Source organism: Vigna umbellata, chromosome 5 (assembly GCF_029865625.1).
Source record: "Vigna umbellata cultivar VRB3 chromosome 5, Vumbellata_1.0, whole genome shotgun sequence".
Classification (NCBI taxonomy): domain Eukaryota; kingdom Viridiplantae; phylum Streptophyta; class Magnoliopsida; order Fabales; family Fabaceae; genus Vigna; species Vigna umbellata.
The window spans coordinates 25,425,928-25,498,016 of NC_142169.1; the positions used below are offsets into that span (position 1 = coordinate 25,425,928).

At 33.5% G+C, this 72,089-nt stretch overlaps 2 protein-coding genes, 1 long non-coding RNA gene and 6 pseudogenes across 5 annotated transcripts; 2 read left to right on the forward strand and 7 right to left on the reverse strand.

Moving 5' to 3' along the window:
• Positions 1-2,207: 2,207 nt before the first annotated feature.
• Positions 2,208-6,304, reverse strand: LOC124829951 (calmodulin calcium-dependent NAD kinase-like). Of its 2 annotated transcripts, XM_047303543.2 has the most exons (9): positions 6,201-6,304; positions 5,850-6,026; positions 5,441-5,664; positions 5,298-5,359; positions 4,054-4,275; positions 3,738-3,864; positions 3,236-3,558; positions 2,990-3,134; positions 2,208-2,726 (listed from the first exon to the last, which is right to left on the reverse strand). In XM_047303543.2, exons 1-9 carry the CDS (start codon positions 6,217-6,219, stop codon positions 2,469-2,471), a joined length of 1,557 nt encoding a protein of 518 aa, XP_047159499.1. In that variant the 5' UTR covers positions 6,220-6,304; the 3' UTR covers positions 2,208-2,468. The 2 variants fall into 2 exon arrangements, with proteins under 2 accessions (XP_047159499.1, XP_087947639.1); XM_088091513.1 differs by lacking the exon at positions 6,201-6,304 and having other exon boundaries at positions 5,850-6,063.
• A 436-nt stretch (positions 6,305-6,740) lies between these two features.
• On the forward strand, positions 6,741-10,187 carry LOC148197993 (uncharacterized). Of its 2 annotated transcripts, XR_015786564.1 has the most exons (6): positions 6,741-7,411; positions 7,529-7,755; positions 7,901-7,963; positions 8,200-8,256; positions 8,343-8,405; positions 9,603-10,187. It is a non-coding gene; the product is annotated as an uncharacterized LOC148197993 (long non-coding RNA). The 2 variants fall into 2 exon arrangements; XR_015786563.1 differs by lacking the exon at positions 7,901-7,963.
• Positions 10,188-14,910: 4,723 nt separating this feature from the next.
• LOC148197994 (flowering locus K homology domain-like) lies at positions 14,911-19,660 on the forward strand. Its single transcript, XM_088116425.1, has 7 exons — positions 14,911-15,069; positions 15,382-15,912; positions 16,975-17,224; positions 17,645-17,793; positions 17,990-18,280; positions 18,386-18,580; positions 19,257-19,660. The coding sequence occupies exons 2-7, from the start codon at positions 15,394-15,396 to the stop codon at positions 19,440-19,442; spliced, it is 1,590 nt and encodes a 529-aa protein (XP_087972551.1). The 5' UTR covers positions 14,911-15,069; positions 15,382-15,393; the 3' UTR covers positions 19,443-19,660.
• A 2,271-nt stretch (positions 19,661-21,931) lies between these two features.
• LOC124830152 (cytochrome P450 94A1 pseudogene) lies at positions 21,932-24,134 on the reverse strand (annotated as a pseudogene).
• Positions 24,135-35,466: 11,332 nt separating this feature from the next.
• On the reverse strand, positions 35,467-37,332 carry LOC148197995 (cytochrome P450 94A1 pseudogene; annotated as a pseudogene).
• Positions 36,565-37,254, reverse strand: LOC148197996 (cytochrome P450 94A1 pseudogene; annotated as a pseudogene).
• A 9,041-nt stretch (positions 37,333-46,373) lies between the features above and the next one.
• On the reverse strand, positions 46,374-48,118 carry LOC124829932 (cytochrome P450 94A1 pseudogene; annotated as a pseudogene).
• Positions 48,119-60,306: 12,188 nt separating this feature from the next.
• LOC124829922 (cytochrome P450 94A1 pseudogene) lies at positions 60,307-61,905 on the reverse strand (annotated as a pseudogene).
• A 6,989-nt stretch (positions 61,906-68,894) lies between these two features.
• LOC148197997 (cytochrome P450 94A1 pseudogene) lies at positions 68,895-70,627 on the reverse strand (annotated as a pseudogene).
• Positions 70,628-72,089: the final 1,462 nt, after the last annotated feature.

The window sequence follows — 72,089 nt, forward strand, 5'->3', positions numbered from 1 at the left end:
TTCTAACAAGGAAGGTCTCTAAGAAGAAATATTTAAAAAATTTAGTTTTGACTCAAGTAATAATGAGTTTAAGAATTTGAAATAACGAAAAAATAACTTTTTAAACATGAATGATTTTTTTTATAGATATAGTTTATTTTTTTATATTATAATAATATTAAAAATATAAATTTTAAATATATTACTTTGATTTTTGTCAAAATTCACATTTAAAATGTGTACATAATGACAAGTTTTTGAAGCATCAAATTATTAAATAAAAGTTAACTAACATTAACTGATGATGCAAAAATAAACGTTATATTTTAAAATACTCTAGTACTCATATTTCATATTTGACAAGGAAAAAAGATATAATAGTTGTATGTTAAACATTATTGTCGATCAGAGATAAGGTCAATTTATAATATATAAGTTACTGCAATACTCATCTTAAAAACCGATTTTATGGGGTTGAGTTAGACTTAAAGCTCATTTCTTAATATGGTATCAGAGTTATGGTTACAGCCGATCCTAGCGATATTTGTTGTTTGTTGGGTATGTTGTTCCACTTGCTATCAGACCCTTATCGAACCACCTAATAATGTCTAATTTATACCTTGGCGTGAGAGAGTGTTGAAAGTCCCCCATTGTATAAAACTTTCATTTTAAAATTAATTATTTACTTGACACATTAAAATTTCTAATTCAATAATTAAATATTAATTTATTTAACTGATACTAGAACACTCACTTGTGTGAAATTTTACACAGGTTTATGGTATGCAACTTTATACAGGTTCGAAACTAAGCTAACAATATATTAATCAAATTAACATATTAATCGAGGTAAACATTTAACAATATTCCTTCAGTATCTACGAGACATGGATTTTATTTTCAAAAATTATTAGAGAAATAATACAATATTTTCTTTCATCCTTTAGAGCTCTTCATTAACTCTAAAGCATGGTATAAACATCAAAGTCCAATCATTTAAGTAATTATCTTGAATGACTTGAAAACATTCTTCATCTATTAATGTACCATGATCGAGGTTTTAATTTTATCATAAAGTTCGATCTCATTGTTAGAATTGATGAGTCCCTTCTGAAATCATCATTCATCTAAACAAGCATTTAATTATATCAAATATCCATTCAACTAGTGTTTTAGAGTATTAATGTTTGAAATTAAAATGTGTAACAAATAACTTGTTAATTAACATGATAGTTTCAAATAAAAAACAAATATTTATTTTCTTCTTAAAAGTTTTGTTATTAATATTTTAAGGTAATATTAACGAATAATTTCCCAAATATAGTCCTTGAAAGATTGGTGTGCGGGGTAATTAGCTCCTAAAAAATTTATGCATTTTAATTCTTAATTATTCATTAATTATGTTTGCCTGCTAATCACTCCATTAGTGGGATGTTGGTAACTGTAAAATGAACATTGACGCGCATGATATGGGTATTACCTCTCACCCACGTGGTAACACATGGCTTTTTAATTGGTTTTGTCATAAAACGAGTTTACTTTTTCGTATGAAATTCAAAGTAATTGATTTTATTGACTGGAAATTCTAAGGCAAGAAAGAGAACTTAACGTGTTGAAGAGAATCGGTGTGAAAAAGAAATTTTGCTTCAATAAAATTTCTAAAGGAGGTGAGAATGTGAATTTGAACCACTTTTTCCTTTGGCTTTGAATGCAACTACATTTTTCGTTTGTAGCAAGTGTGCTCTATTTTTTCTTTTTTGCAACTATACATTTATGAGTTGATAAAAGTTTCCTTCATTTTCCTATCATCTTTCTTCTTTCATTTTTTTTCCTCTTCTCCTTTTATATTTTTTTGTTGCAGATAAAGCATGATAATAGAGATCTATTTTGCTAACTATTAATAATAAATTTCAGTTTTCTAAGTTTATAAGAACTCCTAACAAAGAGAATTATCATAAATTAAAATTAATTTCAACCTAAATTAAAAGAATTTAGAAAGTAATAATTTTCTTTTCACGTCTTTATCGCTAATTGATGTTCCCATTAGCTCACACGAACATGTTTCATATGTAATTTGATATTTTCCAGAAAAAAAAGTCTTAGCGAACGAGTCATAACATAATGATTTTCATATCCACATGAAAAACACAAGTCCTTGATTTTCGAAATATTTCCAAATTCTGTAAAATAAATAAAAAAGAATTTGCCAGAAGGGTGTTTGAATTATGCTTTTGATCATTAAGTTGTACCTGAACATTAATTTGCATCTTAGGAAATGTGGGTTCCAATTTCCTGCTAGACAATTAAATTAAAATATCCTGTAAGATTAACACTAAATGCTATTTGTTTATGCATGTAAAGTAATCAAGGTGGGGTAGAACATGAAATGTCTGCAGTGACAGATTTTAGAAACGTGCTTTTGTTGCCTATTTTGGTTGATTTCCTGATCCTCATCTCAGAGGCAAAGGTGGAAGAATTTCATCTGTTACTCAAGACTCAAGGGTGAAGTTATATTTGACGCTTTCAATTCTTTGGATTGAGTACTTGAGCTCCTGTTGGATGTTCAACCTCGAAGGAGATAATACGATGTCTTTCCATACCGATCCAGCTTCACAAGCTGGGTTGGGGTGCTTGTAAAGTTCATAAATGGAGTTGGCATTTTCGTTCAACTTGGCAAGCCTCTTCAAACAGTCGAATTCATCTGGATCAACAAGCAGTGTCTTGTCCCTATCTTTCCATCCTATCAACTTTACAACGATTATGAGGTCAGTAATACTATAATAGATATTGAAGACACACTAAATTACCATCCATAGAAATATTACTGAAATGATTAAAAAAGACACTTTTATTCGTCTATCTCTCTCCTTATACACACTAGTTGCTAAATTTCTGAGAGGCAAATGGTGGGATCCATTTTGCTATTAACTGTCAGTTGCATCAATAATTTGTGTATACCAAATAAATACAAGTTTTGACTTTATCGGCACAAGAAAAGGGAAATGTGTACCTTGGGTGGACCTTCCAATGCATTTGTGAAGTATAGTCGTGCATTATCTACTAGTTGACAGTAAGTCATAAATGCCTGAGCAAATCTCTTGTGTGATTTCAACTGTGAGTTTACTCTCACTGCTCGTCTGCATATGATAGCTCTCCTGTTTACATTCAAATTAATTTGTTAATCTGATAACTGAAACTAATCAATGTTCATTAGAATTGAACAATATACTGTGATTGGTAAGAATTTTAATATGACCTTATGCCTCTAACGACTGCAAGATAAGCATCACATACTACACCAACAAGCTCTATCCTATATGGTTTTCGCTTTTTGCCTTCAACTTGTTCAGGCTCTTGGCCTTGAATTCTCTCCCAATAGTTTTCAATTACAGTTCCATCATCCTTCACCCTGTAGCCAGCTCCCATGCGGTAACGTCGACGGTGAACATTCCTAGCCATTGTGATTGTCTGCACAACAAACGGCACCCAGGACAGTGTGCCATCCATGATAACATCTCGTCCTTCATTCAATGCTGTAACTAAGAGTGATGAGGCTGCATCTGTGGACGATTGGTGTACCTGTTTGCGAAAAAAAAAATCAAACAATCCAATACAAATGTGAAGTGGTGCTAGATTCAACCCCTTCGGACTTAAAATAGTCACCATTTCAAAAGATTTGGAATTGAAAAATGCTACACTGACATCTACCAATTCCTACTTATTGCAATAGCTAGAGCAGAGAATTAAAGAGTCTCAACCAGTTCTGCTGTTTGAATCATGTCTTGGTGACCTCTTGAGCTGAGGGCCTTGTAGATCATATCTGATTCTTTGAACGCATCTGCCTCAATGACTACGGCATTCCCGGATGCTCCTGCCCAAAATGGTCTGTTCAAAATTCATTTACAAAGAAACATCATTAGGTCATTTTCGTTTATTCATAATTAACAAAAAGATGTTTTCTTAGAGTACTTTGTTCATGATCAAATTTTTTAATAGCAGAAATGTGCTGAGTATACAAACACTACATAAAAAACTGTTTTTGAAAACACTGAACAAACTAGGTCTTACACTTACTCTTTGAGAATATCCTTGAGCACGGTGCTCTTGCCAGCTCCCATGCCTCCACCCATTAAAAGAAGCACTGGACTCCTATCGCTATGAGCTACTGGAGCCATCACCTCTGTGCATTGAGAATCATCGGTTGTAGCAATTCCCATCGCTTTCATTTCTTCCACTAAGGTATTAAAAACTCTAGCCACCTTCAGATTCTTGGCAAGTCTCTCGAACCTTTGTTCCCTGTAAATTGAAAATTATTTGCCTCAGAAAAAAAAAATTAAGCTAAAGCAACCCTTTTGAATATAATTGTATCTATGACAATGATAATTGTAAGTCATTTAACTACAAATATCCAGCTGTTTTGGAATCATAGAGAATAAAGTCTTGTTTCATTATCCCACTAAATTGACTTGAACAAATGCATCTGAACAGAGGTTTGGATATTTCCTTTCAAGTGATGAGAAGCAAAAACTATTTTCCCCTAAACCTAAAGCTGTTTATCTATTCAGTCATGCACCAGAACACTAAAAGGAACACATAATCATTAAAATTTGGATTATATTCTAACTTATGAAAGCTTTTCTTTCTGGGGTAAAATCTTTTTATGAATTTGTTAAGACAAGAATGAGGAATAAAGGTTGCCATAAGGAAGCTATTGATGTTAGTAGGGTTTTGGGTAAAGCTTAGTTATTGTTTTGTTATCATGGTGTGAGCTTAAGAGATAAGTTTAATGGAGTGTGTAACAATGTAATAAATATGATTAGGAGAAAATAACTCTGAAAAAGGTGGGTGATGTGGAGAAGTTTTAAATGAAATAGATAGAAAGACACATTTTATTCAATTTGAAAGAACTTAATTTTAATGGATTGAACCATCCTATTATTACTTTTTTTTTTTAACTTGGAATTCTTTTAGAACCTGCCTATAGCAATTTCAGAGGTTTAGAGATAACTCTACCTACACTGATCCATTTACTTATCTTTCTATATTGTTTCTAATAACTTTAGAACTTTTTTTTTTGTTTATACGGAGTTGCTAGTTGACTAGTTTTTAAGATTTTATTTTCTTGAACCCTGTAGAAATTTGTATCATAACTTATGAGTGCATGAATTCATGAAAAAAGTGAGGTCACAAGAAAATGGAAAGTTAAGGACAAGTAAATTCCATGATTATATCCTGTTCCTGTTCAAAAACACACGATTCCAGTCTCATATTCAATGGTTTATTGAGTGTTCCTCGAAAACAATACCAATAATACACACCTAGTTGCTGCCATAACTATGTTCTTGAGCCTCTTTTTAGGCTCATTTTCCGAGCTCAACACCTGCATATTAATCAGAAAGAAACACGGTTTTAGGGAGTATTCATTTTAGATTAATTATTAAATGACTAAGTATCAGAATACCTGACTCATAATTATGTCACCGTAGTTCCAATGAAATGCTAAGTAACTAAGAATGCATCTCTCAAACTCCTCTACCAGCTTCACATAAAGTGAATCGGCATCGGGTTCATTATCAAAAAAGGCGTATATATCATCTTCAAGTCCCTCGTATTTCCTTATGTATTCAGAAGCTAATCTACATAGATGGGGACAAAATCTTCTGTCCTTGAACCCCATTTGCCTAGCTGCAGCAAATCAGAGAACTTTGAATAAGGAAAATGCTGAATAATAAAGCATATTTCATTCAAGCCAATTATTGCTGTTATTGCTTTGGAAAACAACATAATATTTGCAACATAATTTCAAAACCATACATGTTTGTGGATCCATGCATATAATCGAAAAGAAATGGAAAAACAAACATTATTACCTACGTAATGGGAGAATCTTTCAAGCTTTGGGACGTGGCTTGCGCGTGATAATCTTATACGTGGGATGATCTTTCGATCTCTAGATTGTTTCAGACGAAAATGAAAGACCACGATAAGCAACAACCCCACAGAAATGGCTACGGTGATCTGTGTAAAACTGGGTTTGACATCATAATCTGGACAAGTTTGAGGTGAGTGAGAGGAGAAAACCATCGTAATTTAATTCATATTCCATGAGGGATTATTTTGATGAATAAATAGAGATAAAAGTATATAACAAAAATTAACAAATCAACTACAAGATGCGCATGAGACTTGAGTTTTCCTTTGTTTTATTTTTCTGCGCTTACCTTTCTGCATATCTCCCATAAATCAAAGACCCAGAGGACACAGAAGCTGCAATGAAGGAGAATTTTGTGTCTTTTGACACTGTCTTGTTTTTTGAAGATTTGATTCTGTAGTTGTTTGATGAAGTTCTTCATCATATTTTTTCGACACACGTCTTTAAATATAATTTTATTACAATTTAAAATTATAAAAAAAACCTCATTATCCAAATTAATCTTTTAAAATAATAAGTGTTGTTCTTAATTTTAATAAATATTAATTAATAACAAAAGTATTTTAAAAAATGTATTATTATTCTGTTCATGGTTATATTTGTTTAGAATTAATAGATCATAAAAATGACACGTGAACGCGCATATGTCTATGGGTCATGCGTATGTAAAAGAAAAATGTTTCATCCTTGTTAGAAATATAGAAAGTTATCATTTTTCTTACAAATGCATAATTTGTGGGTTAATTATAAAATTTAACAAAAGAGAATATAAAAACTATAAAATATATTTAATTTTTTCTATCATCAATTTATCTTTGAGAGACTCGAGGCAGAAAGCCTGACCTACGACCTCGGTGAACTTAGACCCGAGGCATAAAGCCTGAAAAAAACGATCTTCGCTTCATTTCTTCTCGCGCTGATGGTTCTCCTTCTTCTTCTTTCTCTGCGCGCTGCCACTGCTATTCATTTCTTCGTTGCTATTCATTGCTTCATCTTTCACTTAAAGCTTGGTTGTGTTCATTGCTTCTTCGGTTCTTCTTCTTCGCGCTGCTGCTTAGTCTTTGCCGCCACCACTGTTGTTCTCCCCAAGGGCTACCTCCACTAACGTCGCCGGTGCGAGTCCTTCGTCGGTGCCGTTCGCTTCGTCCTTCGTCCTTGCCGCTCTCACCTTCGTAGCCGTTATTGCCGTCGTCTACTGTCATCGTCGTCGCGCCATGGAACCCTAAATCAATAAATCCCAATCGTCCACCATCGCGCTTTTCTCCCCCAACGGCGAGTGGGTTGCCTCCGCCTCGGCCACCATTGCACGTTTCTCCCCCAACGGCGAGTGGGTCGCCTCCGCCTCGACCATCATCGCGCGTTTCTCCCCCAACAGCGAGTGGGTCGCCTCCGCCGATGCCTCCGGTACCGTCAGGATTTGGGACACGCCGATGCCTCCGAAGCTTCTCCTTTTTGTTGATGATGTCTTTTGTTGATGATGTTGTATACTGTGCAATGAAGGTGCGATGAAGCTTCTCTGTGTGTTGTGTATTGGTTTGTGGTGTATTGCTTTGTGGTGTATGTTGGAATTTCTAATATGTTGTTGTCTATTGTTGTTCTTCCTTGGCGATGAAACAGGCTTATTGGGTGGTTGTTTACTAGCTCTGGATGGCTGTTTACCAGCTCTGGAAACATCAGCTAGATCATTCACAGTGAATCAACACACACCTTGCTGTAGTGGAAAGCTGAGAAGAATGAATTCAGTGCAATCCTGGAGACTCTGCACAGAGGAGCTAAACATAGTGGAGCAAACCCAATAAGAACATTCCTGATTGGAAAAAACTAAAGAGTGGCTGCATGAAAAGGTATTTTTGAACCCAAAAAGTATAAGAATTTCTTCATCATCTTTTCTTGACTACATATTTAACCATTCGTGATTTTGTATATTTAGTGATTTTTGTTAATGAAAGTTGGGCTGACATTCTAAGTCCAATGTACATCATTCAATAGGGGAGTTTAGAGCAAAAAATAAATCTTCTAGAGAATGATTTGAGTTTTTCTAGAGAGAAAGAGGTAAAAACTTGTCTATTATTTCATGTTTTTTTGCATTTACTATGTTGCTTTTAATTGACAAACTTAACTATCTCATGTTGTGGATTAGCTATTAGCACTATCTTTTGACTGGGTAACCATTTTAGTTTTAATAAAAGTAAAATACATAACTGAATTTTAGTTGAACAATTTGGATGAATGTATGAATGGATCTTAGGTATTATCTGTATGCTTATATTTAACTTGATTATTTGCAGGTTGGACTGGAAGTAGCACAGTTGCAGAGTGAAAATAATTCCTTACTTCAAAAAGGGGTACGTAATACGTTTTTCCCTTTTGAAAGATATAGGAGCAAATGATTTACCAATATATTTAATATTTAAAAGTACATCATATGCAGGCTACTTTGGAAGAAAAAATAAATCAGTTGCTGAATGAAAAGGCAGTTTTGAGCTTGAAAGGGGTAAGATTTGCTTCACTGAATTTGTTATTATGACATTCACTGTTTTTAGCATTTTCTAATTCCCCTTCACCCCTCTTCTCTCTTGCTGTGCTATAGTTTGATATCTTTTATTGGTATTTAAATCCAATATGCATTGTTCCACAGGAGAGCAAACCCAATAAGAACATTCTTTCCCCTTCTCTTCAATTGTAGCTTTAGGTTCTTTCCGATAGTTTGTTTAGGTTACATTGTTTTGTCTTAGCTGTTTTAGGTTCCAATTGAGTCTAGTAAGCCTGTATAGGTTGTACATAGTTTAGGTCACACTGTTAGACATTTTTAGGTTCTGTTTCATACTCTTATTCATTCTTTACTGATTTAATTCATTTCTCAGTTTTATTTCTTTTAATTAGAACTGTTAATTGTGTTCCATTCTGTAAATTCAAGTAGAAGTAGTCCTAGCATTACAAGCCATTTTCCCATCAATTACCCAACCTGTAGAGACTTGTGAGAAGTAGGGAGAGATGGAACTTGGTGAGTGCAAAAGAGAAAAGAAAGGCCAAGAGTGAAAAAGAAAAAGAAAAATGAGCTGAGAAATCTGGTTGTGTTGAAAAAGAAGAAAGAGCAGGTTTGGAAAAAGAGCAAAATTGCAAAAGAAATGAAAAAAAAAAATTTGAGACCTGGCAGAATTGAAAACCAGAGAGAAGGGAAAAAGAAAAAAAAATTGATTGGCCAAAGTTAGAGTCCTTGCAAAGTTAAGAATGGAGGTTGACATGCCATGAGTGAGTGAAACAAGACCACCCTAAACAGTTGAGTGAATCTGAGTAAAACACTTTCCTGTGAGGCTGAAACTGACTTATGCTTTTCTGATTATGTTCATTGTTGAAATTAGCTGAATTAAGTTGTTTCTCAAATGCTTGGATTGTTGAACCTGAGGTTTAAAGCTGAGAAATATTGTTATGTAGTTTTGACTGAAAGAAATGGCTAGGAAATGATTAAATGGCAGGATTGAATGTGCTTTGAATAGGTCCAGTGTTTTTGAGTCTTTAATTTTAGAGTTTTGTAAAAATAGTGTTATTTTCCCTTTTTAGTTAAATAAAATAGGTTTTTAAATAATTAGGTAATTTCTCTTTTAGAAAAATATTCAGAAAAAAAATAAATAAATTTTTTAGTCTTTTATCTTTTCTTTTTGCGGTTTAAAATCCTATTTTTTTTCTGCAGATCAAGTCTTTGGCTGATTGGGCTGAAATGGAGCAAAGTGGGCTGGCAGTGGCTGAATAAGGCTTGGCGATGGAATGGGCTGAAGTCCTCTTGGAGTGAAGTTTAATGAAACGCAGCGTTTCATACTGCTGCAAAGAGGCAAAGCTGACATGGTTTTCTTTCTCGAGTTCATTCTACGTAGGGAGACTTAAATCAATTTGGGGCTTTCTCCCAACTCTCTCACCGATGGCTAGGGTTCTTGCGAAAAGAGAAGAAGTAGAACAGAATCAGACGCAAGCTCCAAGGTCCAACGGAAGCAGGCCCAGAAACTGATCAAACCAGAATGCTGATCAGACCGAGAAGCGGTTGACAGTTGAAGAGAAGAGAGGTTAGAGTCAGTTGAAGAGCAACCAAGAATATTCCAAGTTTATTCGGTTCTTTCCCCTTTGCCCCCTCTTTTCCTCTTTTCTGTTTTTGTTTTCTCCTATATAAAGGAGTTTTGTAAAACAGAAACATACGTGTAGTGGGTGACAGACACTATACATCAATTGTATTTTCATTTCCAATTTTTAATAAAAGCTTGTACGTTTCGGTTTGATGATTCAATTTACAGTTCTGCATTCACTTTATGTTTTGTCTCGTTTCTTTCTTGTTCGTCCTACAAATCGTTTTCTCTTATGTAAAACAATTACATAATTGATAAATAATACAATCACAAACAATAGAAGAAACACAAAAGTTTTAAGCACTTTTACATGTTCTAAATCATACACATTTGTTACCATTACATCTCATCCATATATTTTAATACATACAATTTCAATATATTCATTAAATATCTATTAAAAATTAAGTGTTTACTTCTTAGCCAAAAGACAACGTATTGATGTTATGAGCTATATTAACTTCATACACCCAAACACTTGACTCTCTAGACATGGATTAGATTAAACTTAGAAAATTATACATGTCATACTATATTCACTAAGTTGTCACACAACAAAGTTACATAATAAGAATTTGGTCCACTCATATAACATGTAAATCTTTACGATACACAGTTTCTTTTCCACACTACAAATCATAAAAATCTTCTTTAACTCTCATTACCTAATATTTTTTTCAATGTGAATCTAATGAGTAGAGTCATGATCATCTCCTTCAAAATCTTAACTGCAATCCATAATCTAAACATCTTAATATAGGATTCTTTCCAAAAGAATAATTATGTTCGCACACAAACACATCATATCACAACCATAACATCATAAATTTTCATTCATAAATATACACTTAACTCAATTTAAATGCTAACAAGTTACAACAAATTATTTATTACATTATAATAATATTCAAATATAATATATTAATCAAATATAACAATAATGATAAACAAATCTTAGTATTTAGAAATGTTTAAAAACTTGTTTTTTTCAAAGTTTAAAAAACACTTACTTAACCAACACTTGACTCATCCAACTAGTTAACCACATGTTACAACTTGTCCAACACCAATATGCTCACCTAGCCAAAGGCGTTATTATGACTATCAAATTTTAGTCATCCAATGAAAACTTTGTTTGCCTAACAATCAAAGTATTCATCCAACGACTAAACCATTTGAAGATTTTATAGAAACAACTCGTTGAGCAAGAGTTTACACACACGCACACTAACATAGACACACAAACACACACAAGCACACATACATAAACACGCTCAAGCACACATACACAAACACGCTCAAGCACACATACACAAACATAGACACAAGCACACACACACATTCACTCGGCAACATCAAACCATTAAGTTTCACATGTAAAGGAGATGGAAAAACACCAATGTAGTGGAGAGAAAACAAATGTTTTAAAGAGATTTTTTCATAAAAGAGAAAGTCTGTCGTAATGACATAAGAAGGGGGGATTTGAAAACATAGACTTTATTACACTTGTTCATTGAGCAAGTGATGTAATATAAGCAATTTTTTTAAAACTTACTTTAAACGCACTATATGAATTGGATGGGTGAATCGATATTATATTGATTCTTAGATAACATGTGTAATAAACATGCATTTAATTTCAAAATTGCCACCTTATTTTGAATTACAACGATTTTCTCTAAATCGATTTAGTATCTTGATGTTAAAAGTGTATTTTGTTCTAGTGAATATTTTATATTTTGTAATTCTTTATAACTTTTAAAGTAATATTTGAAACAAATAATTGACAGACACAAACAAAAGTACAAGTACATCGTTAACCAAACTAATGAAAAATGAGAATGAAACACAAATTTTATAATAAAAAATGATGGATGTGAACTTTTACTATAGGGATGCTTATAGTCAAAATCATACTCACTTATTCTAGTTGTCCTTCCCATGCAATGAACTATGTTTCTTAAACTGAATAATATCTTTCCCTCCCTATCTTTCAAAATGAATTTTGCTTTATGTATTTTTAGATTGATAAATTATTATATGGAGTTGTTTTCTAATTTTTATCATTCAACTTTTTTTTAATTACAATTATAAGTAGTAATATTTTTAAGTTGTAGAATGAATCTTTAAGTAATTTTATTCTTGAGGAAATTTGTGATAATTTTAAATGTAGTATTACCTTAATTAAAAATTTATGACTTTTAGGATTTTTAATTCTTAATGTATTTGAATTTGTAGAAATGAATTTTGTTAACAATGGTAATGAAATTGACAAAAAGCAAAGTTGAATGTTAAGGTTAAGTAGTTCATATATGTTTTACATGAGAAAGAAAAATGACTATTATGGATGTGCTGAAGATCTTTTAGTAGGACAAAGATGCAATACTATTGATTTGAAAGAACATCCACAATATTTTAATAAAGTGTATGTTTGTTATGATAAAATTTATGTATGACTCTATGTTTGAAACATCATATTCCAAAAATGGAGAAAATTCAATTTAAAAATGTCACTCAACCTTTTAAAATAGATCAAATGGAGTTACATGATATATATGCTCAAGCAATAGTTGAACACTATTTACCTTTTATTCTTGTCAAGTTTAGAAAAATTGGATACTGAATGACAGATCTCAATCCTAATATAATTCCTATTAGCAAATATACTATTAAATGTTGACAAGCTAATATAAAGTTGATGTGTTAAAAATGTTGTAAAATTAGCTTGTATATTGTAAAAGTCAGTGTCTTTAAATTGCGAATGAAACTTGGTTGATGAATGTTACTCTGCAGCTTCGTCTGCAAGTCTTGTTTTGCTCCGCAGATTCATCCGCAAGTCACACTCCCAACATCTTGTTGGTTAAAACCGTTTTCACCAGCTGATGCAGGATTATTCCTGTTAGCAATGGACTTGCCTTGGCCTCACTTGTTTCCTCCTTCTATAAACAGAGCCTTTGTGTTCATTCTAGAAAAGAATACTTCTCTCATTTTCTCTTCTTAATTTCTTCATTCTCTTCCTTCTTTCTTATATTATCATTAGTTTATTTTTGTACTGTTTTTTAGTTTTTATATCCTATTTTATTTTTTAAATTTCTATTGTATCTTGAGGACTTACACAACACACTACAGATAAATATTTAAGAATAATAATCTATAGTCTCAAAAAATCTTTGTTTGTGACTTTTATTATCTATTGTCAGTTTTTCTACAATAGAAATTCCATTTAAAAAAAGGAAAAACTTAAAGAAAAAAATGATTAAAACTTTAGGCAAGATTTTTATAACTAGTTATGTTATGTGTGGATTGCATGCATGATACATATGATTGAATTTTCATTTTATTGGTAGAAATTGAAATTGAAATGTAAAAGAAATTGAACTTTTTATCACATGCCTCCTCTTCTAACAAAATTTAAGTTGTTCAAAGCACCACTTAGGATTTTGATTGATTGTGGATTGAAGAAAAAAAAATTTATATTACTTTATATAACTTTTGTGCAAAATAATGTTTTGAAAGAAAACATGAAAAAACAACTTGTTTTGTGAAATTGATTGATATGTGATGTTGGAAGTCTCATATCGACTAGAGATAAAACCAAATTATAATATATAAGTTGGTTGCAAACCTCATCATACAAACCGATTTTGTGGGGTTGAGTTAGACTTCAAACCACTTTCTAATATGGTATCAAAGCTAAGGTTAGAGCCTATCCTACAATATTTCTTGTTTATTGGGCATTTCTATTCTACCTACTATCGGACCACCCAATTTTTACTACAACACTGAGAGATGTCTATACCGATTTTTTGGGTTTCAATTTATGCTTGTTATCATGCACATATTAATTTTATTGTTTAACAGATTTTGAAAATACGTGCTAGTTTTAGCAAAAATATTAACGTAAAATATAAAAAAAAATTCACACAGTAGAATGTAAAATATTTAAGGAATCTTATTAGAAATGATGATGTCAATACTTCAACCGACTTGTGTTTAAATCTTTATGAGAAGTGAAACCCTTTGATGTTTGATTGTGTTATTAAACTTTTATTAACATACGTGCAACTTGAAAATAATCTTATATTTGTCTAAGAAGTTATATAATTTATTTTACCTTTATAACTATTACCAAGTCTTTCTCAAAATCTTATTTGAATTCTCTAAATTACTCAAATATTATAGTAACATGTCATAACATAAATAATCTACTATTTAGTTTAACTATCATTATTTTTTCATTTAAAAATATAAAGTATCATTTTCATTTATAATAATTAAATCATTCAAATGAGATAAAAATGAAGTAAATCATGATGAATAAAATCTCCACTCATTTTCTTTATACTGTCTCACATGTAGAGTGAATATCTTGTTTCTCAATTAACAACATAATTACTGATAAATCCAAAAAATAATGAATTTTTTTTAAAGTAAAGTTGAATTATGTTTAGATTGAATTAAAATCAATTAATTATTCTAAAACTATTAATATTGAAAAATATTTGAAAGTTAAATTTGGGAACTGGGCTAAAACATTTTTTTTATATGTTAAAAATTTAAATACAATTTAAATCAATTAAATTAAATTTTTGCAAAAAAAATAATTAATCTAAACGTGTAAGTAGATTAGCTGTTTTGATACTCAAAATCAAATATTAAACTAAATACATGATAAACCCAATGTGAACTAAATTAATTGACATAAAAATTATAAGGTGTTAAGTGAATTGATATGCTAAATATATTTAATTTGAGTACAGAAATTTATTTATATACGACTTAATTTAAATTAAAAAGAAACATCACCACCTTTAACAGAAAATATCATGGAGTCCACACCCTAGTGAGAGAGTATATATATAAAAGAGCCAAAGCTATAAGCATGTGACTCGGAACGAAAATATCTAGTATATAAATGCAACTTATTTCCTTAGGCTTTAGCAGCTGTTTATCTTATTCTTCTCATCACATTCTTGCAAAACCTAAATTCTCCGCGGCTCAATATCCTTGTGCTCCTCTGCCTTCTCTTCTCTCACTAATCGTGTAAGTCTATTTGAACCGCTAATCTCAACAACTTACAGCCCTAATTTTTTCATGTTACTCTCTGTTTCATCTCTCTCTCTCACTATAGTTTCTAGGGCTTTTATATAATTATGCTCGATATCGTCCGTTAGGACGCCGATTTGAAGTTTGTTTTTAATTTTTGAGACTTTGGAATTTGTTCAATTGTTAAACATTGTCTTTTTATGTTCATCCCGTAGGGCAATTTTCTGTTTAGTTTTCGTGAATTTCAATTTCTGCCGAAAATGGCGATGACGGTTAATTAGTCAAACTGAGTGATGTTTTTTTTTGCAGAAAACATATCTCATGGCCGAGCATGGTTTTGATGGTCACGATGAAGGATATGTGCCCGAGGACCCTAATTTTCCTCATAATCACTCCGATGAACATGATGTAGGGACTGTTATTGATGGCTCTGGATTTCCTCATCTTCTGCCTGATGAACATGATGCAGTCGATTTGGTGGAGGATGCCGATTTTCCTCAAAATCATTTTGATGAACATGAACATGAACATGATGCTGGAGGTTTGCCTGGGGACACGGACTCTCCTCAGCAGGAGCATGTTGAGGAAGACCATGGTGCTGGAGAAATGACTGAGAATTTTGATTCTTCGCCGATAGAGGGATCCGAGGCTGATTTGAAAGGGATTGAAATAAAAAAGTGGCCGGGGTGGCCTGGAGAGAATGTCTTCAGGATGTTGGTTCCAGTGCAAAAGGTCGGCAGTATTATTGGCCGAAAGGGTGAGTTTATAAAGAAGATCACAGAAGAGACTAAAGCGCGAATTAAAATTCTTGATGGTCCGCCTGGAATCTCAGAAAGAGCAGTAAGTTTCAATTTCTAGTTATTTTATGCATTGAAGGATAACCTTGCACATGTATGAATGTCTGTTTGAAGAATATCATACTTGCTTACTTTGCTGATCACCTTGGTACATTGAAAACAATTAACTCTATTTTGACTGTCATCATGGTAACTTAGAACTATTGTGGCTATATTTACATTAGGAATTATGTAATACCTATTGATCTGTAGGGAAGACTTTTACATAGTCAAACAAACTTATTATGTAATTGATTTGAAAATTAATAACGTGTCATGATAAAACATGTAAGATATTTAACAATGGAGTAATTTTATTTTTAAAAATAGAGTTGCAAACGGAGTGAAACAAAAAGTATCCAAGTGAAGCAAAATACAATAAATAATAATCAAACTGGTTAGATATACGCAAGAAAAGGAGATGTCTTTTGTCTCGGTAACCAAATGGATATGTGCAGGTTGTCAAGCAAATATGAGTGATCAAAGTGGCTTCAAATCGAAGTGCCAAAGTTCAAGTTGCAGGGAACAACAATGAGCATGTACAAGTGTCTGTGTTAACAATCAGAAATAGTTTGTGCAGACTTTGATGGCAAGAGGCTTTCACTGTACCTGGTAACTTCAGAACTCAGGTCGATTGGTGTCTTGCCACACTCCGTGAAACTATTTCCTTGAAGAACTCCTAAACTCAATAAAAAGATAATACAGGAGAAACTATTAGATGAAGTCAGGACTCAGGAGATAATGTCATTGACATTTGTAAATATGAATTTTGTCTTGATTCATCCATCAATTAGTTGGGTGACAGCTGCCTAGAACTGGAATTGGTTGCTAATCCATTGAAACACAGATTCACAGTGTGAAAGTAGTTGAAAATGAAACTAAAACACAATGGTTTTTTGTTGCTATTACTACAACTTTGATGGACAAATATGTTTTTTTGAATATTGAGATGGATCAATCTAATTGTTTGCTTTAAAATATGAAACTGAATGTCTTTCATATTTTTGAGATCTCACAGTCTTGTATTTTGTGTTGCTGAATTTTCTTTGTTTGATGTTTTTGATAGGTAATGGTTTCTGCAAAAGAAGAGCCAGATCGGCCCATACCACCTGCTGTTGATGGTTTGTTAAGGGTTCATAAGCAAGTTATCAATGTTGATCGTGACCTTGCAGATAGCGCTTTGGCTGCTGGACGATCAGTTGTTACCAGGCTTCTAGTGGCAGATACTCAAGCAGGAAGCTTGATTGGGAAGCAGGGATCAACCATAAAATCCATTCAAGATGGTTCTGGTTGCACCATACGAGTTCTTGGTTCAGGTTTGCTCATAGTTGTTGTATCTTATTTTAGGGTATTCTTGCTTGTGTTGGCAACCAATTATTAATAAATATTGCTTTTTTAATTACTTTTCGCCCTATGTCTGTCTTTCATTTGGGTCTCTTTAGACACATTATACCAAGTTTACATTCAATATTTGTTATTGCATATGCTGTCCCTAGATCTACCCATTACACTTGCACTAGTTTTTGTATCAGCTGTTCTTATTTGTTTGAAGATTCCGTTCCAGTCAAATGCTGCAATTTTTATTAGTTTTTTCTTGATGAGTAATTACACAAGAAAAATGATTTAGCCTGTTTTGAATTAAAAGTACTGGACTGTTCTTTTAAATCTCTTATTATTGTGTGCCTGAATATTGGGAATTTCTATTAAGGACTAATATATTTTTTATGCTTAAACAGAACACCTGCCAGTATTTGCTCTGCGAGATGATAGTATTGTTGAAATACAAGGGGATTCTACTGGTGTTCACAAGGCAATTGAACTTATTGCAGTACATTTACGCAAGTTCTTGGTTGACCGCAGCATAGTTGGAGTTTTCGAGACACAGGCAAGTCTCCCTGTTTTTAAATTATTTCTTCAAAGTTAAAGATATGAATTCAGAAGTGGCTTTAAGGTTTCTTTCCTGCCTCTTGTCTTTATTTCATCAATGTCGAGTGTTTCAGCTAAGGTATATTGTTCTTTATTGTATAAGTTTCTTTGGATACCATTCTCTGGGTAAATTTTTCCCTTCTTCCAAACTTCAGATGCAAATATCAGATGTCAGAGCTAACCAGAATGGACCACCACATCAAAATTGGGGTCCTCCTCCGCAAGGGTTTCCTGCTCCTGCTGGTGGTGGTGGTGGAGGACCTGCTTTTGCACCCAATCAACAGTATATGCCACCGACACATCACTATGATAGTTATTACCCACCCACTGAGTTGCCTCCCATGGATAAGCACCTTCATCAAGGTCCACCACCTGTCTATGCAAGGGATGCTTCTGTTGGAATTCATTCATCAAGTGCGCAACCACAACAATCTCTTGTAACTAAGGTGTTGTCTTTTGCCAAACTTGAGGATTCTTGTTGAGAATATCACTCCCTTTTGAAGCTCTTTTGTTTTTATCACAAATGATGTAATTTTCTGTATACTGTGCAGGTCACGCAGCACATGCAAATTCCTCTTTCATATGCAGATGCTGTTATTGGAGCATCCGGCACTAATATCAGCTATATTCGTCGTGCTAGTGGAGCAAGTATTACAATTCAGGAAACAAGGGGTGTTCCAGGGGAGATGACTGTCGAGATGAGTGGGACTTCTTCTCAAATACAGGCAGCCCAACAGCTGGTTCAGGTATGCTTCACATCTTGTATTCTGCTTGTTACCTATATTGGCGAAATGTTCAAACTCTATGTGGCACTCCTCGAAATGTGGGCGCTGGTGCACCAGATGGCATGGGCTGTTGTTGATTCGAATTTGAGTTATTAAATGATTTTAATATTGTCAAACATTACACCCTTGAACTGGTAGCCCCACTTCGCTGTTGCCATTTTGTCCACGATTGGCAATTTATTGGCCGTACTATCCGCTTCAATCCGAAGTCCACAGGTGAAACTCCTTTTTAGTTGTGATGCTTTTTGAATCTAAAACAATAGATTGACAATTTTTGGGCAAGAAAGAGATGATTACTGGGGGCATTTGTATACTGAATCCACGTTCATAAAAGTCACGACTCCTGTCTTTATCGGACAATTCTTGCTGTAAAACTTATTATTTAATTCAAATGGTGAAATCATTAGTTTGACCAATCCCTTGTATAATATATAATATCTGTGATTATCGTTCATTTTTATGGCTTTAATACATTTTCCCCGCATTTTAATAATATTATACATTGAACATACAACTAATTAGAACATATTCTAGGAAGTTACAGAATATTACTATTAAAAGTAACAGTTACTGGAATGGTGTTTATTTTTGTTGGTTTAGTTTATCTGCAATGGTCACATTCTATCTTCTGATGCAGAATTTCATGGCTGAAGCTGCAAATGCGTCACAGGATCCTCTGGGTGGATCAGTTAGCCAAGGTTACAGTGCCTATCCAACTAATGCTCCGGTTTACGCATCTCCCCCGTCTAGCACTGGTGCTCATACAGGCCACGTGCCTTCTGCAGATTATGGACCCGTATATGGCACCAATTATGGGTATTGATATGGTTTCTTTTATTTTGCTTGAGGAGCTATTTGTAAACTGTAAACTTTAAGTCCAGTTACATTTACTATGGGGTACAATTTGTAGGTTATGCTGTACTAGATTTTTTTCTCATTTTTTCTGGGTAGAGATGGTTATTATACTGTTAGTCCTCTTGTTTTTCTTGGGCATTTCACATTGATTATTATTATTATAAATGATTTGATATTTCTAGCGTATGCTCACCAAGTTTATGGAGTATATGCAGGCCATCTTACTAGATTTTTGCTTTAATAGGTTTTTCTTTCTTCAATATTTGTAGTCTATTCAATGAGACTTTTTAATTGTCTTTAATTCAGTTTTTATTATATTTATGCAGATTCAATGTTTTTCTAGTGTATTTTTTCTGGATATTTTTTGTTTCTTCTGCCTTCACCTTTCATCTTTTAGTTTTTTTTGGTCTCCATTTTGTAATCACTCCGATCCGATGGTCACCAATCACAAGTCGATCCATAATTAAATTCGATTTTCTTTAAATTGGAACACAGTCCTGTTTTTCTCATCACATTCTTCACGTGCAATTCAAAATAAGACAACAAATAAGTAGAAAACCAATGAAGATGCGAAGGAACAGAAACAGGACTTGGAAGATGAGATTCTTCCCGATTTTGTTGGTGGGATGGTCAGTGTCCTTGAAGAGATTGCTTGCCTCCATGAGGGGGATGACCAGTGTCATTGAAAACTATCTAAATAGCGGTGGATGTGACATGAACGGGTAGAACTCTACCTGAAGAAGCAAATGCATGACCATACCGCATGCTGTGGCCAGCTCGTTATATCTTCATTGGAGGTTAAGTCTTGTGCAAGCTACGAGGAAAATGGCAAAAGGGTTAAGGAATCATAATGAAGATGGAGAAAGAAGAGAAAGCAAACAAAGTAAGTTAAAAGATAACAAATTTAGTTAAGAAATCATATTGAATCTTTTTAAATAAAATAAAATTTGGATTGAGGAAAAAGGAAATTAAAGAATAACTAGATTTTACCTACGAATTTTTATAATAAGTAATAATGAATTCTCTTGTAATAATTGTTTTCTATGCTACCTTTGACCTTTTGTGGTGTATATTACCTTTTCCCCTAAGCAGGTATTAAGAATATGATCTCTAATGTAAAACTAAGTTAGTTGGTTATTGAAGGTAACTTGAACATTTAATTGGTTTTAGACACCAAAATGAAAAAAGAAAAAAATTCCTTTTCTTGTGCTTATGGGTGATCCAATTCCATGCATTTACTTGAGCAAGGGTAAAACCCTCCTATGCATCCCTTAAAAAATATTATCCTTATGGGTGATCTATTCTGTTTTCTATTTTTTTTGTGATAGTCATTTTATCATTTATATAGGGCAAATTTTCACTTTTTATGAATTTCAAAACATATTTAAATAAACATTAACTTCACGTTGTCTTTCAACAAATCTCAATTAATATACGTTACATTAATAACAAACATTAATTAATGTATTCTACATGAATATCAGAAGTCAAATTGTAGGTTTTTTTTATCAATATTTTTCTTCACAAAAACCATGAAAAATCAATATGTATTAGAAAAATATATCACAATTTTTTTTAAAATTATAGAAATAGTATCAGTATCTAAAATAAAAGTGTAAAAGTATAAAAAAATAGGTGAAAAATACTAATAAAATAAAAACATATCTTAAACTTTGAAATTTTGAAAATTCCAAAACAGTCCATAAAAGAAATTCCTTCCATGATGGTCGCGTTTCCAACCACTTTAATTTTTTGAGCGTCTTCATTCAAAGTTTATATAAAAAGTTATAACAGTTCAAGTTTACAAAACTCAAGATTAAATTAAAATCGTTAAAACGCAACGTGTAGGGCACATGACCAGTGAATGAAAACATCAGATGTGAAATATAATTAAAAAAAATAAAAGTTTCAACCTAAATGAGACTATAATATTTTGAAGTAAAATGGATTAAAGAACTTGTTCATACTATTTTAACATTATTGTTACATTTTAATTGGAAGTTTCATACAAATATAAAGAGAAAGATGAAACACTTATTTTAAAAGAAAAATTATGGTAACTACTCACAATAAATGTCAATTAACCATTTAACACTCGCCTTAAAATCATCAAAGGGGCTTGAGGTGATAATGTTTTTATGCTTTCATGTATTCTAACTTAATTAAGCTGGAGCAGTAGTTTCCATGATTTGCAAGATGTATTCAAAGTCCTGTCTACACATACAACTAAATAACAACTTTAATTAAGTGGCATATTATTTATGATTTATTTATAATATAGACATAATTGTTATCTAAAGTACTACTTCTCTTTGTGGTTTTGTCATATATCAGTAATAATTACTTATTAGCAGTCAACAAAGATTAAACGAAACCAGATGCGTCATAAGCAGTTATCCATCACGCTTTCAAGCTTAAAAGCTACACGTGGAGATATGAGCGATTCCTGGCCACAAGTTGTGAAAAGAAAATTGGGATAATTTGGCTATATTTTATCTTAGAAGTAATGTAATTGAAAACTAGCATGATGTTTGAAGTGTTTAGGAAGAAGCAACGGAAGAAGGATTTTTAAAATGTTTTATAGATTTATCCATCTTTCATTGTCTTCCTAGGATTGACGAGGTTATGAAAACTAGTTCTTCATCTTTTTCTAAGAAGCAGATGAAGAGCGGTCCTGAGTCAAATAAGAATGGCAATTTCTTCTCATGAATCAACATCCACATCCTCTGCATTTCTCACTCCAATTCAACTATAAAATACTCTATTTTTATCGAGCTCTTTTCCACCTACCCTAAATCCATCAAAATCAAATTTTCCACTGCTCTTTCCTTCTTCACTCGTCTTTCTCCAAACCATTATTCATATTCATATTATGAAGAAAAACAAATAAGTAAAACTCAAAGCTCAAACTCAAATCCCAAACATAGAACTAATAAAACGAGTAACGTGGTCTAAATGGAAAAAGTTCGGTATTAATTTGAGGTTTCCCTCTCAATGATCTTCACAGGAAAACCACCTTCCATCTGGGAGGACAGGAAGGAAATGAAGTTGGGCTCCACCCCTTCAGCCACCGTGGGAACAACCGCGAACCGCCGAAGAATCCCAGCCACCACACTCTGCATCTGCATAAAAGCCATATCCTTCCCCAAACACATTCTGGGACCAGCTTGAAACACAGGATATGTGAAAGAATCTTTTGGCACAAACTTCCAGTTTCCGGATTCAACCTTCTGCAACCACCTCTCTGGCTTAAACTCTGCCCAATCCTCACCCCAAATACTCTCCAACCTCCCCATGGCGTACACGTGATAAGTCACCAGCGTCCCCTTCTTCACCACCGTCCCATCCGGCAAGACGTCGTCCTCCACTGCTTCCTTGGTGTCCATGGGCACTGGCGGGTACAGCCTCATGCTCTCGCATAACGCTGCATGCGTGTAAACCATGTGCTTCACTTCATCGTAGACCGGAGCCTCCGATTTCTCCATTATCTCCTTCACAATCTCCTTCTCCACTCGAGGGTACTTCGATAGCAGCCAGAAAAACCAGGTCAGCGCTGCTGACGTGGTATCCTTCCCCGCCAATATGAAGCTTATGACTATGTCCGTCACAAAGTCTTCATCAGAGTGCCCCGAACTCAAGAACCGCGAAAGCATGTCTACAGATTCAAGGGATTCCTTCTCCTTCAACTCCCTCTTCTTCTCTCTCACTATATTCTTCGCGAACTCGTGCACTTCCTTCACAGCCATTCGCAACCGCTTTTCGGAACCTATGTTCAGTGCCCTCTTCACTTTCCACACTAACGGAGACAGTTCGCGGAACCGTTTGCTGCTTATCTCCGTCGCTTCTTCGTACGCCACCGCGAACTTGCTCCGTTCAGCTGACGACGTCAGGTACTCCGCGTCGAAGCCAAAGGCGATTTTGCAGATGTTATCGAAGGCGAAGCGTTGGAGGATGTCTTGGAAATCGAGGGTCTGGTCTTGCTGTGCCGCTGAAGCCATGATGGGGATGAGGCGGTCGGAGAGTTCGGCATCCACAACGTGTTCAACGAACTTGCGGAGAGACTTTGTGTTGAATTCGTGGCTGGCGACTTGCCTTTGGAACTTCCACGTGTTTCCGTCGGCGTTGAAGATTCCGGTGCCGAGGAAATCGGAGAGGGCGCTGATGAAGGAATAGCCCTTTTGGTAGTTGGAGAAGCGGGTCTTGAGAATGTACTCCACGGTGGCGGGGTTTCCAGTGAAAACTTGGAGGCGGCCCAGTGGGCGACGGAAGGTGAATGTGTTGGCGGGTGAGATTTGGACTACATCGGATAGCCACTGAATACGGCGGTTGCCGATGCGTTTGAGGGCAAGGTAGGAGCCAATGAGTGGGTATGATTTTGGGATAGTAACGGTTTGTTTGGTTGGAGCAGGGTCTTTGTTGTTGAAAAGTGAGGAGTAGAAGAAGAAGACGAGGGGAAGGATGAGGGAGAGGACGAGGAAGAGAGGAGCTATCAGCTGCATATTCTGAAGAATCTCAATCATTTTCGTATGATTGCTACTGCGAAATTTGAATTTGGTATGAACTTTTTAGAGTGTGAATGAGATAGATCTTGAGTTGTAATTTGTTGGATAGGTTGGTGTTGAAGTAAGACCTGTGTATATATAGTGAATGATGTGTTGGACAACGAAAGAGGAAGGTGTGGAGAAAATGTAATGAACATGTCCTCATGGGTGATGTCTGCATTTTGCCTGCTTTCGGACAGAAAAATGTCTCTTTAACGTAGTGATGAAAAAATTATTACAACAAATTGTTAAAATATAATGGTCTTTCGGATATTTTCATTGCACCAACTGCTTCGCTTGAAAACTTCTGGTTTCAGTATCCAATCATGTTTTCTACTAAATTATCTTGAATCCTTGAAAAAATATCTGTGTACATTATTATGTTTATTCTTTAATCGATATTTAGAATATTTTAGCATGGGTTTCTTTTTTTGTTTTTTCAACTTATTATTTTGCTATATAATTTTGACCTATATTGTTTGTAGAATTAATATTTGTAGAATTAATAAAAGGAATAAAATATGTTGTTTCTTTAATTACCTTCTGCACAGTGTGAAACGTATTTTAATTTAATAAATATTAGTATAGTATAATTAAGAAAAATAATATCATAAACTTAAACAAAAGAATTAATTTATGAAGTAACTAATTTAAAAGAAATTATTATACGCTCAAAAATAATCGATAATATATTAGAATATTGAAAGTTATTTAAGCTTACCTATTCTAAACTACTTTTCACATTTGAATTTGAAGAATGAGATGTCATTTTATTAGACTTTTCTTATCTTTCTGTTTTAGCGTTTTCGGGTTTGACCATAGACATTAGGCGTAAGCAAAATCGTCAGGTTTTACGTTTCTTCTTAATGTGATATATGTCAGTCTTTAAAGTTTGAGAAGAATGGCTCCACCAAAAACCACACATTTCTTTGCGTAAGCAAACTCGTCACCTTTTATGTTTCCTTGTAACGTACGATATCTCTCAGATACTCGATTCCTTCTGGAATTTTGATGTTGCAGTGCAGATTATATACGTGTGTATATAATTATTGACTGCTTCTCCATCCATCTCTCCACTTTTTTTATCTCCAAAATTACAAATTTGCTTTTTTAATTAAAAAATAAATTAAAAAATTTCACCGGTGGATTAACATTTAATGTAAATCGGAATTGATAAATATTCACTAACTAAAATAAACGAAGTATATATATTATTGCATCTTTTCTGTTTTTCATTCACTTCACTCACTCACTGCTTCTTTGTTTTCTCATTGGTGCATTTTTGTGATTCTGCTCGTGCTGGTCCCTAGCTGTGGGTTGGTGGTTCATGGTGGTCTACATTGTGGAAGTGAAAGCAACTTGTTGCAAGGTCCAAGTTGTGGCGTCTGAGGTAAGTGAATTCCTTTCATTCAGCATGGGACTAATTCCCATATCTAGTTATGCGATTAATTGATTGCAAAATCCATTTTATCAATAATTTTTTTTAAAATTTATTTATTTCATTCTCGTTTTTATTTATTATTTAATTTTTAATATGTATTGTTACTATTAATATTATTATTAGTATTTCGTGAGGAATATTGAGTGATAACTATATTTATTGTATAAGTTATGATTAATATTATAAGATGAATCGTATCCATTTCACTTAATGGATTCTCAAATAAATCCGAGTTTTGTGTTTGAATTTTTTTCTTTCACAAATGAAGTTGCTCAGGATGATTATACATATAAATTTATGTTTAATCATTTCAGATGTCTCTCTTTGTATAAATCGCCTCAAATACTTATATTTTAATTGATTTTGATCTCAATTAGGTTCCGAAATCAGTTTGACCGAACAATTTTTAGTTACATGGCAGATTGGTCGTCTTAAATGGAATTTTTTATTTACAATTTTAAAATTTAATCAAAGCACAACATTTTATTTAGGGAAAAGTTATTAAAATTTAGGGATTTGTTGGGTGCGTGCGAAATTAGGCAAATTTGGGGAAAATCAAGAAAGAAACACCCATGATCGATCATATGCAGCTCCACAAACAAGAACGCAAGAACAGGAATCAAAACTCAAATTCTCGCCATCAATCTGCAAGGTAGAAGAACCTCAACCCAATCGAAGTCAGAACCAACCAAGAATTTCCAAATCAAAGCGAAACAAAACCCCATCTCCCAAATCACAAGAATTAGTCGAAACAGCAACCCCTAAGAACCCAATCGCAACCAGAAGAGGAGGAGGAGAAGGGAAGCTTGCGCCGTGAATCAGAACGGAGAGAAGGAACCTCCGCCGCGCCTGCAATGCCATCATGATACTGTTTGCACCCAACCCGCGTCCACCTTCGCGGGTTGCTTGGAGGACTGCTACGAGAACCTCCACGAGACCGGAGAGAGTCACCGCTGCGGCACACACCGCCACGAAGGGAACGCCACGCCTGAGTCGCCAAACTCGAGCCCCTCCTCTCTGCGACAACCGCGCCAGAACCCCAAGAAAGAGAAGGGACCAAAATCACCTCCATCTTGCGAAACGAAGCAAGACCAAAGCGATTTGGGGAAGAAGAGGTTCCGTGAACGAAAATAAAGAAAAGAGAAATCCCTCCCACGACCTCTCTGGAACGAGGAAGAAGAGAAAGCGTGACACAAGACCCAACACAAGGTCTGTCCGTGGAGAAGAAAAACTCTCCCAAATCAATTTGGGAAAAAGATTTGAATTAGGGTTATCTGAAACCATTTAGGAAATTAACTAATACCTAAGATAAAAATTTGAATTTGAAATTAATTAGTATCAGCAATAATAAATTTGACTTATTAAAACTTTTCCCTAAATAAAACGTTATGCCTTATTAAATTTAAATTATTTAAAATTGTAAATAAAAAAAATTCCACCTAAGGCGATCAAACTCTGCCACATAATTAAAAAGTACTCAATCAGCAAGCCATAACACAACTTTTAATGTCATCAAGTTCACTTAATAGCAAGATTCAAATTGAGTCAATTTTTCATAAAAAGGAACTTAATTGAGATCAACTAAAATACAAGGACCTATTTGAGACGATTATGCACAAATAGGGACATCTGAAATGATTAAACCATAATTTTACCATCGATGAAATATTTCTATCATGGAATGATTTAATTAAATGGGTTTGAAGGATTGCATTCGATATTGAATTTGTTGTAGTTACTATAAGATCTGACATAACAACTGGTGAATCCAAAAGAAAGACATTCGTTTTGTTAGGTTGTGAAAGAAGTGAGAAGTACATAAAATATAAACATGATGTTCAATCGAGTGTATCCGGGACAAGAAAATGTGAACATACTTTTAAGTTGAGAGGCAAATCGTATTCTAATGGAGAGAGTTGAGTGTTAAAGGTTATCTATGAATATCACAACCATGAATTAACTCAAACTTTAGATGGTCATCCTTTTGTTGGCATGTTAAATGCTGCTTAGCAGTCATTACTTGTTGACATAATTAAGAGTCAAGTAAAGTCCTCAAATATTTTATTGATCTCAAAACATAATGATTCTAATGTGAAAATAATAAAACAAATATATAACACAAGGTACATATACAAACAATCTTTGAGAGTCTTAATGACTGAAATGTAGCAATTGATGATGATTCTAGATCGAGATAAATACATCCAATGGAGTAGATGTGTGGATGATTCTAACGTGGTAAATGATATCTTCTAGACACATCCTGATGCAGTGTACTTATTGAATACATTTAATATTATTTTCTTGATGGATACCATGTACAAAACAAACAAATATCGTCTCACCTTGCTTGAGATAGTTGGAGTCATAGGATTGACCTTCTCAGCCGCCTTTGCATTGTTATTAAGTGAACACTAAAATAATTTAACTTGGGTAGTGAAAAGGTTTAGAGGTTTATTTATGACATCTGAAATAGTCCATAAAATAAAAGCATAATTAAACAAATAAAACACTTTATGCATCAATTAGGATTTGAATACCATATCACTAGCCCAACAAAAAGCTTTTTCTAACTAAAGTACACAAAACTTGTGAGAAACATGCAACCTTTCTTATAAATAAACATAAGCTACATTACAAACTTGTTTTTAAACATTAAATTTTCTTGGATCTTACATCAACTATTGTTTTTAGTCAATCAAGGATGATAATAGTTTTTTAATCAGAAGTTCTGAAACAAACTCATAAGGTAGCATTATGTTTTCTGCTTTGATATCTTCAAGTAGTTTGTGATACTCGTTGATTACAATCTTGATATCCTTATCTTCCATTTTCTCCCAGCGCTAGAAATTTCCTATGACAAATCTTTGTCGGATGACATCTTAAATAGTATATTTTAAAGTCAACAATAACCCAAATTCAAAGAATCAAAATATTATTTCCGAAAAAAACTCAGACAGAACACGTCGAAATTCTAGGTCTTCTTTTACAAACTACTAATTAGTCTATGATGCATAACTAAAATCTTTATTGTATTCTCTTTCAAATTATTTTAGTCTTATGATGTATCGATACTTCAATTTGAGTGATGTATTCATGTCTAATACTTTATGATACTTTACTCATATTTATCAATAAATATCTAATCTATAAAACAGTAGTACTTTTATGATGACAATATTTATAATTTTTTATGTTAACACCTTTAGTACATATAATTTTAATTTGGACTTGTACAATAATAATCATATATGTGTTTTTAAGAATTATTTACATTTATGCCTATATCACATCGTACTATCTTACTATTTTTAAATTTATGAATAATGTCAATATATTTGTATTGGAAATTATGTTTTTTTTTTAGAATACTTAAAAAGTACAAAATTCTATGCATGAGTTTTAAACAATTATTATAATTTACTAAGAGAAAATAACATGATATAAATCCATACAAAATAAGACTATTCATATCGTGACAACTATTATTTTGGTGAATAAGTAGAATAAATAATATTTACACATATCAAGAAAGGTAAATCACAATTTTTCTTATGTTTAAAATGACATAAGGTTTTATACGTTATCAAAAGATTTTTTTTAACAATATTTTGACACATCACATGTGTCAGGAAACGAAAACACAATAACAAATAAATAATGAACCAGAGAGAAAATGACAAGTATAAGATTATCAAAAGAAATTTGTTAATTTTTTTTTTCCTTATTGTTTCGGCAAGATTTGGAATCCTAATCCAAAACATTCAAAGTTGTTTGTTCCTATGTCCAGTTGTACTGTCTTCTCTCTTCTCCTTGTCCAAGCCGCGGGGGAGGGTGTCTGCAAAAGACACTTTGACGCTCAAGTCAGTGACCTCGCGTAGTAATCTTGTAATCAAGATTAGTTATCAGAGCTCTAAGTTCAGTTCAAGTTCAAGTTACCTGTCTCCTTTGCCAGACAAATATTTATAAATTATAATGAGCTTACCGTTAGGTCTGACTCATTATCCACCAATGAATGACAATATTAATTGTCAATAAATGACAATTATTTTCATTAACTCCTTGACAGTTATTACAATTGATTACCTTAACGGCTCTTTTTTACCGATCGGTTCATTGACCTGAGAAGTATCATCGGTCGGTTGACTCTTCTGCACCTTTACCGTTCGGTTGGCTATGAGCCCATAGTAACATAAGCCTCCCAAGCCCTAGCAAAATTTTTGATATTGCGTTGGGTTTATAAAGTTATATCGATCGGTAGAGGATTTTACCTGAGTTTCAATTCATACTAGCATGTGTTCTTTATCGTCCGAGCGGGTTTTGCACTAAGAGTTCCTTTGAAGTGTTCCTTATACCAAGGCGAGAGTTCACGAAAGAGCTTGCTTCGCCGCTTGATTTAGGTCTTAGGAGTTCACTAGGAGCGTGCCCTAAGACCAAGGTGAGAGTTCACGAAAGAAATCTGCCTCACCTGCTCGGTTTAGGTCTTAGGAGTTCACTAGGAGCGTGCCCTAAGACCAAGGTGAGAGTTCACGAAAGAAATCTGCCTCACCTGCTCGGTTTAGGTCTTAGGAGTTCACTAGGAGCGTGCCCTAAGACCAAGGTGAGAGTTCACGAAAGAAATCTACCTCACCTGCTCGGTTTAGGTCTTAGGAGTTCACTAGGAGCGTGCCCTAAGACCAAGGTGAGAGTTCACAAAAGAAATCTGCCTCACCTAGTTGAAAAATGTTCACTGCCGATCGGTTGGTCAAAGTTGGCCAAGTAGTTTGTATACAGAGTCCTGTTATCGCTTTGTGTGAAATCCATATTAGGATGTGCCATGAGTTGTAAGTGCTTTTACTGTCCTGCAAAATAGATAAGAAGGTGACCGTAATAACATTAATGTCACGTCTGTTTGGACTTGGCCACGTATGAAGGGCTCGACACGAGTTGAAAAACATTCACTGCTAGTCGGTTGCTCAAAGTTGGCCAAGTGCTCGCTATCACTAGTGCAGAATTGATCTTTAACGTCACCCCATAGACGTCCGTCCACGAAAACTCCAACGTAAATAATTGACCGGTGGCATAAATGTAAATAATTGAGTGTGGAGACGTCCGTCCTGGAGGGGGACGGACGTCTATAATATAGTAGACGACACTCCCCTCTAACGGACGTTCAAAAGACTGACTGGTTGAACTACCTGGTCAGCCTCTTGAACGTCCGTCCTGGAGGGGGACGGACGTCTATATGTAGTAGACGTCCGTCCCCCTCCAAGACGGACGTTCAAGAGGCTGACAGGGTAGTGAACCAATCAGTCTCTTGAACGTCCGTCCTGGAGGGGGACGGACGTCCATATATAATAGACGACCGTCCCCCTCCAGGACGGACGTTCAAGAGACTGAGGGGTTGTACTACCCTGTCAGTCTCTTGAACGTCCGTCCTGGAGGGGGACGAACGTCCATATATAATAGACGTCTGTCCCCCTCCAGGACGGACGTTCAAGAGGCTGAGGGGTTGTACTACCCTGTCAGTCTCTTGAACGTCCGTCCTGGAGGGGGACGGACGTCCATATATAATAGACGTTCGTCCCCCTCCAGGACGGACGTTCAAGAGACTGACAGGGTAGTACAACCCCTCAGTCTCTTGAACGTCCGTCCTGGAGGGGGACGGACGTCTATTATATATGGACGTTCGTCCCCCTCCAGGACGGACGTTCAAGAGACTGACAGGGTAGTACAACCCCTCAGTCTCTTGAACGTCCGTCCTGGAGGGGGACGGTCGTCTATTATATATGGACGTCCGTCCCCCTCCAGGACGGACGTTCAAGAGACTGACAGGGTAGTACAACCCCTCAGCCTATTGAACGTCCGTCCTGGAGGGGGACGAACGTCTATTATATATGGACGTCCGTCCCCCTCCAGGACGGACGTTCAAGAGACTGAGGGGTTGTACTACCTGGTCAGTCTCTTGAACGTCCGTCCTGGAGGGGGACGGACGTCCATATATAATAGACGTTCGTCCCCCTCCAGGACGGACGTTCAAGAGACTGACAGGGTAGTACAACCCTCAGTCTGTTGAACGTCCGTCCTGGAGGGGGACGGTCGTCTATTATATATGGACGTCCGTCCCCCTCCAGGACGGACGTTCAAGAGACTGACAGGGTAGTACAACCCCTCAGTCTCTTGAACGTCCGTCATGGAGGGGGACGGACGTCCATATATAATAGACGACCGTCCCCCTCCAGGACGGACGTTCAAGAGACTGAGGGGTTGTACTACCCTGTCAGTCTCTTGAACGTCCGTCCTGGAGGGGGACGGACGTCTATTATATATGGACGTCCGTCCCCCTCCAGGACGGACGTTCAAAAGACGTTTAAAATAAAGATACACACTTCAAAACGCGAACCCGCGAGGAGTTATGCGAACCTTTCCCTTTGCGCCTTGCATTTCCAGGTTGGTTTTTATGCGTTTTGGTCCATTTAATCTTACTTTTGTTCCGATTAAATTGTTCAGTGATGACATATCTTTCATTTGGACCGATTAAAAATCGTTTTCGGTGCATTTTGGTGCAGTTTGTTGCGTGTTCGTGGGCGGCGTTTTTTGGCCTACATTTTTAGGTCGTTTACTCCTCCATCTTCCTCCATTTTCATTTTGAATCTGTTCTTCAGACGTGTTGCAGTGCACAAACAAACGTTCAAACCCGTAATCCTAAATAATCCTAACCCGTAATCCTAAATAACCCTAAATAAGCCGTCTAATAAAGCCCTTTCTGCAGTAGTATATAGACGTCCGAGAGGTTCACAGCGGACGTCTATATAGACATCCGGGCTGACACAGCGGACGTCCATATAGACGTCCGGCCGAACACAACGGACGTCCATATAGACGTCCGACCTGACACAACGGACGTCTACATAGACGTCACCCGAATAGACGTCCGTTGGAGGTCGAACGTTAAAAGGCCTAAAGAACGGACGTCTATGCCCGTTTCTGCACTAGTGTTTGCTTTATTTTGCACGAATAGTAAGTTCTCGTTTGATAAATAGCTTGTATGTAGGGTCGCGTCCTTTGCACTGAAGAATAATAATTCCTTAAACGATCAGAAAACATGTTAGACAATTATACTAACACATTTATGACTTTAATTAATAATAATGTATTTTGTCGTAAGACTTGACGACTGTGCAAGTGAGACCGATCGGTCTTCAGAAGGTTTGAAGACCAAAATGGGAAGATGACAATGTGTTCACGAGTACGTTGTAGGTACATTCAACAATTTTAATGAAATCCAACGTCAGTCGCCTGTAATTGGAATTATATGAGAACCGCTTCGTAAACTCTCGGATGAGGTTTTTCCTGTTTCACTTCCCCGAAGCCTCATTTGATCATGCTCCAAAATAGGATTACTGTAAAAGCCGAATGAGTTGATATGGGAATTATGTTGACCAGGAATATCACTTGAAAATACCATCCTCTGATCCGTTTCCGGAAGGGAATTGACATGAGCCTGTCCTTAATTGATAAACTTCCTTCACCATGAATTCTAATTTTACCACATAGACCTTTGGGGTGTCCACCATTTGTGTTTGGTTTGTAATATCCACTATAGCAAACTGAGCAACCCTTCCTTGCTTAATATCACCTGCATTTAATCTAGTATATTCAACTTTATCATTGTAATCAAAAGAACCGTCGTGATGTTTACTTATTATGACAGGTGATATGGTATCACCCAAGACTTGCCCACTTTGACCTCTTTGAATTTGCATTTCACGATCAAGGAATCTTCTAAAATTTCCTAAAAGGGTACCTTTCTGATTTCAGGTATTCGGTTCTGGAACGATGGTCTCCCAGAGAGCTACGGTTCCACCCTAGAAGCATCTTTTCTCACATCGCAACAAATTAATTATGCACGTGATGTACGAACATGGGCAAGTTTGGGATGATCATCGATCTCGACAAAGATGACGTCAGTGGTGACAATAGAAGTAGCCGTGGTGGCGGAGGAAGGAGAGGAACCCGCCGCAGGCGCCGTTTAGCAAGGAGACGACGGTGGAAAGGCTGTCGTCAGTGAGAATCGGGTTGATAGGCCTGTTATCGTTGTTCTCCTCTCTTTCCGCGATGCCCCTCCAACGTCCAGTCGGAGGTGCAGAAGAGTCGGCCGACCGGTGATACGTCTCAGGTCAATGAACCGGTAAAAAGAGCCGTTAAGGTAATTAATAGTAATAATTGTCGGGGGTTAATGAAAATAATTGTCATTTATTGACAATTAATATTGTCATTCACTGGTGGTTAATGAGTCAGACCTAACGGTAAGCTCATTATAATTTATAAATATTTGTCTTGGCAAAGGAGACAGGTAACTTGAACTTGAACTGAACTTAGAGCTCTGATAACTAATCTTGATTACAAGATTACTACGCGAGGTCACTGACTTGAGCGTCAGAGTGTCTTTTGTAGGCACCCTCCCCCGCGGCTTGGACAAGGAGAAGAGAGAAGACAATACAACTGGACATCGGAACAGACAACTTTGAATGTTTTGGATTATGGTTCTAAATTCTGCGGAAACACTTATACATGACATACAACTAACACATTGAATCTTCTAATTAAGAATTTTGAAAAACATTTGATGGAATATTTTTACGTTTTACGTCCATAGTAGAACTAGTGAATTTATTTCTATAACATGCAAATTTCTTGATTATCTAAATATGATCGAGATATATAATATTTGATTATAATATTTAGGTTTCTTATTTTTAGAATATTTTTCTCATTTCTAATTAGTACTCTCTACACGTCCTACGATTCATAAGAATTCTCCATGTGCTATACTATAACCCAAATGCAGACTGAGACTCGTTCCATTCCAATTATTATCAGGTTCATCGATGCATGCAACAATCAGATTAGTTTGGGCGCTTGATACATTTTTATCTTTGTATAAGAGACTGAAGGGTCAATTGATATTATTGAAAGCTCCAATACAAATTTCCCTTGTGCGGATCGATTGCAGAATTATCAACACCAACTCTTGTCACTCTACTTCTTTGTCCAGTTTCAATGGAGGCTCTGCCATGATACCTAGACGAAGTATTCAATCAAGCATACTTCTGCCCACTTCTGATATACGTCAGGCATACGCACACAGTTCAAATGAGGAACATGCATTTATTCCAAATGTGACACTGCTCTTCACATCAATTTTCAAGGTTCATATTAGAATTCTTGAATCCACTAATGACAACATATCTGCTTTTCTATTAGGTCTTAAATATCTTTTCAATTTCTCGTATGTGGTTGGATTGCTGGAATATGCTAGTTGTAGAATTCTTTAAGCCACATTTTAATTTGGAGAACCTTGCAGCAACAACAGCATGATGGGACTTCGGGTGCCTCGTATGGTTGACAACATTGGTTCAAAACTTCTTTAGCACCAACAAGGTTGTTATGCTGGTCCTGTGTTAAAGTTGAGAATGTTTATGATCTGTCGCATGACGAAACCAAAAAATGTTCTCATAGTGGAAGATGAAAATGGGAATATAGTGTGGGAAACAATGAAAAATAACAATGTTCTTGTCCAATACTCTTTTCAACTACTTCCCATTTTCAAAAACATCTCACACCAAGGAGAGTCATAATCTACTTCAATTATCATAATTGATTTTCCTTTTTAGTTGAGACAGATTATTTGCAAGCTTCACCATTTCATTCAAACTCTCTGACTCTCTGACTTTTTTTCAAGCAACACTCAGACTAAATGGCTCTTGATATCAATTTTTTTAGCAAAAGCACCCTTTTGTTTGTGTATAAACTGATTTACTTTGTCCATATATTTCATTTCCTCTGCACATTACAGAAGACAAACATTTGACTTTTCATTTTCAAGTCATAATTTTTTTAATTATTACAAAAAGCCACAGTACTATAATAATCATTAATATTCAAAATATAATGTACTATCCTCCTCAGATTTGCTTTTTTAAAAGTTACTAATCAGGATGTGTAAGAACAAAGTTATCAGGATGACATGGTCTAAATGCTTCAAAATCAAATTCCACCTATTCTTATCGCATTCTTTTCCACCTATACTAAATGCATCAAAATCAAATTTCACTGCTCTTTTTCTTCTTCACTCGTCTTTCTCCAAAACGATTATTCATATTCATAATATAAAGAAACACAAACAAATAAAACTCAAAGCTCAAACTCAAATCCCAAACATAGTACTAGTAACACGAATGACGTGGTCTAAATGCAAGAACTTCGGTATTAGTTTGAGGTTTCCTTCTCAATGATCTTCACAGGAAAACCACCTTCCATCTGGGCGGAGAGGAAGGAAATGAAGTTGAGCTCCACCCCTTCAGCCACCGTGGGAACAACCGCGAACCGCCGCAGAATAGCAGCCACCACACTCTGCATCTGCATAAAAGCCATATCCTTCCCCAAACACATTCTGGGACCAGCTTGAAACACAGGATATGTGAAAGAATCTTTTGGCACAAACTTCCAGTTTCCGGATTCAACCTTCTGCAACCACCTCTCTGGCTTAAACTCCGCCCAATCTTCACCCCAAATACTCTCCAACCTCCCCATGGCGTACACGTGATAAGTCACCAGCGACCCCTTCTTCACCACCGTCCCATCCGGCAAGACGTCGTCCTCCACTGCTTCCTTGGTGTCCATGGGCACAGGCGGGTACAGCCTCATGCTCTCGCATAACGCTGCATGCGTGTAAACCATATGCTTCACTTCATCGTAGACCGGAGCCTCCGATTTCTCCATTATCTCCTTCACAATCTCCTTCTCCACTCGAGGGTACTTCGATAGCAGCCAGAAAAACCAGGTCAGCGCTGCTGACGTGGTATCCTTCCCCGCCAATATGAAGCTTATGACTATGTCCGTCACAAAGTCTTCATCAGAGTGCCCCGAACTCAAGAACCGCGAAAGCATGTCTACAGATTCAAGGGATTCCTTCTCCTTCAACTCCCTCTTCTTCTCTCTCACTATGTTCTTAGCGAACTCGTGCACTTCCCTCACAGCCATTCGACACCGCTTTTCGGAACCGATGTTCAGTGCCCTCTTCACTTTCCACACTAACGGAGACAGTTCGCGGAACCGTTTGCTGCTTATCTCAATCGCTTCTTCGTACGCCACCGCGAACCACCGCGATCAGCTGACGACGTCAGGTACTCCGCGTCGAAGCCAAAGGCGATTTTGCAGATGTTATCGAAGGCGAAGCGTTGGAGGATGTCTTGGAAATCGAGGGTCTGGTCTTGCTGTGCCGCTGAAGCCATGATGGGGATGAGGCGGTCGGAGAGTTCGGCGTCCACCACGTGTTCAACGAACTTACGGAGAGACTTTGTGTTGAATTCGTGGCTGGCGACTTGCCTTTGGAACTTCCACGTGTTGCCGTCGGTGTTGAATATCCCCGTGCCGAGGAAGTCGGAGAGGGTGCTAGTGACGGAATAGCCCTTTTGATAGTTGGAGAAGCGGGTCTTGAGAATGTGCTCGACGTTGGCAGGGTTTCCAGTGAAGACTTGGAGGCGGCCCAGTGGGCGGTGGAAGGTGAATGTGTTGGCGGGCGAGATTTGGACTATATCAGATAGCCACTGGATACGGCGATTTCCGGTGCGTTTGAGAGCAAAGTAGGAGCCAATGAGTGGGTATGATTTTGGGATAGTAACGGTTTGTTTGGTTGGAGCAGCCCCTTTGTTGTTGAAAAGTGAGGAGTAGAAGAAGAAGACGAGGGGAAGGATGAGGGAGAGGAAGAGGAAGAGAGGAGCTATCAGCTCCAGATTCAGGGGAATCGCAATCATTTTCGTATCCGAATTTGGGATGAACTTTTTTGATTGTGTACTAGATAGACGTTGAGTTGTAATTTTTTTGGATATGTTAGTATTGAAGTAAGATTTGTGTATATATAGAGTGAATAATATGTTGAACAGACAAAGAAGAAAGCGGGGAGAAAATGTATCGAACAAGTCCTCGTGGGTGATGTCCATTTTGTCTGTTTTTGAGATATTTTAATTGCTCTAACTATTATGCTTAAAAACTTATGGTTCATAATCCGCTAATTATTTCTACTTTATTATAAAGTCTTAACCTGATCATCCTCGAAATAAATATCTAGTTACATTATTATGTTTACTGTTTTAGTTCATATTTAAAATAATTTAGCATGCATTTTTCTTTTAGTTTTTTAATTTATTTTTTGCTATCATAATTTACATAACTTTGGGAATATTATTTGTAGAATTCATAGAAGGAATGAAATAGGTCGTCTCTGTACTTTCAGCACGGTAAACGTATTTTAATTTAATAAATTTGTGAATAGTGGAATTAAAAAAGATAATATTATAAACTTAAATAAGAGAATTAATCTATGAAGTAACTAATTTAAAAGAAAATATTATACGATAAAAAATATCACAAGGTAAACTATTCTAACTACTATCCACACTTTTCACATTTGGCTGTGAAGAATTGAGGGGGGATGAATGTCATAAACTTTTATTTGAATTTTTCTTACCTTTCTGTTTAGCTTTTTTCGGTTTGACGAGCGGGGTACGTAAGCAAAATCGTCACCCTTTTTGTTTCTTCTTAATATACGATATTGTCTATTTTTAAAGTTTGAGAATGATGACTGTACCTAAAACATTTGTTTGCGTAAGCAAAATTGTCACCTTTTATCTTTCTTTTTAACGTATATATTTCTCAATTTGGATACTGGATTTGCTTCTAGAACTTTAAAATTTAACATGAGTGCTTGGACATGAACACATATTTCTTTGACCTTGCGTAACTAAAATAGTTAGTGTATTCTCTTACAAATTACTGCTCTGTTATACTTGGGACTCTGATGCTCTGGTTGTAAAGGATGGCTTGTCTGGATAGATTTGCGATTAATTTTATGTTCTCTTTCATGGATTAGTGTGAATTTGTGCAAATGAATTTGGAGGATATAAAAAAATTTCATTCCTAGCTGATAAAGGAGATTTAGAGGTGATTATAATAAAAATATCCATTCTAATTATCAAACTTGAGTAGTTTTAATAATAATATATATTAATAATAAATATAATAATAATAATTATTATTATTATAATAATTATTATTATAATAATATTATTATTATTATTTTAATTTACTAAATTACAATTTCTTTCACATTTTAAAAAATAATTTTATTTTTTTCTTCTTATAATTTTTTTACAATTATATATAACATTAATAATTATCATCTTATATTATTTTTACTACTAAGGATATTTTGGTAATCTTCAATTTTTACTAATTAAACAATTTTTTTTATCTGTCACATTAATCAAATCCTACACTAATCCTTGTAAACTTTATTTTCAAATCTACTCTCATTTACCTCCAAATCCGCTTAAACAAACAACAATTAATTCACCTCAATTCCCCTCAAATTCATCCACTCATTCTCTCTCAATTCCTCTTCCCCAAGTGAACACACCCCGAATTATGTCAACAAGAATATTTAAAATTATACTTACTCGAGTGTATTTAGAAAATTACTAAATCGTATATACGAGTTTTAGAAAATCATTTATGGTTTAGAAAATGTGAGATAGCATGTGCGGAGTGAGATTAATTTTAAGAAAAGTAAAATTAGAAGAACATGAATGCAAAAAGGTTATATAGAAAGAATCATGTTTATACCTTTCACTTACCTAGGAAGAGGGAAGGGGAGATATCTATCAGGGAGAGTGTCTTTTATAACCAATTCACATGCCAATACACTTCTTATATATAACTTTATTTAAATTACCCACCATGGTCTCAACAATAGAAAAATAAAACGTAATATAGTTATCAGTTTAACAGTTTCAATTTTCAGTCAATAATAGCTTATTTTTCTTTTTCGTTTCTTTCCTCTTTGAGGCCTTTATTCTTTCCCTTTTTTTCTCTCTTTATTTTCCCCACGAAGCAGTAATATTTATCTTGAATTTTGTTTTTCTATTAGTTTTTTTTATTATCTCTCTACTATGTTTTCAAAATATATTGATTGACATTGTTTTTATGTTTTAAAATATATTAAAAAGAATTATAATATACTAACATAAGTCTATTTTTAATGTTCAACACAGAACAACACTAAAACAAAACTCAATAGAGAATATCTGGACTCACATCAAGAGTACTACCTTTTTTATCCAATATGATATCAGAGTTTAATAATTTTTATTATCATTCAAAACAGAATCATGAATTTAACAATTATTAGAATCATCAACATATTAATCATTTTCATTATCATCAACATATTAATCATCAACATATTAGAAAACATTAACCAATATACCTGTATAGGACGAGATAACCTCGGACAACTACACTCACAACATTATCCTAATAAACCCAGTTTTAGATAAATGATAATTGATTAAGATGCCTAATCACATGTAAAGAAATCCTAAAGTGCATATCTCTATGAAATCTAAGTCCATGAAAGACAAAACCTATATATACAAGTACTATAAATATACATGAGGTATGAGATCTGACTCAATTATTACAACATATTCATTACTTTTGTGACGTACGAGTAACTTGAGTGTCAAAATGATTTTACAAACATCCCGTCGACCAAAGACTTTTATGATCAAGTTTGGAAAAAAAAAATTCATAAATACATACACAAAGACATCAATTTTGAAGGAGTGGATATAAAAGACAATAGGAATGTCAGAAACACGAATACATCTCGGTCTTGTAAGAACAATATTTCTATCATCACTAAAAAAAATCTTATTTAGAGGGGTTATTTTGGAGAGGGTATAAAAAACCCCCTCAAATTAACACAACTTAAGATGTTTAATTTAAATTATTTAACTAACAATGTTTGTGGGAGTTTTAATTCCTTTTAAGAGAGGTTTATAACCTCCTCAAATAATAATATATATTTTTTTTTCATTTACTAATTCTTTTACATTTTTCCCTCTAAAAATTTTACAGTAAGTTTTCTTTTAACAATCCTAAAATTTTATTCCCTTCATATCTTAAACCCATATGCTTAAACCACTGAACCCTAAAATCAGTTCCCCCCTTAATTCCATCCGCAAAATCAGTTCCCCCTTCATTCCATCCGATTTCTCCCTCGCAGGTACGCAATCTTCCTTTCTTCCTTCTTCTATTTCCTGTTGTCATTCATTTCTTTCATTTCTCCTTTGGATTGCCCGTGTTTCCTTTTCCTTTCAGATTTGCAGTCGGTGGACGAAGCTGCAATGAAGATGAGTCACAAGAGACATTTCATTTTGAAAATCCAATGGAAACAATGATAAATGAAAAAATCAAAACCACATCATAAAAATTAAAAATAGAGACACTTAGAGATGAAAGAAATTTATGATTTAAAATATCTAGTAGTCGAGAAATGCAGTGATCAGTTCTTTAACCTCATAAGAAACACATAATTATAGAATTTGAAAGCTTGGGATAGGAAGTCTGTCACAGCTGATATATGGAATTTGAAAGCTATAATTAATTAATTATTCTAGCTTTTCGTTGGGTGGAGGGCCTACACCCTGCAAATTCTGAATCCCTACTATTTGTATGTCTGTTATTTATTAGATGTGCATGCAAAATATGTAATGAGAGTACCATGCAAACTACAGCACAATGCATATCCCATATCCACTCTCCACTGTCATTCTGTAATGTTGTGCATTTCCCCTACTTCTGCCACTGTCATTATTATATAAACAGCCTTTGGTTGGCGTGATCACTCTATATATGCAATCGATAATTACCATGATTCTTAGAGGATTTTGCATTCGTTATTGGAGACCCAGTTATATAATTTGAGTTATATTATATTATTTTGAAAGACTGAAATGTAAGAAAGACATATCTCTAAGAATATGGCTAGATGTTTTTGCAAGCAATTAAAGTACCAGCGAACGCCGGGCTCGAACTAAGGTAGGCTCATTTGGCTTTTTACTAGAATGGTTGGCATGTAAATGTAATCAAAATTTGTTGGATTCTTTTGTTCCACTGTTGCTTTTAGACTCAAATTCTCCATTTTCCGATAACTTTTTCTCACTTGGATTACTTATGGTTTATATGGGGTGTAATTGATAGTGACAATGAAAAGTGTTAGTGGACATGAACCATATTGTCTTGTGCAATGTGTGGTATATTTATATTCTCATTCTACTCAGCAAAAACAATCAACTTGCTGATATGAAGGGTTAGGTTTTTGTATGACTAGTAAGATAGTAGCAATTAATTTTCACACACTTGTTTCTGGTGCAGAATTACATCCCTTCTGTTTTAGTGATTTTGAAACAATCTTGTTGTTAGGTTGGTGAAGGGAAGGGATTAAACAGGGGTTTGGTTGATGGTCAAACCGTGAGGTAAGCTGGTGGTGGTGTGTCTAAGCATCTGAGTAGGTTTCTAGTTTGGAAAACATATAACGCCGATTATGAATAGAACGAGACTTGGAATAGTCTTTCTTTCTCTAGGTTAATTAGTTTTCCTTTAGATGTTTAAGGTGCTATCTGATATAGTGTAAAGTTTAGAGAACCGTGGGAAATACTTGATGCAATTGATACAGGGGCTGATACGGTAACTAACAGGTGTGGCTAGTGTGCTTAGAAGTAATTAAGGCTATTATTAATCAACCTTACAAACTCATGGCAGTCGAACTTTGATCATCAGTTGTTTATATACTTGGTAGCAGTTTAGACTTGTTATGTGGAGGCCTGCCTTTTAGCTATTGAACTATACGTCTGACTTGGTAGGTTGTTAGAATTGATAAGAGTGAATTTGATTATTTTTTTATATATTATTTACAAAATGTGAGTACATGTAATTGAGTTTATTTTATTAATTTTTTTTTATATTATTTCAGCAAGCTCCTGATGCAAATGAGCCAGAGTCTCCTTTGGGTGCAAGACAATCATCTGATGGAAGTAACATTTAGGAAGTTTATGATATTGTTTTAGGATAAAACTATACCTAGTTTATTATGAATTGAGTAACATTTCTTTCTTTGTAACTACTTTTGTAATGAGATTACATTGACTTATAGTCTATCTTGATGTGACTATAAAATTGTTTCTCAATTTATTTTTCTAAATTTCTTTCTATTCAGGGGCTTTTGTTGTATGATATCTTTTTTTAATCAAATGAATCATATTTGTTTGGTAATTTTAATAATTTTAGAAAAAAAAAATGGAAATAGATAGTTATTATATATTTTAATAATCATCAAACAAAAAACGATATTATATATTTTAATAATCATTAAACAAAAAAGTGACAAAAATATAAAGGAGGTTAAAAACCCCCTCAAAATAATAGTCAGTAATAGAGGAGGTTTTTACCCTCCGCCGAAAAACCCCCGCAAATTGAATATATAGAGGAGGTTTTTACCCTCCGTAGAAAAACCCCCGCAAATTGAATATGATACCAGGGGGCGAAAAAAACCCCCGCAGATAATTTGTGGCGACTCAAACTGCGGGGGTTTGAAAAACCCCCGGAATTTATTTAGGAGGGTAAAACCCCCGCAAATTGAAAAAAAAAACCCCTCTAAATAAGCTTTTTTTTTGTAGTGCATAAATATTATTGTTAAAAATTTTGTACAAAGATACGAAAAAATTAATTGTTATCTCTATCATACTTTGTTAATTATCGCAAGGAAACTTAAACTTGCATTTTTAGTAATATATTATTAAAGGTTTCCTTTTTGTAAGATATTATTAGTAAGATAGTATTGTTATCTCTATCGTATTGGACAACCACCATCCCTGTCTTTTACATTATGGTATTAAATTATTAGTAAGATATTATTAATGGTTTTCTTTTTTAAGAGAATAAGTATTGATCTCTTTTCTAACGTCGTATTATTATTATTATTATATTATTATTATTATTATTATTATTATTATTATTATTATTAATTATCAACAGACAACGCTCTTTTTTAGTAAACGGCATTTTTTAGGTGTTGTTTATTAGACGGTTGTCTATTAATAGACAATGTTTAGAAAAGTATTATCTAATAATCATTAATAGGTCGTGTTTATTTGAAAAAGTGTTATTTATGAAGTAATTAATAGACAACACTTTTTCAAGCCAACGTTGTTTATTAATCTGATTTTTTTTAGATAATTTATTTAATTTTTCAATAGAGAATACTTTTTAAAACAAGAATTGACTATTCGTCCAATTTTTTAAATTAATTTATTTAATTTTTCAATATAGAGAATACTTTTTAAAACAAGAATTGTCTATTGGTCCAATTTTTTTTAATTAATTTATTTAATTTTTCAATAGATACCAGTTTTCCAAACGAGCATTCTGTATTGGTTCGAATATTTACATAAAACATAAAATATTAGACAAAATATAAAAAAGACAAAGGTCACAAAAAGAAGACTCATTACATTAGTGTATCTATAAAAATTATTATCAGTACAATACTTTGAAATACATCAAAATAAACAAAATGTAGGGAAACAAAAAACAATAAATGGCAAAGCTAATAGATATAGCTTTCTAAGATGTTGGCAATAAGTCCCTGTTTTTAACATGGTAGTCAGACATAGCTTTGTAAGTTCCGTAATTCCATTAAAAGTATAGTTTAAACTATTCAGAGTTTGGTGATAAACTCACTCTTATTACAAAAAATAAAAATATAAAATTAGTAAATTAAAATTTTACTACAAATTAATTATATATACATATCCATAATTTCATACACACATAATAAAAGTAAATGCAGATGATATATAGTAAATAATAAAAATAAACAGGGAAAGGAAAAAGGAACAAAAGCATGATAAAAAAACTATGGAAACATAAGAGGCTCAATAGATAAAATTCCAGAACAACTAATTATCCCACATAGGAAGGACTCTTTCTTAGGAACAGCTATATGAATAATTACAGCAGGCTAGGGCTTGGGCTTACTAGCTCTCATCTCAAAATTCACTACAGAGTGCAAACCTCCACAACTCACCACACAGTGAAAGGAAATTAATCTATGAGGGATACACCATGTACAACCCATAGAACGAGACTTTGCTCAACTCTAACGTTTTTCTTGTCTATGTTTCCCAGTTATGAGAATTTGGTAGGGAGCAATTAATGGAAAACTTGGGTATCATAGGCACCCAATTTCCACATCAAACACGCTAATAAGACAAGCCATCAATCCAACCACGGGAAATAATCTTACCACTGTTGAGTCTATTAAGGAGGAGGTTTTCCTATGGGTTACACAAACACTAATACTATCTGACTGTATAGGAGATCAATACTACTTTATACCAAAAACCTTAAAGTAATTGATTAATGGGTTTTTCATCTTTATATACGGCTCTACTTTTTTATTTCTATTCAATACGAAACTTAGACTTGAATTCCTAGCCATTACTTGGAGACAATAAACAGTTAAGAAATACATGACCGTCACACATACATATGTTAATTGCATTTTGCTTCTCAGCGTCCATGTAAGCATTGCTGTAATATTGTTGAAGAGTCCTAACGAACTCCTAGGAATGTGTTGCAGATTTCCATTGTCCCCTCCTCTCAGAGAATATCTACAATGAAAGTGGAAAAGAAGTTAAAGGAAAAGACCATCCAATGAACAAATCAATCAGCATTTTTCAAAATGTTAACAATGAAAAAGAAAAGCATCAAAGGAAGAAAAAATCTTTATTGGGCTACTGTGAATTGCAGGGGTACACTAGAGAGTTAGTGAAGATAATACTTGATTGAAAACCAATAGTTAAGGTTATTATAAAATACACGTCCAACAAATTATAAAGTTGTTAAAACCTCAATCATTGATTTCCAAGTTTATAGTGGAATCTCAAACCCAAAATTCTGAAGATTGACCAAGTTTATAAGGAATTACCATTCTGAAAAATGAAAATTTAACTCCAATAGGGATAAATGGGATTTCAAACTTTACATATGTTATATGACAGTGGTAATCAGTGGCAGTAACACTTCCAAGTTTGTTTATGTATTCAGAGACTGATACAAGTACGTAATTCAAGAGATAAGTCTATTATCAAGTTTCAATATAAAAATGACTCCGGACTAGGACCTGGCAATTGGTTTTCATCAATTTTGAGTTGTCCAAATTCTAAAGATTTTTTATATTGATTTATAGTACTTAATTAAATAAACACGGCTGTCTATTCATAACTTTGTAATAGTGATAAATTATAAAATATTTTTTTTATTAATATCAAATGTTAAATGCTATGTTATTTTATCATTATTGTACATATTATAATTTATAGTTCTAATCATTAACACGATAAATTTAAGATTATATAGATAATAATTATTTTCATCAAATACTTAAACTTAAAAAATAAGTTCTGATAAGAAAACTCTATATAAACAACATTTTGAACCCAATATAAAGTCCGCAAACAAACTAACACGACAATAATTAAAGAATCAAAAGTGTCAATGACTTAGGAACCAAACGGTGAATAAATGATCCTAAAATAATTCAACCACAACCTCCACTAAATTATTAAAATCGTATCTCAAAATCACACAAACATTCAACCAATCATAAACCTCTAAATTTCCATGTTTTTGCACACTTGTGAGTAAATTGGACTACGTAAGTTATTTTTCATTCCAGAAAAGGATGTCCAAAATGAAACAAGATCTAACAAAGACGAAAATACAACATGAATAATGTCACGCTTACTTTACGCTAACCAATATAATGTTCAGAAAAGTTACCACATTCACTCAATTTTAAGTTAAATATGACTAAATTAAAAACTTAAAAAATGTGAAATATTTACTCTTTTATCCGTTTTATCTTTTTCTATACTTACAAATACAAAAATTTACCTTTTTAATGATTATTTTATTCTTGAAAGTAAGTTTTCAAATACCTCTATAAGGTCAAACAATTATTTTTCTTCTCAAATAATAAGGATTACGAATATTAATACAATAAAAAAAATACAAACAATTGAAACATAAACCTCAAACTCAAATCCCAAACATGATACTAGTAAAATAGTGAAGGAATGACGTGGTCGTCGAAATGACAGAAGTTGGGTATTAATTTGAGGTTTCCCGCTCAACGATCTTGACAGGAAAACCACCTTCCATCTGGGAGGAAAGGAAGGAAATGAAGTTGGGCTCCACGCCTTCGGCCACCGTGGGAACAACCGCGAACCGCCGAAGAATCCCAGCCACCACACTTTGCATCTGCATAAAAGCCATATCCTTCCCCAAACACATTCTGGGACCAGCTTGAAACACAGGATAAGTGAAAGAATCTTTTGGCACAAACTTCCACTTTCCGGATTCAAGCTTCTCTAACCACCTCTCTGGCTTAAACTCTGCCCAATCCTCACCCCAAATACTCTCCAACCTCCCCATGGCGTACACGTGATAAGTCACCAGCGACCCCTTCTTCACCGCCGTCCCATCCGGTAAAACGTCGTCCTCCACCGCTTCCTTCGAGTCCATGGGCACCGGCGGGTACAGGCGCATGCTCTCGCACAACGCTGCATGCGTGTAAACCATATGCTTCACCTCATCGTACACCGGAGCCTCCGATTTGTCCAATATCTCATTCACAATCTCCTTCTCCACTCGAGGGTTCTTCGATAGCAGCCAGAAAAACCAGGTCAGCGCTGCTGACGTGGTATCCTTCCCCGCCAATATGAAGCTTATGACTATGTCCGTCACAAAGTCTTCATCAGAGTGCCCCGAACTCAAGAAACGGGAAAGCATGTCTGCCGATTCAAGGGATTCCTTCTCCTTCAGCTCTCTCGTCTTCTCTCTCACTATGTTCTTGGCGAACTCATGCACTTCCCTCGCTGCCATTCGCAACCGCTTTTCCGAACCTATGTTAAGCGCCCTCTTCACTTTCCACACTAACGGAAACAGTTCGCGTAACCGTTTGCTGATTATCTCTGACGCTTCTTCGTACGCCACCGCGAACTTGCTCCGTTCAACAGCCGGCGTCAGGTAGTTGGCTTCGAATCCAAAAGCGATTTTGCAGATGTTATCGAAGGCGAAGCGTTGGAGGATGTCCTGGAAATCGAGGGTCTGGTCTTGTTGTGCCGCTGCAGCTATGATGGGGATGAGGTGGTGGGAGAGTTCGGCATCCACCACTTGCTCCACGAACTTACGGAGAGACTTTGTATTGAATTCGTGGCTTGCGACTTGTCTTTGAAACTTCCATGTGTTGCCATCGGCGTTGAATATGCCCGCGCCGAGGAAGTCGGAGAGGGTGCTAATGACGGAATAGCCCTTTTGATAGTTGGAGAAGCGGGTCTTGAGAATGTGTTCGACGTTGGCAGGGTTGCCAGTGAAGACCTGGATGTGGCCCAGTGGGCGTTGGAAGGTGAAGGTGTTGGCGGGTGAAATTTGGACTATATCAGATAGCCACTGGATACGGCGGTTTCCGGTGCGTTTAAGGGCTAAATAGGAGCCAATGAGTGGGTATGATTTTGGGATAGTAACGGTTTGTTTGGTTGGAGCAGGGTCTTTGTTGTTGAAAAGTGAGGAGTAGAAGAAGAAGATGAGGGGAAGGATGAGGGAGAGGACGAGGAAGAGAGGAGCTATCAGCTGCATATTCTGAAGAATCTCAATCATTTTCGTATGATTGCTACTGCAGAATTGGAAGTTGGTATTAACTTTGAAATGTGTAGAATCTTAGGTTGTACTTTGTTGGATATGTTGATCATGGAGGAAAATTTGTGTATTTATAGATAATGGTACGTTGGACAGTCAAAGAGGAACATTGGATAACATGTCGTCGTGGACATTTCTTTAGTTTGAATATACATAATATTTTTACTTTTTTTATTTTTTATTTTTTATTTTTTAAAAAATACAAAAGTTCATTATTCTACCTATTAGGTGTAAAATAAATATAAAAATGTGTTACCCTACTATTATTTCCTTTCTTTATAATGCCTTGTTATAGGTGGACTTTGTCTTTCGGTTTACTCTTGTTGTGAATATCAAATAACATTTTTTTTCTAGTAAATTATAAAATTTGGACTTGAATCCTCGAAAGCATAATTATTTATTATGTTTATCCTTTTAATCGATATTAAAATATTTTAAAATTTCCTTTTTGCTTTTAAATTTATTTTTTATTATAATAATTTTTATATTTTATACGTATATTGTTAGTAGAATTAATAGGAATTATAAACATGTCATTTCTTTACCTTGTACATAGTGTTAAACGTATTTTAATTTAATAAAGATGTGAATGGTAGAATTAAGAAAGATAATATTATAAACTTAGATTAAAGGATTAATTTATGAAGTAGCTAATTTAAAAACAAATACTATACACTGAATAAAAATCGATTATATATATATATATATATATATATATATATGGGGTTTGCTAACGCGCGTACGTCTGTTTTTCAGTTGTACATTTTAGCAATGTGTACCGGGTTTTAGTAGACAAAAATATCCTTATATACCATGGATTCTAAGTTTTAAGGTTAAGGGTATTTTAATAATTTTGATTCTCAAAACTAAAAAAAAAAAAAAGAAACCCCCCAAATCCTTATTCACCTCTCTCATTTTTCTTAATCCTTTCTCTTTCATCTTTCTCACTCCAATCTTTTCTCTGTCATCTCTACTGTAGCCCCAATTGAAAAAATCAGAAACACCCTACTGTAATCCCAATTGAAAAAATCAGAAACACTTGCCGTTAAACAATCTTACAAAAAAATGATTTTATAATGAGTTTTGATCTTATAATTTTTGTCTTATCTAATTTTATCCAATTTTCACAAGCATAAAGGAATTGGTAATTGACCTGGAAAAAATCAAAAATACTTGTTGCTAAACAATTTCTTACAAAAAATGATTTTATAATGAGTTTTTATTTTATAATTTTTGTCTTATCTAATTTTATCTAATTTTCACAAGCATAATGACATCAAAGGAATTGGTAATTGGCGTGGAAAAAATCAGAAACGAGACATCAAAGGAATTGGTAATTGGCGTGGAAAAAATCAGAAACACTCGTTGTTAAACAATTTCTTAAAAAAAAATGACTTTATAATGAATTTTCATTTTATAATTTTTGTCTTATATAATTTTATCTAATTTTCATAAGCATAATGACATCCGAAAGAATTGGTAATTGGCCTGGAGGGTTTTTTTTAGAGATGATGATTCAACATATGCAGATGATGAAATTAGAGAAATTATGGAAGATGATGAAATTGAAAAGATCTTGAATGAACCTTTGCCTGAAGGTGAATATCTCAATGACTCAACCCTTTACAAAGGCAAATTGTTTAAAAGCAAGTGTTTCTGATTTTTTCAATTGGGACTACAATAGGGATGACAGAGAAAAGGTTGGAGTGAGAGAGATGAAAGAGAAAGGATTCAGAGGAATGAGAGAGGTGAGTAAGGGTTTGGGGTTTTTTTTTTTTTTTAAGTTTTGAGAATCAAAATTATTAAAATACCCTTAACCTTAATACTTAAAATTCATGATATATAGAGGTATTTTTGTCTACTAAAATCCGGTACACATTGCTAAAATATACTAACTGAAAAACAGGCGTACGCGCGTTAGCAAACCCATATATATATATATATATATATATATATATATATATATATATATATATATATATATATATATATATATATATATATATATATATATATATATATATATATATATATATATATATATATATATATATATATATATATATATATTGAGAAATTGAAAGTTGTTTAGGCCAAACTAATTTAAACAATTGTCCACCATTTACATTTGGCTTTGAATAATGGATTGGAGAATAATGCCACAGTTTTCGTTACAATTTTTCTTCCATTCCTGTTTCACTTTTTCGGGTTTGACCAGGGGCGTTAATTAGCCGTAAGAAAAATATTCCTCTCTTTGACGGATTTTCTTAATGTGCGGTATTTCTCTAATTTTAAAGTTTTGACACTAATACATAGAGCCATCAATTTGATTTATGATATCGGAGCTAGCTCTAATCCACTCTTGAAAAAGCTCATTATTAAAAAGACCTTCAAATGGGGTCAAAAAAAGCTCCAATCTCCAAAAGTCACCTCTTAAGGAGGTCAGGGTCAGGATTAAGGTAGGTTTAGTTGACTAAAAAAATTTTTGCAAACTAAACTTCAACATTCTCATAATAAAAGTACTAAATTTTATATTCATGAAATTGATTTCTTATTTCAAATTATTAAATAAAACTAATTAATTATAGTATAATAGAATATTTAATATTCAAAATAACTACTTTTTAAATAATTAAAAACAATTGTAAACCACACACTTAATTTTATACAACTAAATAGTATTACAATTTTTTTTTGCTAAAATATTATAAAAATATTTTATTTTGTTGTCAATTTTAATACAATTATGTCTTATATTGCAAACACCAATTATTAGAAAATTATATATAATTAGTAATATCAAAATAACTCCAAAGAAAAATAATAACATATTAAATTAATTTAATATTTGCACTGCTTTTACAGTTCTTAAAAAGAATCACTCTTTTGTTCCTCGACTTCTAAAATATCACTCAATCGGTTTTTAATTATTTAAAATTAAAAATAATTCAAAAATTTATTATCTAAAATTTTTGGATCAAAAATAATATTAATATTTTATGTGTAAATTAAACTTATGTTTTATTTTGTTTTTTTCTCTCTGATAATCTTTTCTCAAAATTACCATAAGATATATTATAAAAAGAAAATTAATTTCTGAAAAATTTATAAAACAAAGAAAATTTTAAATAAGTACTAAAGAATGACAATGTTATAGTGTTTCAATTCTTTAAGTAACACATTAAATAATTTATTTTTAACTTTCAATTAGAACACATAACATAAATGTATGTTTATGTTTATGACATTTAAAATGTGAACATTTTGAATGAGTAGTATGACGAGATTGAATCCTTTGGGCAAATACACTTGTAGCTTGCACAATGTTTATGAGTTTTTTCTTTTTACTTATTATTTATGTTATGAGCATGATTTTGTCGAGTATAAAATGAAAAATAAAATCGTTTATATTTAATTTCTTTTTCAATAGCTTTCTAAGAAAATAAAGAAGCCTTATTTTTTTTAAAATTAAGAGCTTCAATTATAGAAAATCTTCTCTTAAATTTCAAATAGGATAATTTTAGATAGAAAGTTAATTTCTGACTTATAACCTAAAAAAAAGCGAAATTAAATATTTAAATTTCAAATTTATAAAATGATCCTTTAATTATATACTTAGAGAATCTAACTCAATAAATATTGTCAATTTGCTTTTGTTTCTTGATTCTAGAACCCTCCTCCTATAAAAATTTCAATTTATTTTCTATAGTAACTATTTTTGTAACAAATTAGGAGTTAATTATATTTTTCCTTGTATTCAAAATGAATATTTTTTCTAAAAGAAAGGCCTATGGGTTGGCCCTGGCCCACAGGACTTTTGAAGAAATTTTGGTCCTGTGAGCTTTTTCTACAAGGGCTTTTTGCCCTTATGGATTGGGTGTTGCTCCCTCCACCGCCACACTATCTTTCTCCACCTCCCCAAATTCTTTTAATTTCAATTTTATCCTTAGGTTAAAACTTTTTTTACTTTTACTATTTAAGATCTTTTAATTAATTTGAAAATCTTATTTTTGCTGCACAACATCCCACCTATCTCTATTTCTCTGTTTTCCATTTTCGTTTCCCTTCTTATTTCTTCTTCTTATCTCTGGAGAGTGTAAACTCTGAGATACAGTGAGACATTAATGGGAAGATAATGATTAGTTAAAACAGAAGATTGGTTTGAATGTGCAAATAGTAGTAATGGAAGAAAGGAGAAAAAATGTTAACAGCAACAAAGGAGAAAAGTTAAACCTAAAAACACCATTTTGAATTCTGGTCCCCACTATAAAATCATCTCTACACCCCCTCACACAGAAATTGTAGAATTTTGGAAATATATTCTCTATTAATAAACTAACAATTTTTCTGGAAATCTAAAATACATAAGCACAACACTCTGAAATCTAACAAACTTACAACAAATATACATTCAACAATTTAAAATACAACCCTTCTTTCTATTTTGTTCTTCACGGTTCTCACAGCACACACACAGACTTTCTTTCTTCTTCACACGGTACTCCTCACTTCTACTCACTCTTTTTAATTTTTTTTTTCTGCACGGTGCACACAACATTGACGCACTTTATTTCTTCTCTCCTACACTGTGCCTCTTCATTTGTATGTGTGCGCCTGCTCTTGGACAATCCTCCACACCACCACTCAACAATCAATGGAAGCAGTGAAACAGAAATGCAAAGGAAGAAGAAATGGGGATGACAAATGAAAACGAAAATCATAAGTGAAAGGGGAGGAAGAAGAAGGGAGAAAACGGAAATGGGTAAGAGATCCGTGAGAGAGAGAAGTGGGGGTGGGGGTGTAGTGACTGTGGAAATAAGGGAGAGTAGAATTAGGGTTTAAAAATAAAATCTAAATAGTAAAAGTAAAAATCAATTAACTTAAAGGTTACTTTTGAAAATAATAGAATTTGGAGAGGTGGAGAGAGAAGGGGGTAGTGGTGTAGGGAGGAACTCTCCTGTAGATTTTTCTTACTCCAATCCATCCACGTAGGTTAAGACCAAATCATATAAGGGGATGGAAAACCAAATTGAGGGGTATACAAATGCATAAAAGTAAAACAAACATTTCCTTGGGAAAGAAAAGTCGTCACCTGTTATCTTTCTTTTAACGTGACAGTTTTTTCAACTTCTAAAATTTAACAGAGGGGCTTAGTTCTAGAACACGCATTTTATCCGTAACCAAAAAATCTTACTGTATTCTCATATAGTTTGCTCTTAAATTATAGTTGAAACTCTATAAGTTATATGCGTATTAAACATTTTGATTTTCTTGAGTGCACTTAAAACGTATAACATTATATATATATATATATATATATATATATATATATATATATATATATATATATATATATATATATATACATACTTTATCACGAGCAAATACACACGACGTGAAATTGTGCTAAACTGGACTAGTTAGATTGTGACATCAATTTACTTGGTCAACATGGTCAAGATAGTACAATAAAATACACACATTAATGAAGGTGTTGAATTATAATAATTCCTGTCTCTGAAAAGGTAAGATTACATATAACAGGATAACTAACACATTGAATGTTCTAATGAAATATTCTTAAAAAGCTTTTAATATTCTTACATTCAATGTGGAATTATAAAATTGTTTTCACATCGTACACATTCTTTAATATGAGAGCGTTAGAACTATAAGAAGTTCTAGAAACACTATATCACAATATAATGATGACAAAAAGACTTTTACTTTGAAATAAAGGATAACTAACAAAAAAACAATGTATATATTCATCAGTATGTATTTTGATGAAATAAAGTTAGAATTTGGCATTTCCTTCTCCAAACTCACTTTGATGAACTTTTAATCCTGTTGTTCACTCCACTGCCCTGTCCAAACCTCCATTATCATTCAGTCCCGATTTGGTCTTCCCCAACCTCCATTTCTCTTCAATCACACTTTGCCCTTTTCCAACCTCCATTACCCTTCAATCACGCTTTTCTCTTCCTCTACCTCCATTGTGTATCACTCCCCAACCTCCATTTCTTTTAGTCCTACTACGTGACATCAAGGTGTTTGGTGCTATTGTCGAGGTCTACGAAGGTTGCCATTGTCGGTGGAAGTTATCGAGAGGTCCTGCCACAGAGGTAAGTTCTATGTTTTAGAATGAATTTTAAAAATTGATGCCTTTGTTCTTCGACAGTGTTAAATGTGTGAAATGATAGGCATTAGCCTTTGTTTGTGAATTCTGATTTCATAGTGTGTTAAAATTGGGGCCAATGTTGTTCTGTTTTTATGTATGATGATGTTTGATTCAGAAACAAGATTTGTTTATCGTTGAAATGAAGGGTAATTTAAAATTCGGTTTAGTGACCTTACAAATTGAAACCACAACGATTTTCTCAGAGGTTACTATAGTAGTGAGAAGGTGTGATGCGAAGTAGAGTCCTAGTGTGAGGTTTCTTTTGTTTTCATTTTTGTGTAAAATAGAATGACCACAAACAAACAAGCTGAAGTCTTTCAGTATTACCTTTTCAAATTAAAGGAAACCATTATATAATAAGGTAATAAAGAACAAAGAAGAATGAAAATTGTTTTACAAGTGAAAATTAACTTGACACCTGAATTTTTACCCCCTTATTAAAAACATTAGGAAAAGATCTTTAAGGTTGTGAGATTTTCTTGGTTGCAAGGTAGGGAACCACAAACAAGTTTAGAAGTATGACACTTTAGTGGTACCCATGAGAGTAAACACTTTGCATTAGCTAAGTTGGTAGGTGAGTGGGTCATCAAAGATGACTTACGAATGTTTTCCTTTATCACGTTAACTTTTATATTCTCAGTCCACCTTTTAGTCGTTGTCATAGCATACTAAACTAGCTAATGAACCAGAATTATGACATGTGAAAGGAAAACCAGCAAACTCTGCTCAATTTAGGATATTTTCCTTTTTACCAAGCTCAGAATCAAAATCAGCTTTGCACAGCATTTCTCCTTCGAACAATAGTTTATGTATTGTTCGAGGACAATGACTTCTTAGTCAAATGCTCCCAAATTCAAAACAACAAACATTCAAATGCAAAGAGAACCCTCTTTTGTTTCCTTCATATAAGAACCAAGGGTGAACTCAGAACTCTAGGTAGGGTCATAGAACCAAGGACTATCTAAGGTTTGGTAAGCAAATTCATGGTTGTTTGAAAAGGGTGTTAGAGGTAACAGTTTATGGATTAAAGCTGCAACCTTTTTTTCTTCATTCTTTTTTGAAACAGTATTGGAACTCGAACTTCTTCTCATTTGGGTCTTTAGCTGAGGTCTTGTCTTGCAAGGTTTTGTTTCCTCCTGATGAGACTGAGTTATAGGAGTTTACACTATCTCCTTCACCAGAATTTTTATCAAAACTTTCTTTAGAATGGTTTAACGTAAAGCGAAATAACTTGAGCCTTTTCTCAGTAGAGTTTCCATTATCACCATCCCATGTTTGAGAAAAATCACAGATATGATTTTCCATCTCTCTTTGGTAAAAGAAATATTTTGAGGTTGGAAATGGAGTGGTTAGTTATTAGGCTCATGTTCCTTTCATAGTAAACTCTTCAAGTCACAACATGCATTGTATCAATTAAAAAAACTAGTTTTATAGTACAAGGACAACATAAAGGTACATGGACAAAAAAAGAGGGGCATTAACTTTGTAACATATCTACTACTGTACTAAAATGCATATGTAATTATTTTACTGAGTAACCAATGACTTCATTGCTTCATGTATTGTCCTCTGCCTAGACTAATCATATTGTTAAATAAATGAATATTATTGCAATATATGTTGGATGCTAATTAAGCCATAACCAAGTCCTTACATCCAAACAGTTGGAATTTGTTGATGTGGAGTTATCACAACTTCCAAAGGGTTCACACTTCCCATAAAAGTCACATTTATTTTGATCCACCTCAAGTTCCAGAAACTTGGTTCTTTTAAAAAAAAACTCTACCAATTTTAATGTGCCATATGGGGTTACGGTAAGGATTCCAAACATTGCAGGTTTTTCAAAGTTGTATGTTAGATATGCATTTCCAAAAGCTAAGCTTTTAGATATGTTTGAAAACTCTAAAAGCTGGAACAAAATGAATGAAATTAACTGACAAATTTCTCCTTTTGCTAGAATTTATCATTGTTCCATCTTTAATCAGCGTAAGAGCACCACTTTGAGAGCACTGATCAGTTCCAAAGTCAGGAAACTGAAGTTAGCATTTGTTTTGACTCATTAAACATGGTTCATTGAGTTTTAGCCAACTATCTTGTTTCTTTGGTATGGTTGTTGATTTCACAGGCATGGTTGTTCTTTTATGACAGCAAGAGGGAGACAGCTAAGATGTTTGAAGACAAAAGTAGATTTTGGGATGGAATTGGTGGGTGCGCAACAATTATTGTTTTTGTGACAGTGTTAAAAAAACACAGTGTGTTCAAAGAGCTTTAGCAAATAAACTAGGAGTGTAGAAAAAGGTATTTTTTGCATTAGGAGGCAAAATCTGCTTCATGATCCTCCCAATTTTGGCTATTGTCAACAAATGGTCTTGTTCCTTAATGCCACTATGTTTAGGATTGGAGGAACTGCCTCCAACATTGTCCACCATCTTTGGAAGGGGGTAAGGAAGGATTAGAAGAACTACCTCCAACATTGTTCTCTGTTTTCAGATTAGAGGAACTACCTAGCCAGCTGCATGTTGCAACTATTATTGAACTTATTGCAAATATATATGTACTCTTTGTTATGCACTTCCCCTGCCATATTATGCCCCATATATAGTTATATATACATTTCAAATGGAATTATTTTGGTTAACTCGGCACTAGTCAATAAAGTTTCTTTTCCAGCAAGGTTGATTTGTGTAATTGCATGTGTCCCCATTGCCTTACATATGTTCCCACCCCTATTTATGTGGTCTCCTTTTATCCCTTAGATGTGTAGGGGGTTTAAAATGAGATGTGAGTATGCAAAACTATAAAGAAACATACCATGAATGTTTTCTAAGTCCTAGGTTGTCCTAATCTTATACCTAAATGCGAAATTAGAAATAGTGTTTGATCAAATGCCTCAATGAAATCCTAGGTTTCACCAAGTGTTTCTTGAATGAACTAACCTAAGTATTGTGCAATGCAAATTACCTAAACATGTTTATATATTTCTAACTATGTTAAATGAATGCTCAAACTGAATTAAAAACTCAAGAATCACAAAATCACTATCACACCAATTTTGACAGCAATGGTAGTTTAAAATAGAGTGTGACACAAATTATGATTGAATTAAGTTTCTATATTCCTTATGATATGAATGCAATGCAGAAACTTAATCAAATATGCAAAAATTGCAAAAACACTAATTGAATCAGAATTGGCAACAAAGTTAGTCAATACAAATTTTGACAGCAAAATCAAACTATGCAGAATTTTTGGTTTCTTGATTTGTCATACATGGAATATTTATACTATTTGATAATGTATAATATGACACTAAATTACTCTTAAAACACTAAAATCCCTTAAATATGAATGAAATCAGAATATGACTAATTGAACCTAGATGAATGCAAATAAGCTTCTAAGAATTGGTGAAATTATGCATATGAATGTGAGAACTGGATTTCTTGAACTGTGAATGTTGTGAGTAAGTTTTAATACACTAAAATATGCAAACTGAATGCTCAAAACTATCTAGTAAACAACAATGCAGAATTTCAATGCGTACACCAGAATTTTAAAGTAAGAACATTAAGCAAGTTATGCATATGTTTGCAATTTTGAGTCTGAATGTTTAGCATTGCATAAATGCATGATCTTAATAGCTAAACATGTTTAATATGATCCTAATCAAAGTCTAAAACAAAGAACATATAAAAAAAACTAATGCAGAATAAAATTTCTAATTCTAGCTAGTTTACGTAGCCTAGTAAAATGAATGGAATAGGATAATTTAGGGTTCATACATGATTCAAATAATTTAACGAAGATGATAAAATGCTTAACACAACTGGAACGACACAAACTCAAAATCAGTGGTTAGACCAAATTTGAAGCAAACTAGTCAAAACTAGTCTTAACATCAAATAAGTTTTCTCTTAATTTTAAATTCTGATGTGATAAAAGGATATATTTGGATGATTTTATGATTTGTAAATGCTTAATTTGATGTTAATTAATGCTAAAATGCAGAATTGGATAGAATGTTCAGTAAATAAAAAATGCCTAATTCTACATGTGCATGTCAATCTAAAATATAACCTAATGGGTCAAATTATGTAAAATGACTTAAAACTATAAAAACATGATACCAACATGAATCTAAGCATTAAACAAACATGTTTGAATGATTAAATTACTACTGGAATCAAGAAAACAGAAAAACTTAGATTTGAGAATGGATGAAGAATTTTAGGCGAGAAAATTAACTAGATTAACTACTTTTTGAGTTTTTGATGATTTATGCTTCTAATCCTAAAACTATGAACTGGAACATGTTACAAATGATAGGAAATTAGTAAACACAACAAGATATAATAGAAAACAAAATTAAAAATTCAAAAACAATAATGAGTTGTGAAATGGGTTTAGAGGTAGGCTCAAAACCATGAATCTAGGTCAATGATTTTCATCTCTTCACACCAATAACTCTGGCTATAGACAAGATATGTTAGTTACATGCATTACTTTGATTCAATCCTGAATCTAGAAATCAAACCAAGGAAAGAATAAGAGATGAAAATCATGTCAAAGAAATGGGTTTGGCCGAAAATGGATTATAGACCCATGAACTCAATTCTAATTTGCAAGAATGAAGTAAAGAAAGTTATAAAGATGCAGATATCATACGGAATAAGTAAAGAAAATTTGAAACTCGCCAAAGAAAAGTAAAAACAGAATTAAAGGTGCAAAATTTTCATTCCATCTAGAGTTGTATCTGAGACCATCACAAGGTCTATTAAGTAACAATTTGTGAAGCCTTGGCCAACTTAGGGAGCAATATCTCCACAAGACAGACTCATTCTAGCAGCAATTTAAGGTGAAAATCCATCAAAATAATTGTCATTTCCTATTGATGTATGTTAATTCAAATGAAAAACATAGTATATAACCACCATTTGTGTATGATTTCTAGTCACATATGAAGGTTCAACGTAGACCAGAACATGAAAGTGAAATTCATAGAAAAGAGATGTTTAGAGATGAAAAAAATGTAGGAAAACACCTTACTGGATTGGGGAGCACATTTGGAGCTCCTTGTTAGCACATTGGAATGCACTAGATTATCATAATAAATGTGCTATTACTCAAAGGAAAAAAGCTCAAAAAAATGGTGAGACCTTTATATAGGTGGATTAATTACTGTTCATGAGCATGTTATTTGTGTGATACAAACTTTCATTCTTTTTGTACCAATTACATATAGCTTATGTATTTTAAATTTGATGGTGAATTATATAACTTCATATTCTGTTACATGCATAAGAGTTAGGACGGATTATGCACATTAATGAGGTTTTTTTAAAAACCCATCTTCGGTAAGAATTTGATCAATTTGTTAGTAAAAGATATCGAAAGACTCGTGTAAACAAATTTTAAACTTTAAGCTTGCGCTATTATATCCTTTAGTAGTGACACTATGCATAATTTTTTTCCTGTAAGCTTTTTAATAAGACATAAATAAAGAGATGAAATTACTAAAAATCGTATCTCAAAATCTCAAAACCATTCAACCAATCATAAACCTAAAAATTTCCATGTTTTTGCACACTTGTGAGTAAATTGAACTACGTAAGTTATTTTTCACTCCAGAAAAGGATGTCCAAAATTAAAACAAGATCTAACTAAGACGAAAATACAACATGAATAATGGCAGGTCTTACTTTACGCTAATCAATATAATGTTCAGCAAAGTCACCACATTCATTCAATTTTAAGATAAATATAACTAAATTAAAAGCTTTAAAAATGTTAAACAGTCATTTGATATTTACTAATATTTTATCCGTTTTATCTTTTTCTATACTTACAAATACAAAAATTTACCTTTTTAATGATTGTTTTATTATCGAAAGTAAGTTGTCAAATAACACTATAAGGGTCAAACAATTATTTTTCTTCTCAAATAATAACGATTATGAATATTAATACATAAAAAAAAATACAAACAATTGAAACATAAACCTCAAACTTAAATCCCAAACATGATACTAGTAAAATAGTGAAGGAATAACGTGGTCGAGATGCAAGAAGTTGGGTATTAATTTGAGGATTCCCGCTCAATGATCTTGACAGGAAAACCACCTTCCATTTGGGTGGAAAGGAGGCAAATGAAGTTGGGCTCCACCCCTTCGGCCACCGTGGGAACAACCGCGAACCGCCGAAGAATCCCAGCCACCACACTTTGCATCTGCATAAAAGCCATATCCTTCCCCAAACACATTCTGGGACCAGCTTGAAACACAGGATAAGTGAAAGAATCTTTTGGCACAAACTTCCACTTTCCGGATTCAAGCTTCTCTAACCACCTCTCTGGCTTAAACTCTGCCCAATCCTCACCCCAAATACTCTCCAACCTCCCCATGGCGTACACGTGATAAGTCACCAGCGACCCCTTCTTCACCGCCGTCCCATCCGGTAAAACGTCGTCCTCCACCGCTTCCTTCGAGTCCATGGGCACCGGCGGGTACAGGCGCATGCTCTCGCACAACGCTGCATGCGTGTAAACCATATGCTTTACCTCATCGTATACCGGAGCCTCCGATTTGTCCAATATCTCATTCACAATCTCCTTCTCCACTCGAGGGTTCTTCGATAACAGCCAGAAAAACCAGGTCAGCGCTGCTGACGTGGTATCCTTCCCCGCCAATATGAAGCTTATGACTATGTCCGTCACAAAGTCTTCATCAGAGTGCCCCGAACTCAAGAAACGGGAAAGCATGTCTGCCGATTCAAGGGATTCCTTCTCCTTCAGCTCTCTCGTCTTCTCTCTCACTATGTTCTTGGCGAACTCATGCACTTCCCTCGCTGCCATTCGCAACCGCTTTTCCGAACCTATGTTAAGCGCCCTCTTCACTTTCCACACTAACGGAAACAGTTGGCGTAACCGTTTGATGATTATCTCTGACGCTTCTTCGTACGCCACCGCGAACTTGCTCCGTTCAACAGACGGTGTCAGGTAGTTGGCTTCGAATCCAAAGGCGATTTTGCAGATGTTATCGAAGGTGAAGCGTTGAAGGATGTCTTGGAAATCGAGGGTCTTGTCTTGTTGTGCCGCTGAAGCCATGATGGGGATGAGGTGGTGGGAGAGTTCGGCATCCACCACTTGCTCCACGAACTTGCGGAGAGACTTTGTGCTGAATTCGTGGCTGGCGACTTGTCTTTGAAACTTCCATGTGTTGCCATCGGCGTTGAATATCCCCGAGCCAAGGAAGTCGGAGAGGGTGCTAATGACGGAATAGCCCTTTTGATAGTTGGAGAAGCGGGTCTTGAGAATGTGCTCCACGTTGGCGGGGTTTCCAGTGAAGACTTGGAGGCGGCCCAGTGAGCCGTGGAAGGTGAATGTGTTGGCGGGTGAGATTTGGACTATATCAGATAGCCACTGGATACGGCGGTTTCCGGTGCGTTTGAGAGCAAAGTAGGAGCCAATGAGTGGGTATGTTTTTGGGATAGTAACGGTTTGTTTGGTTGGAGCAGGGTCTTTGTTGTTGAAAAGTGAGGAGTAGAAGAAGAAGATGAGGGGAAGGATGAGGGAGAGGAAGAGGAAGAGAGGAGCTATCAGCTGCATATTCTGAAGAATCTCAATCATTTTCGTATGATTGCTACTGCGGAATCGGAAGTTGGATATGTTTGTCATGAACGAAATATTCTGTATATATAGAGAATGGTACCTTTGACAGTCAAAGAGAAAGTACTAGGGAAAGGAAAATGACATGTTTACACACAAATATGTGCTATATTTGATATAGATATATATATATATATATATATATGAGAATATTTTTTTTACAACATTTTTTCTTGTAATATTTTTTAACATTTTGTTATCTTGTGATTGACCTATGTTTATTATTATTATTATTATTATTATTATTATTATTATTATTATTATTATTATTATTATTATTATTATTATTATTATTATTATTATTATTATTATTATTATTATTATTATTATTATTATTATTATTATTATTATTATTATTATTATTATTATTATTATTATTATTATTATTATTATTATTATTATTATTATTATTATTATTATTATTATTATTATTATTATTATTATTATTATTATTATTATTATTATTATTATTATTATTATTATTATTATTATTATTATTATTATTATTATTATTATTATTATTATTATTATTATTATTATTATTATTATTATTATTATTATTATTATTATTATTATTATTATTATTATTATTATTATTATTATTATTATTATTATTATTATTATTATTATTATTATTATTATTATTATTATTATTATTATTATTATTATTATTATTATTATTATTATTATTATTATTATTATTATTATTATTATTATTATTATTATTATTATTATTATTATTATTATTATTATTATTATTATTATTATTATTATTATTATTATTATTATTATTATTATTATTATTATTATTATTATTATTATTATTATTATTATTATTATTATTATTATTATTATTATTATTATTATTATTATTATTATTATTATTATTATTATTATTATTATTATTATTATTATTATTATTATTATTATTATTATTATTATTATTATTATTATTATTATTATTATTATTATTATTATTATTATTATTATTATTATTATTATTATTATTATTATTATTACTATTATTACTATTATTATTACTATTATTACTATTATTATTATTATTATTATTATTATTATTATTATTACTATTATTATTATTATTACTATTATTATTATTATTATTATTATTATTATTATTATTATTATTACTATTATTATTATTATTACTATTATTATTACTATTATTATTATTATTATTATTACTATTATTATTATTATTATTATTATTATTATTACTATTATTATTATTATTATTATTATTACTATTATTATTATTATTATTATTATTATTACTATTATTATTATTATTATTATTATTATTATTATTATTATTATTATTATTATTATTATTATTATTAAGTAATTTTAGACCATAATAAAATGTTTAAAAAATATGTTGTTAAATATCATTATCTTAATTTTTTTATTAGGTTTATATATGTAAAAAAATAATATGTAAGATGTGTTAAAATATTACAAAAAAAAATTGTGTTAAAATAATTTATTTATTTTTTGGATAAAATGCATTGAACATGCCTCGTGGACACTTTCGTTGATAATGCTTTTCATATTTAGGTGAGGGGTGGCTTTTTTCTGCTTTCAGATTTTTTCGTTGCACTAACTATTTTTCTCAAAAACTTCAGGTTTCACTATCCAATAACTCTTTTGCTTCTAAATTATAAAAGTTTGACTTGAATCCTCGAAAACATAATTATTTATTATGTTTATCCTTTTAATCGATATTTAAAATATTTTAACATTTCCATTTTTCTTTTAAATTTATTTTTTATTATGATAATTTTTATATGTTTTACGTATATTGTTAGTAGAATTAATGGAAGGAATTAAACATGTCATTTCTTTACCTTGTACATAGTGTGTGTGAAACATACTTTAATTTAATAAATTTGTGAATGGTAGAATTAAGAAAGATAATATCATAAACTTATATTAAAGGATTAATTTATGAAATAGTTAATTTAAAAGAAAATATAATAGACTGAATAAAAATCGATTATATGTTGAGAAATTGAAAACTATTTTGGCCAAACTAATTTAGACTATTGTCCACAATTTGCCTTTGGCTTTGAATAATTGATTGCAGATAAATGTCACGCAGTTTTCATTACAATTTTTCTTTGTAATTCACTTTTTCGGGTTTGACCAGTGGCGTAAATATTCCTCTTTTACGAATATTTTTAATGTGCGATATTTCTCTAATTTTAATGTTTCGACACGAATGCATAGACGTAAAACACACATTTCATTGCGAATTGCGAAAGAAAAGTAGTCACCTTTTATCTTTCTTTTAACGTTTGATTTTTCTCTTCTTCTAAAATTTAACAGAGGCTAGTTCTATAATACATTTTATCTGGTAACCAAAATGTCCAAAATGAAATGTACTTAAACTTATGGACTATGTAGGTTAATAACTTTTTCATAACAACTTTTTCATAACAATTTTTGAATAACTGTTATGTGTCACTATTCTATTAATCCGTTTAAATTTATTTTTAAAAAAAAATATTTGAAACAGACAAATCATAATCCATTACATAGACGTTGTCAAAATGTTGGCAAAAATAAGTCGTTCTTGCTAAAAATCAACTGAATTTAGTAGAAACATTCACGTTGAAACTGGGTTGAGTCAGTTCCAACCGAAATTCGACTAAGTCAATTTTGCCAAAAATCAATCAAATTCGATTGAATCGGCACTAACCAAAGTTTGGTCAAGTCAACCAAACTGAACTGCACCTTTAGAGACTATCAATTAATTTTACCAATAGAAATATATGTTGATAATTTAAATTCTATTGATAAAATTTCTTGATAGATTTTAATTTATCGATAAATTTATTTTCCTTCCCTCAATAATTTTATAAAATTCTTGTAGTGAATTGTTTAGTTCGTTTGTGAATAACAATAAATATGAACTTTCTTAACACATGTTTTCTTAGACAAAAGAGGCGGCACCAAAGCCTAGGAATGGAGAATATGGGCATCATTAAAAAAAAAACTTAAATCAACGGGAAACAAAAAAAAAATATACTTGAAGCACTTCATACTTGTTTGTCAATAATTATTGAAACAAGATTACTCAAATTGTTAATATTGTTTTGAACTCAGTAAAAGTAAATCCTTCGATCCTTACCAAAAGTTTAATTGCAAATATTAAAAGTTGTCATGGTTATCTTTGACATAAAGTAAAGGATAGATTGTTAAACAAAAAGCTTTTGAAAAGAGTTTGACAACTACAGGATTCTTAAAATGATCTTTTGAGACTATCGCAAATCGTAAAAGAAAGTGTTTTCGGTATCTTATCCATAGCATGTTACATCATGGTAAAAGATTTATTTATAATAATTAAAGCATAGAATATCATGCATAAAAAATGAGTTAACTACCCCTACCTTTTTTTCAAGAATTTTTCTAGGAATGGAAATGTAACACCTCTCGTGTGTGATTCAAAAAGTCATAACCTTAAATTTTGAGACCATCTTAAAAGCCTCATTTAAACATAAATATATACTTCTTTTATTTCAAAAGAAATTGTTTCAAAACCAATAAATTTCAAAGGAATTTCTTAACTAAAACATCAATCCAAATTACATTTGAAAATATAAATAAAGACATTCTCGAAGTCATTAGCCTACTCCTCATGGTTGTGCATCCTGACCTATATCTGCAATATATAATATGCTCACGTATAACATAAGTCATACGGTCATCACAGGTGGAAACCACAACCACATACAAACAAGGGTGAACTAACGTAAAACAACTTAGTAAATACAGTTCATAGGTAATCACTATTCATATATCACATAGCGAAATACATCATCGATAACATCAACACCCCATATTCATAATTAACATATAATCTTATTACATCAACTAATATATACAAACTGTATGTCCTTTCCGAGTACCTTACAGTTTAATATGTTTGCTTAACAAAAACTTACGATCAAGGTCATCCTGCCTATTCAACAAAGCCTTATGACTAGGACAAGTTTCCCCTGTTTTCTAAAAGCCTTACGAGTAAAAACTCTATCTACTCACCAAAGCCTTATAAACAGAGCATTATACTCAGTTCTAGCCAAAGCATTATGGCGATACACAACTCCCTTTTTTCCGTGGCTGACCAAAGTCCTATGGACGTAAAGGAACCAATTTAGATTTACAACTATGAGACAAGGACATAACATCCAAGCATGTTAACAACAAACCATTGAAACAACAACAAACACACAGCTTGACCAAGAGGGTAACAACTTGGTCAACAAGCTTAGAACTCGGAATTACCAACCACAACTCAACATCACAAAACACAACTCAACTAAACTCCATATAAGCTCAACCAACTACTCAAATAGCTCGAAAACCATGCCCAACAGCTCGACCATATAAGAAATACCCCTAGACTGTTATGTAAAACAACCAAAATCAAGCTCTAGTATCTCGAAACCCATTAATTATCTTTGATGCCAGGAAGCTATGATTAATACACTAGCTCTCCGAGCTCGAGTTGTGTTTTATTGTGACAACTATTCTATCATACAAATCGTCTCTATTCAAATTAAGCATAAACGAATGAAGCATATTAAAATGGACTGTCATATTTTAAAGAGAAATAGAAAATTATTAATGGCTTGATGAAACTTCTTCATGTCTTTTTACATGCAATTGGCTAATGTACTCACCAAAACTCTTCCACCTTCTATGTTCAATAACATGTGTTTCAAGTTGGACATGTTTAATCTTTACTCTGAGCTTAAGGGGTCTCATCCAAAAAAAAACAAAAATTGATATAATTATAATTTAATAGTTTTGAGTTTATATGTTTCTTATTTTTATGTGTACTTTTTTCTCATTCTCCTTGTACATTCATGATTAATTGATCAATAATAGCTGTTTTCAATTTTTTATTCTTCTTGTGTGTACTTCTGTTTTTCTTCTTTATCTTCTCTTTGATTTTGTTATGAATCTTAACTATAATATCCACCTCTAAAAGAACCATCATACATTGTATAGAAGTAAATTAAGAAAATTCAAAATAAACTCCTACTGGATGATAGAAGGAAATAGTTAAATAGCCTAAGTTAAATGAAAAAAATGTATACAAACAAAAGTAAGAGAGTGGTTTAAATAGTAAAGAATTAAAATTGTTTAATATGATAGTATTAGATAAATGGAGGTGGAGATCATATAAGAACTATAACATCTCGTTTTTTTCACACAAAAATATTACATAATCAATGTTTATGCCATTCGCGAATATAACACCTGCTATAGTTATTCAAATATAATTGTATATAATTGTATTAGGTATAATGATGTAAAGAATTACATATACTTATTTTAACTAAAACTTATGCATGACTAAATTTGTATTCATTATATTGTTGCATTTCCTTCATCTTGGATCGGATCTGTTATCACATCCTCCTCTGATCTTGTATGACACACATGTTATATGATCATTGCATAAACACAAATAAGCAAGGGTGTGTTAATATACAAAAGATCACTTATAAAGCAGGCATAAGACTATTACTACACATAATCCAGTTATAACAACAATCATATTCTCATGCAATATTTATACTAGACTCAACCATCTGGATGAAACATTGATGCAAAATCCCAAGGGGTCATGCACTTGTGGTGACATCCACTTCTCATATGGAGCCATCGTTAATGCAATACACCATGTCTTCCACAAGGTTAGCCCATCAACACCTACGACCAAATTCAGCCCATAGACTAGGACCTCCTACAACTTTAGCACTTAACTCATCATTCTCTACTTGAGATTGAATGGTTATTAGAGTATCAAGATAACCTCCAATGTCAAGACTCTCACATCAACATGTACACTAATTAGTTAAAAACACATAATCACTCCACAAGATCCCTAGAAAAACTCATACCATATTCATATCAACCAATTTATCATGCAATATAAAGTCATATAATACACATTTGGCCAAATTCGTGTTCATAATTTAACTCATAACAGTAATCAAGTCAATCATACAACTATACATACAAATTAGTAATATAATCACCCATGTTTTCAGAATAAATCGTCAATAAACAATCAAACTGGACACAATCTAGTCATGGTTGGTCAAAGCTCGGCCACAGCTCAACCACCACGGCTATAACTCGGCCATAGCTCGACCAAGGAATTAAAGAACTTGTCCAAGGTCTTCAACAATGTTGAATATAGTGAAAACTATGTATGAGATTAATCTCTCTTGTGTTGAATATACACATATAGGATCCTTTATTTATAATAGAAGAAATATGGGTTAAGCACAAAATACAAATAAGAAATAATAAAAAATTAACTAAAGATAAAAGATAAATATAAAATAAAGATAATATATCAAACACTCCCTCTCAAGCTAATGCATACAAATTGTATGTATCAAGCTTGTTACTAATATAATTAAAGACTTAGCGAAAATATATTGCTTATGCACTCAAGTGACACCAAATTGCTAATGATTTGTGAAGACGACATAGAAAACGAAATACATATTAGAAGAACGAAATACATATTAGAAGAACCAGACTTTCGATACTATGTTGAAATTCAACCAATCATAAACTACCGTCGATTATATGTTTCCATGTTTTTCGATTATATGTTTCCATGTTTTTGCACACTTGTGAATAAATAGCACTACTACCTAAGTTATTTTTCATTTCAGAAAAGGATGTCAAAAATGAAATATGACGAAAATACAACATGAATGCCATGTCTTACTTTACGTTAATCAATATAACTATGTTAAGAAAAGTTACCACAACTCAATTTTAAGTTAAATCTGACTAAATTAAAAGCTTAAAAATATTAAACACTCATTTGATATTTTATATTTAATATTTAATATTTTATCCTTTTTATTTCTTTTTCTTTGTCAAATAACTCTAAATGTCAAAATTATTTTCCTTCTAAAATAATAATCATTAGGAATGTTAATACAATATAAAAAAAATGCAAACGATTACATAAAGCTCAAACCCAAATCCCAAACATGATACTAGTAACTTAGTGAAGGAATGACTTGTTCGAAATGCAAGAAGATGGGTATTAATCTGAGGTTTCCCGCTCAACGATCTTGACAGGAAAACCACCTTCCATCTGGGAGGTAAGGAAGGAAATGAAGTTGGGCTCCACCCCTTCAGCCACCGTAGGAACAACCGCGAACCGCCGAAGAATCCCAGCCACCACACTTTGCATCTGCATAAAAGCCATATCTTTCCCCAAACATATTCTGGGACCAGCTTGAAAAACAGGATATGTGAAAGAATCTTTTGGCACAAACTTCCACTTTCCGGATTCAAGCTTCTCTAACCACCTCTCTGGCTTAAACTCTGCCCAATCCTCACCCCAAATACTCTCCAACCTCCCCATGGCGTACACGTGATAAGTCACCAGCGACCCCTTCTTCACCACCGTCCCATCCGGCAAAACGTCGTCCTCCACCGCTTCCTTGGTGTCCGTGGGCACCGGTGGGTACAGTCTCATGCTCTCGAACAATGATGCATGCGTGTAAACCATATGCTTCACTTCATCGTAAACCGCAGCCTCCGATTTGTCCAATATCTCATTCACAATCTCCTTCTCCACTCGAGGGTTCTTCGATAGCAGCCAGAAAAACCAGGTCAGCGCTGCTGACGTGGTATCCTTCCCCGCCAATATGAAGCTTATGACTATGTCCGTCACAAAGTCTTCATCAGAGTGCCCCGAACTCAAGAAACGCGAAAGCATGTCTACCGATTCAAGGGAGTCCTTCTCCTTCAACTCCCTCTTCTTCTCTCTTACTATGTTCTTCGCGAACTCGCGCACTTCCCTCACTGCCATTCGCAACCGCTTTTCCGAACCTATGTTAAGCGCCCTCTTCACTTTCCACTCTAACGGAAACAGTTCGCGGAACCGATTAATGATTATCTCTGTCGCTTCTTCGTACGCCACCGCGAACTTGCTCCGTTCAACCGATGGCGTCAGGTAGTTTGCGTCGAATCCAAAGGCGATTTTGCAGATGTTATCGAAGGCGAAGCGTTGGAGGATGTCTTGGAAATCGAGGGTCTGGTCTTGTTGTGCCGCTGAAGCCATGATGGGGATGAGGTGGTGGGAGAGTTCGGCATCCACCACTTGCTCCACAAACTTGCGGAGAGACTTTGTATTGAATTCGTGGCTTGCGAGTTGTCTTTGGAACTTCCATGTGTTGCCATCGGAGTTGAATATCCCCGTGCCGAGGAAGTCGGAGAGCGTACTAATGACGGTATTGCCCTTTTGGTAGTTGGAGAAGCGGGTCTTGAGAATGTGCTCGACGTTGGCAGGGTTGCCAGTGAAGACTTGGAGGTGACCCAGTGGGCGGTGGAAGGTGAAGGTGTTGGCGGGTGAGATTTGGACTATATCAGATTCCCACTGAAGACGGCGGCTGCCGGTGCGTTTAAGGGCTAAGTAGGAGCCAATGAGTGGATATGATGGGATAGTAACGGTTTGTTTATTTGGAGCAGCCTGTTTGTTGTTGAAACGTGAGGAGTAGAAGAAGACGATGAGGGGAAGGAGGAGGGAAAGGAAGAGGAAGAGAGAAGCTATCAACTGAATATTCGTAAGAATTTCAATCATTTTCCTATGTGTTAGCAACCGAGGAATCGAAATTTGGTATATGTTGTTGGACATGTTGGTCATGAAGGAAAATTTGTGTATATATAGAGAATGATAACAGTCAAAGAGGAAGGCTTGGAGAAAAAGCATGGAACCTGTCCTCCCGGTGGATATTTCTTTCGTTTACTTTTTTAACAATTTATTTTTGACAATTTTTTAACAATACCGTGTATAAGCATGTATGAGTGTGTTATTGGTCCGTTTTAAATATACGGAAGTAAAAAAATTATTAAAATATGATTTTTTTTTAACATCAGAGTTATTAATTTGTTTGAATATTTTTTTAAAACAATAAAAAAAAAAGCTGACGTGGGGGAGTAAATTTGGGAGCAGAATAAGTTTTGGGGTTCTTAAATTTCTGAAACCCCAAGCATCTTGCATTCTGGAAACCTCTCCATTTCTCCACCACCGCCAACATCTCTCTTCATTCCTTCACCATTGTCCGAGTGTTTCACTGTTTCCATTCGTCCACCATTGTCGCTGCTGTGGTAGTCGATCTTTCGAAAGGCCCTCTTCTGCTTTGCGAAAATCCCTCTTTCCTCTTCTTTCCATGGGAGTATTACAAGCACTTCAAACATTATTGGGCTGCAAAAAAAAAAAAGTAATTAGTAAATAGAATTAAAATCGCAAATATACAAGTGAAGAATAAAAACCGCTGTACAAAATAAAATGCTCATATATGCATTATAAAAAATATTTATACTAATATTATCTTTTTTATCACAACAGATCCAATTCAATTTGTTCGTAAAACATGTAGTCATTATAATATTTAAAAATAATATTTTTCAATAATAAAAACTTACTGTCATAGATCGTGCTTCTCATTTACATATGATTTATCTTAGTGTCTCAATATATAATTTTTCTTGGTAGTTTTTCGGTTTTCAACTAAATAAAAAATGTTAATTAATATAGTATTAGACTTCTATAAACAACATATGCAATTATATTATACAGTGACATGACCATATAATTTAAATCATGCATCTATCCAGCAACATATATAACTCAATTTCTACAAGTATAAAAGTCTCAAATTAAAACTTTTTTAATGAAAACAAATAACAAAAGAAAGTTAGAGAATCATTACGCAGTAAACATTGACGGAAAAGGGGCGTGATTTGAAATTATTATAATTACTATGTTGTGCGCCTTCCTTTCTTTTCTATTGTTGCAACTTTCATCTTAATCACAAAAACCTACATGAGTACACTTTGGATACGCATTCTCATCCTCTGGTAACCGTTTTATTTACAAATAAAGAATTAGCTTTTAATTTGTGCTAATTAGCTCTTATATCAGCTAAAATAATATCACACTCCTTGATTACATTATGGTATATTAAATTACTGTTTTAATAAATCTTTTTTATTAACATAAAAACAAATTGTTAATGAGAAATAAATTCTGACCATGCTTGTAGATATAAGAAATATTTATTTTATGTAGA

Coding starts and splice junctions, on each gene's coding strand:
- LOC124829951 (XM_088091513.1), bottom strand. CDS start 6,063: ATGGTTTTCTCCTCTCACTCACCTCAAACTTGTCCAGATTATGATGTC. Junction 5,360..5,440: donor GTGACATAATTATGAGTCAG/GTATTCTGATAC, acceptor ATTAATATGCAG/GTGTTGAGCTCGGAAAATGA. Junction 3,865..4,053: donor CTCAAGGATATTCTCAAAGA/GTAAGTGTAAGA, acceptor AATTTTGAACAG/ACCATTTTGGGCAGGAGCAT.
- LOC148197994 (XM_088116425.1), top strand. CDS start 15,394: ATGGCCGAGCATGGTTTTGATGGTCACGATGAAGGATATGTGCCCGAG. Junction 17,225..17,644: donor CATACGAGTTCTTGGTTCAG/GTTTGCTCATAG, acceptor ATGCTTAAACAG/AACACCTGCCAGTATTTGCT. Junction 18,581..19,256: donor CAGCCCAACAGCTGGTTCAG/GTATGCTTCACA, acceptor CTTCTGATGCAG/AATTTCATGGCTGAAGCTGC.